Consider the following 72089-nt stretch of genomic DNA (forward strand, 5'->3'; position numbering starts at 1 on the left):
AAGAGGTAGGAGTGTCTGCTGATTCTCTGTTATCTGATCAAAAGACCAGGCTAGTCTCAGAAACCCAGGCACTATGGTGTCAGTGAACATGCTCACACGCTATTAGCTATAGTCAATGATCCACACCCTGTTACTCATCAGATTGAGATGGGGAACTCTTCAAATTAATTTATAACTTCCCTTATTACCCTTCTTCTCTTAAGAAATTGTTTTTTGTTAAAATAGCTAGAATCAGTTCATTAAGAAACTTAAGTTTAGTTCAGTCATAATCCAGCTCCAGTGACTTCAGATTTGTGGAAGCATTATCTTTCATGTACAGCACATATTTATTGGTAATCAAAGTTTTCAGGATTGGGAGGTGAAGTTTCAGACTTTAGAAATGTTAAGGGAGTATTTTGTCAGGATTTTCTATCCACAATTTGCCTATCTTTTCTTGTCTTTGAGCAGAAATTTTTTTAAAAGTCATTGTGCTAGGATTCACTGAATACCAAGTGAAATGCCATGAAGTTTCTTGAATAGCATGACTGCTAAAACACATGTTCAGCTTTTCTTGGAATTGAAAATAGTTTCCTTGTAGAATAGTTGGAGGTGGAGAAAGAGGACCATTTCATGTTCAATCATAACTTTTGCTTAAAGACTCTACTTCATTGCCTCCCTTAATATAAAAGGGCCCAGTATATCCTGGTGAATGGAAGTAATTGGGCAATTCTTTAGTGTTCTAAAGCCATTCTCAGTATTGTTGAAAGACAGCAGTGTTAGTGCCACTTTGTCCTTGTCAGATGACAGCAGGAGTATTATGTTCTCTTCTAGTCAATATGTTTTAGGATAAATTGTAGAACCTACCCTAAAGAGAAAGCAGGATCAGAAGTTCTTAATCTAGAATTCATGAACTTAAAAAAAAAAAAAAAAAAAAAAAAAAAAAAAAGTGAAAACTGCCTTTTGGTAGAAGTGATTTTCTTTGTAATTGTGTTTATTTTGTTTTATGAATTTAAAAACATTATTCAGAGAAGGTGTCTCTAGGCTTTGTCTATCAAAAGTTTGCATAGAATTCAGTAAATAAGGTTAAAAAGCTCTGCTCTAGAGGATGAAAGCCAGGATGGAAAAGTGTCTGTAGCTCATGCTACAAGAGAATCAGTTGAAGGAACTGGGGATATTTAGTGTAAAGATTTGGGATGTAAGTTGTTCTTAAGTATTTGAAGAGCTCCCATGTGAAGAAAAGATTCAATGTGTTTCAGTTGGCTTCAGATAAGCTAGTGAATAGCAATAGATAGAAAGTGTAAAAAGAAGGATTTAAATTTGATGTCAGGGAAAACTTTCTAATAGTAGAGCTATTCAAGAATAGAATGGGCTGCTGCAGAAGGTTTTAGGTTCCTCCTCATTAAAGATCTTAAATCAAAACTTGTCAGTTTTGCTATATGGAGAATTCTTGCTCATGTATGTATTAGTCAAATGTCCTCTCAACTCCTTTCTTACTCTGAAATTCTGTGATTCTGGGAAATTCAGAAAAACTGAAGGCACATCTATATAACTCCTTTGTTGTTGATTCTTACTTATTGTGCAGACTTCATTCAGAAACAAAGCAGTTTAGTAAGTCAAGTTTTTGTAGTCGTTTGATCAAAGAGTTATATACTCTTTTCTCTAATAACCTTGAAGATTTACTTTGGATAGGCATTTCAGAAATTTGTTTGAATTGTATACTAACCACAATGATTCTTTTTTTTTCACTCTACATATTTTCATGATCTTCCTAACACTGGTTTTGGCCGATTACTATTTCTAGCCTAGCAATTTACACATTACCTTGGCTAAGGTTCCCATATGTATTGACAGATGGAATAAAAAGCACAGAAATGTATTTGCCACAAGGTAATTTCAAAGGAATGAACTTAATTCTTTTCCTAGAAAAGAAAGCTTGATGTGATTTTGTATTTGATGATATATATATTTCATTGGTTTTGATGTGAAATAATTTGGCAGTTGTAGCCAAAGATAGGGCATAAGGCTTAATAGAGCTAGAGCCTCAGTTACAAAGAATATATCTTATGTGGTAAATTTGGCTGTTCAAGGATTCAGGTAACCCAGGAAGACCCAAATATCTGTTTCTCATGAATTTTACTTAGAGTGATACATTTCTCTTTAATTTGGAGGGTCCTTTCTCTATTAAGAACTGAGCATATGACTCCTCTCAGAGACATCCTTAGTGAAGACTTGAAAAGAAGATTAATTTGATGATCAGTACATCAGGCTTGAAGTCACTACAAACTTCTTGGTACCTGGCTTATGGCTGTGGAGCATCTTTGGTTAAATTTTGTCCTGCCAAGGATTGCCAAATTAAATCATAAGTGATATAGATCATGAGTAATGTATGTTTTATATGTAAAATTTTATAAGTAATTATGACTAATATTCAAAGGAAGACCAATTGGTCCACAGTAGAAAAGGCTAAGTTGTGATACAGAAGGGAAGAATGGTCACTTTTGAGAGCCTCAAATAAAAAACAAGCTCTGTGAATAGGCATATTCCTGCCTGGAAAAAGATATTCCTGCAGTTGATTGCCTCTAGGTACAAGCCTGTAGTAGCTCATTATAAATCAAGGCAAATCAGAGCAGTTTTCCCTGGAAGTAAAATGAATTTGCAGAGACCTGGAGCACCCAAAGACATTCTTGCATGGAAACCTTGTGTTGTTATTAGTTACAGAGACTGATTTGTTGCACAATACTGCACGAAGCCAAGGATTTACTACCATTTTTTCTTCTTCATTCAGCAATTTCTCCAGGAGGACACTAGGTAACTGGTTCTCCCCTACAGCAAAATTGTAAAGCAGAAAGTTGTTGTTTGGCATTTGTTCTTCACCCTGTCTTTCAGCACCTTTCACCCACCTGCCTTGGCAATGCCTTTCTGCTTTTTCCTTAATGCTTCTCCTTTGCAAAGCTTGCCCTCCAGAAGAATCCTGACATCTATTAGTCATTTATACCTTAATATGGATTTGTCTTTGTATACCTTTCCTGTTGGTGGTTACATCTAAAGTCATCTCAGTGTAGAATGAAAGGCATGGGAAGGAATGTCAGATAGCTTATATTTTAACCTTTAAGTCTCCAAATGTGACTGAAGATCAGAAGACCTAGCTTGTAACCACTGCATCACCGGGGGAATAATTTAATTTTCTCATCTGTAAAAGGATTGGGTTGGATTAAATAATTTCTAAGGTCATGCTAGTTCTAACATTCTATAGGCAGATTATAAACCTTCAATGAATAAATACTTTAATACATAAAATTTCAGGCAATGTGTGTTATCAGGGAGAGACTATTTTTGAATAGAGGCCTCTTCCTGACCCTATAAATCAATGCTACATAGTCAGTTTATTCTTCCTACACAGCACACTAAACTGATGTTTAACTGGCTGCCTGAGTTTGAGGTATGAAATGTGCTTTTAAAGGTTCTTCTTTATTTTTACTTACAAGAATTCTAAGAAGAATCCTATATATATCACTATCACCATCATCATCATCATCATCATCATCATCATCATCATCATCATCATCATTATAACAAATTATGATCTAATTTTGACTTCACAAACACTATGCAAGGATATCCTATAAACTCTGTCATTCCACTTATTTTACAGATGGGCAAACTAAGGCAAGCTTAAATGGCTTGCTCAGGGTCACAAGCTAATAAGTGTCTGAGGCCATAGTGGAATTCAGGTCTTTCTGATTCTGGGTCCAGCATTCCATCTCCTGAACGAACTAATTGCATGATCAACCTAGACCAAAAACAAAATCCTAAAAAAAAATTTGATGCTTTCAAACTCCAGCTTCATCAAATAAATAAAAACTCCCATTGTAATAAACTTTTAATACTATGTGATTGGCATGAAAAGTCAGATCTCACTTCATATCTACCTAAAAGAAGAAATATTGGGCAATTAAAAATTCTAGTCCTGGTTACATTTCAGTTTTTCAGGGAGATGAGGCTAGTATATACACAAGAAGACTTTTTTTTTTTTCCAAATTCAATCATACATTCACTTATTCTGCAATTTATTGTCAACTTGCAACTTGCTATGATTAATTATATTGAAAATATGACTCTGGAAGAGTCGTTGGGGATGTAGGAACTCTCACCAAGGCAGATTATATCCATCTATGACTATAGCTGGTAACTATAGTTGATAAGTACCAAAGAGTTTCTCGAAGTTATAGCAATAATGAGGGCTAGGTAACTAGGCCTTTGTACTTGAAGGTGACAAATTGAAAGGGTACTGACAGTATTTTATATATATATATATATATATATATATATATATATATATATATATATATATATATATGTGATCAATAGATCTTAGCATAATTATTCAAAATAGAAAAACACCAGATAGTAGTTTATTGTGAGATTCTCTCCTGCCCTATCTTGCTCCTTCCCATCGTCCTTTACATGGTCTCACAATATTTACCACAGATATGGCTTATAATTTTTGCTACTCACTCCCGGTGAAAAAAATCTGAATTATAGCTCTTAGAATCCCATAGCTAGTAAAGTCTCAGAAGCAAGATTTGAAAGAAGACTATTCTGACTACAAACCCAGCACTCTAATTGTAGCTTCTGTTGTCCTTTGAATTATAGAGCAGTGGTCATTCTGACCTCCAGCAATTTAAAACCTCCAACACTTCTGGCTAAGATTGATTTCCTGGAATGATACATGTGATTTTGTGTCTCTTGGAACTAAAACAAAACTGAAACTTAGGGCCACAAGGAACAAACGAGCATATCTCATTATAACCATTGTCCACCAACAAAATTAAGTCACAGAAGTTTGATCAACAGATCATAAGGCCATGCTTCTTGTTCTTTGAAATCCCAGATCTAACTATTAGAAAGATATTTCTAGATATTTCCTTCTAGTGGATTTAGAAAATTATAGGTAAAAAGGTATAATTTATTATTATAGTTAAACTTCACCTGCCTTTTTCATTTAGTAATATAAATGTAGTCATTTTCAGGATATTTTATGTGTCTACTTAATGAGAAATATTTATGTATCTTTATATGTTCCATAATTCCTTTTACTTAGTAAAACTCAAAAAGCATTTGATAATTGGCTGATTATATAGCTCATTCAGTGTTTTCCTTCCTTTTTGCTTGTAAATGTGAGAACAAGAGTAGTTATTTTCACTTGGCCTTTATTAAGTATTCCAAAATAAATAAACTGTAAATAACTGAATTTTAGTAAATATGAAAAAAAATCAATATCAAGCAACATCAACTCATTTGATTCTCACAGCAATATGGGGAGACTTAACTAATTGCCCAGAATTACTAGTTAATATTTAAGGAGGCTAGATTGGAACTCATATATTCCTCCCTCCAAGACCAGCACCTACCTTATCCACTCTTTCACTTAGCTACCTTGCTTACAAAAGAGCAGAGCAATCTTTACAGTCAAAGAACTTAAATTCTAATAGGAAAGACAACACATATAGAGGAATGGTGGCCAGGCAAGAATGTGTTGGTTATGGAAGTGAGAAGAGTCATGGGGAAATTTTGGCAAATACTTGCTATGATCATTAGTGATCATCTGATTATTATTCTCAGAGGTATAGTTAGAATAGTGTAATGAGTCTGAGACTGAGCAAAATGAGCTGACCAATCATGGCACAAGGTCACCAGTGTGAGAATTTTAGTCTAAATTGGAGAAAAAGTCTAGAAAACAATTGGTAAGGCTTGGTGATTTCTAGGAAGTGATTTGGTAGGGTTGAAACTGAAAAAAAAAAATGAGATGGATGCTCATGAGTGAACATTTTAATTTGTCATACTTAACATTTTGGAGTTGCATATAAGTTTTAAATCTTGATTTTGTACTTCCGAGTTCTGTCCTCCAGTTTCACCTAAATTTCTTGCTGCTGGAGAATTCCTGTCTCCTTTGCTTTTTTCATAAGTAACAACAGTTGATTTTAGGAGATAGCCTTAATCTAAGTATAGCTCCTTCCACATTTCATGGAGGCAATATTTGCTGTCTCACTAAGAGACTTAACTAAGGTGCAAACTCAAGAATCACAAAACAGAAGGAAATGCTTTTGTTTTCCTGAAAAGAATGAGGAGACAAAGTTTGCATAAAGGGGAATTTGGGGGAATTATTTTTTTCTCATCAATTTGTTGAACAAGTTTCTTAATATATATTTACTCATTTCTGACCTGTGATTTCTTTAGGCAAGGACACTTCTTCCCCTAAATGTAGAAACTCCTGAAAATGCAGGTAGTAATCTATTTATGAGTCTTGAGACCGTAAATATATTTTTAGGCCAAGAGAAACTAAAGAACTGATCCATGAGGCAAACAGGCAAAAGGTTCTGATAAAGATCAGTTTAGCTCCATGGTCCCATCCTTTGGGGAGATGGTCCAATCAGAAATCCAAGTTATGTCAGACTCCTGAGATCCACCCTCTCTAGGGGTCTCCAGCAGTCTCACCTTGCTTTATTCTGTCAGGAATCCTAGTCATGTTCCTGAGGCTAAATTTTCCTTATAAAACAACTTATGGTCCATGACTTTGCTGCTACTTCCTTTGGGTCAGCTTGCCACAATACTCTGCCTTTTGGTGTCTTTCCCCTTCCACTCCTCTTCCCTCATTCCAAGTGGTACCTCCCCTAACTTCACTAAACTTCCCAATCCCACTTCTCCTCCTTATAGCTAACTCTTTTAGGGTGCTGAGCCCCTTTCAGTATTTAGTCTGCCAGCTAAGGACATGCTCCAACCTCATGGAATACTCCTGGGAAATTGTGAGTTCCACTGAGAAACTTGTCTTTTATATGCTTTCCCACTCTATTTCACATTTACCATCCCTTCATTTTGTCTGTGACCAATTTCCCCACATATATCCACCTTTTGTCAAAGAGAACGGCCATTGTGAATTCTTCCTATAACTGAACCCCAACTTTTGGTGTCTGCCATCATTTGGTGACAAACCCCACATCATAGACTGTATCTGGTGATGTGGCTGATGTAGTGCCAAAAATTATTTACGCATCACTATTTAGGAGAAGCATCAAAAGTTGGGGTTCAATCATGGGAAGAATTCACAATGGCCATTCTCTTTGACTAAAGGTAGATCCATTTAGAGAAGAGGTTACACACAAAATGATGGGCGACAATAGGTACCAGGAATGTTAACTATGAATGAATTGGGAGAGCATAGAAAGGGGTTTTAATAATAAATCATGAAACTTGCCATTTACCAGGAGAAAAGAAACACCCATGAGTTTAGGACATGCTCATAGCTGGCATGCTAAATCCTGAAAAAAACAGCACCCCAAAATAATTAGCTAAAAGGAGGAAAATTTTTGGGTCAGGAGAAACATCACAAAGCAAATTGGCATTAGGACAGACCAAGTGGCATAGAGGAGGGGTTAAGGGGAAAGATACCAGGAGGAAGAGTGCTGTGGTAGACTGACCCAAAGAAGGGCAGTAGTGAAGCCATGGACCATAAGTTATTTTGTAGGGAAAATTTAGCCTCAGGGATTTGACATAACTTGGATTTCTGACTGGGTTACCTTCAGAGGGTGGGACCAGGGAACTAAACTGATCTCTCTTATCAGAGCCTTTCTCCTACTAGCTCCAGGGAATATTTTTTTTTTTGACCAATTCTTCAGTCTGCCTACACTCTCCATTTAGGACTTCATCAGCTGGCAATTGCAGTTGATAAATCCCAAAGAATTGACTGAAGCAAGAACAAAAACTAGAACTAGGCTAGTTAATATTTTCTCTGAAATTTAAAATCTTATTTGCTTGTGTTGAGGGATAAGACATCCTAACAATGTATGGGGGTCCCCAGGTTAGTTTTGCAAAAGAATTCATAGTCTCAGTCTCCAAGTTAAGTTTGGCAAAAGAGGGTTTATTGTGACTTTGAGAATTCTCAATGAGCTCGGATCTTGATTAGGAAGATTGCAGGAAATGGAGAGAAATTTTTAGTCTTATGTAGGTAGCCTGGAGCTAGGGAGCGTTCTCTGGGTGAATTAAGGGTGGAGGGTAGGGGTCTAGAGAGTAATCTCCAGATTAATTAAGGGTGGTGATTACTTTAGGAGTTTCCCAAGGCTAGAAGCTAAGGAGTGATCTCCAGGGGAAACACAGCCAGAAGACTCAGGGTTTTCTGACCCAGGTCTCCCACAAAGATCAGGGGACCAAAGAATTCTATTGCATCACTTGGAAGCAATGAGAATTTAAATAATATATCCAGGATCATAAAGTGAAGTTGTGTCAAGAGGCTGGCCTTGAATCTATGTCTTCTTGAGACCAGCTCTACATATGTCACTGCTTGTTCTATTCATTTATACCTTCATTTAAGACCTATTCTGGTCATTTACATTAGTTGCATATAACTAGGTTTTCAAGGAATATACCAATGAATTTAAAGTGACAGTCTCTAATAAACAAAAACTTAGAAATATGGATCAAGAAAGTTGCTCTTTGTTAACTATCAATAAGAGGAGCAATCAATGGACATAGACTTTGAGCAGACAGTGAAAAGCCAAGGTGAAATATAACAATGCCTATTCAATATCCCCAAAATTGCTGTGTTTGCTAATTAAGAAGTAGTTCTAAATTGTTATTAATTCTATCAACCCACATTTGGGAATGTTCAGATTCTTTTGTATGTAGAAAGTAAAAATCTGTCCTCCTTTTGGGAAGAGTAGTAGTCATAAGACCAAAGATTTAAGCAAATAAATCTGCGTTTATCCCCAGTATCAACATCAGGCAGAGTCATAATGAACCAAATAGTATGAGAAAAAACAGTCTAACTCCTGTCTTAAGAGGCCAGGCTCCATGGAGACTAAACCTCTCTATAAAGGTAAAGGGAATAGATTATCCTGAGACAATCACAGGGGGGGGTTTTAGTTCTTGCTGGCAAGATTCTTGCTTGAGTCCTCCTTAACAAAATAATTCCTCATCTGAAAATGGTCATTTACCTAAGAGCCAGTATAGCTTCAGAAGGGGTCAATGAATAGTTGATATGGTGTTTACTATCCAACAATTCCAGGAAAAAAACGCCAAAAACAGAACAGAGATCTGTGTACAATGTTTGCAGATTCAAGGTCTTTGATACTGTCAGTCAGGAAGGTTTATGGAAAATTATGTCAAAATGTAGTTCATAGGTATTGTATATCAATTGCCCAGGTTCTGTACAATGGACAATGCACTCCCTAGTCACCAATGGACTGAAACACGACTGTGAGCTTGCTCTCATGCTTTTTGGCATGATGTTTTCAGCCATATTGTCAAATGCCTTCGGTGAAGAAGACTATGGCATTAAGGTCAAACTCAATCTAAGCACCTGTGGGTCCAGAGTTAAGAGAGAATGGGCACCATGCCATAGCCCCTTGGGCCTATTTGCAATCCTCAAAGCTAGATATGTTAATCTCAGGATTGGGGCCTCTTTATAGTTTTTCCTAACAAGGAACACTTAGAAAGGTAGCTGATCTTTTCTCTCCCTCCTCTCATTGCCCCAGGGCACAAAAGCAAAGAATGGGGAGGAAAAACTTTCCAACTCATTCCTTTATTTACTTTTAACATGATTTCCTTCCCCTCCCAGGTAAAGGAATGCAGAAAGTTTGAAAAGTTGCTCTCTTAGGGTGTGGCAGCAAAATTTTCAACTGAAAACACTGCTGGATATTTAGTCAATTATACTTTTTATGTTTTCAGGAAGTTTTTGTGAACTTTAAACTCCCTAGATCTGAAGCCTACAAGTTAAGCTATTATGTGAAAGATTGAAAAAAAAAGTTTTTACATTCTTCAAATTTATTTTTAATATAAATTATGTTCCAAATATATTCTGGTAGAGGCAGGGATGTTTTGTTATATGTAGTTAATGATTGCGTGGGACAGTATCGACCACAAAAACAATCAAGAGTGTCTCAGAGTAAGAAAAAGCAAAAAGGGGTTTGTCACAATCTCACAAGAAAGTACATTTCCCATCTGACAAAGTGTTTGTCAGCAAAAAGAGTGCAAAGCATAAACTGCAAAACACCAGATTAAATAAAACAGAAGCTCCCCTCTTCCTTGACTTTTTCTCCCATTGCTTGGGGGAGTCCAGGTAAATCTGGAAATCTACCCAAGAAACAAAAGAATACAATTCAATTTCCCTAGACAATTTAGCAATTCTAAGAGTGATCATGGGCAACTAGGCAATGCAGTGAAATCAGGAATACTCACCTTTATGTGTTTAAATCTGGTCTCAAATATTTACTGTGTGACTCTGGACAAGTTACTTAACCCTGTTTGCCTCAGTTTTTCATCTATAATATGGATTGGAAAAGGAAGCAACACACCACTTCATTATCTTTGCTCCAAAAAAACCCAAAATGGGTCATGAAGAGTTGAAACTATTAAAAAACATAAAAGAGTTGTCAGAGAGACAAGTGCACTGGAATAGGAGAAGTTAACTTTGCTATTTATTGCCTGTCTTACCTTAGACAAATACTTAACCTTTTCTTCTCACAAAACATAAGGGTTGTGTTGTTCAGTAGTTTCAGTTTTGTCTGATTAGCTATCCACTCATTTGGGATTTTAACAAAGAAACTAAAACCTAAAACATATTGACTTCCCTAGGATCACATAGTAAGTATGTGAAGCCAGATTAGAACTCAAGGAGATGTCTTTCTCATTCCAAGCCTAGTATTCCATCCATTATCCCACTTAACTTCCCCTAAAGGTTGCATTACAGAAGGCTTAAGTTTACTTAGCTCTAAATTTATGATCGGAAGTTCAGTGGATAGACTGTTAGAACTCTAACTCTAAGGTCAGAGAGACCTCAGATTCTTGCCAGTATCTCATTGTGTGTGATCCTAGGCAACTTACTTAACTGCTCCTTAACTCAATTATTCTTTCTGTAAAATGTCAATTAGGACTCATCTCCCAAGGCTGTTGTGAAGATAAAATGATAAAGAGTAGTATGCAAATAGTGGTTATTACTTTTTACTGAAATGAGATATTTGTAAAGTGTTTTTAACAAACTTTAAAGCATAAATGTAATGCTGGAGAAACTGAGCATTAGAGAACAATTCAATAATTTATTAGATGGAGAGAAATACCGGGACCAAATGGATCCATGGTTTGGTCCCAGGGCTGAACGAGACTATCATCTCAAAGAATCCAGCCCTGAATGTCGGACACAAGATTCTTTTATAGGGTAACAAGAACAATGACATAATGGGGGAGGTACCTAGGATGGGGATGGGGATGACCTAATTGGGGGGGAGGAACCTAGGATGAGGATGACGTAATGGAGGCAGGCATAATGGAGGGAGGTACTGGAGAGGCTCCTGATATTCTAATGATGTCTACAATGGATAAAGACCTTTATCCCATCAAATATTAAGAGGGAATGATTATAGCCTGAGGCCTAAGATATAAGATCTTTATCCTAACATTAAGAGGGAATGATTATAACCTGAGACAGAGTAACTGAATAGGACAATTAGGGAAACTGGGTCAGGATATTAAAAGAGAACTGTGGTACAAAACTATATAAATTCTAATTATCGGGCAGTTGTTCCAGGGTGAAATTATGTTTATGCAAGGAGAATTTGTTCATGTTACTAATATTAGCATTATATCTTCTATATAGTTATAGAATTGTCCAATATTATGTAGGGATTTTGATGGATTTTTGGGATTAAGTATAATGTGAATTTGAGCTTTAACGCTTTCTTAATTGATGGCTCCTTTTAGGCCTACAATGTTTTTGTAAATTTTTCATTATCCTCTAAAGAAGTTTGTTTACATGTCAAAAGAGATGTCCCCCTTTTGGATATCATTTAAATTTAAGTTGGGTTTAATCAGAACTTGAATTAAATTTAAAGTTGAACTTAAATTCGTTTTTTTGGAATGTATGGGGTGTTCAGGGAGAATTAGCACCTCTTATGGAAGGGCTTTCTGAGCCTATTTTAGGGCTATTTATCCATCTTTGATGTTCATGTTGACTTCAAGAAGTGTATACAGCAGCTACACCCCAATAAACTGTCTCAGCAGACTGATTTACCCAAGCTTGAGGGCAACTGACAGGTCTCAAACCTAGAGGTGAGTAAGGGAGATATTTACACCAAACCTTGAAGGCTTCCTCTATGGAATGAGCCGATGAGAACAATTTGTAGCAAAGGCTATTGAGGCTGCTGAAACAGGTGCTGTGGAACACTTAGAGCTTGGTCAGAAATAAAAGACGCCATGGCCAATCACACTATCCCAGCTATTGCTAGTCATCTTGATTTTGTCTTAGCACTGGATTTTGATCACTCAGGAAGACAGAGGGAGACTGCAACTCTAACTCACTTAAATCCAATTCACAAACAAATTAAAGCATCATCTGTGATATCATTGGTCCTGTTCAAGAAAGAAGGATTTTCATTAAGTTTGGTAGAAAGAGCATTGGCATTGCATATAACAACTGGTGTCCTCATTCTGACTCCAACTCTTTGTGTAATCCTGAGCATTCATTTCTGGATCTATTCAATGAAGACAACATTTATATAGTACTAGAGCAACTAACTAACTATCAATGGATAGCACACTGGGATTGGAATCAGAAAGACTCATATTAATAAGTTCAAATATGGATTCAGACACTAAAGAGCTGTGTGATCCTGGGCAAATTATTTAATTTTGCCTCTGTTTCCTCAAGATGGGAGAAAAAATTGGCAAACCACTCCAATATTTCTGCCAAGAAAACCCCAAAAGAGGTCATGAAGAGTCAGATACAACTAATCAACAACAAAATTTACCCCATACAGTTGTCAGGAAAGCATATTAATTTGAATCATTATTTATTATTGGTGAAGGTACTAGTTAATTTATTGCAACTTTTTCAACTTGACCAGCTCTCTGTACAGAAAGATGGGAAACAGGAAAAGCCAAAGATACTGAATTTAATGATCACAATTTCTGGAGAAGTTACATTTATGAAGCACATGTGCTCCAAAGTCCTTCTTAGTCTAATACTTTACACACATTCACTTACCTGTTCTATGATCTGATTTACTGATCAGTGGGCTTCACTTCTATAATATGTACACTAATGCTTAATATTCCACAAGAAATGACACATATGTCATATTTGAATGGGATAAGAGACCAAAGACTGGAGATGGATGTCAGAGGTCATCAGCAAACCTTTCATTTTACAAATTAAGATTAAAATCCTGGGAAATTGAGTGATTTTTCCAAAATTCACTCAAGTTGTAGAGTGGAGATTTGAACCAGGTTCTTTGATGTCAAATCTAGCACTCTTTCTGTTGTATCATGGTCTTAACAAGACAAATAAAATGAAATGCTTCACAAGAACTTTTCTTAAATCTCCAAATTAAGGCAAAATTCTTCTAAATAGAGGAAAATTAGTTAATTATTAGTATTCAAGATGTTATTTTTTTTTAAATAAACAAAATGAAACTACAAAATATATTCTGAGTCCTTTAATCTTCAGACATCTAGGGATTTGAGAAAGAAGAAATCAAGAAGGGTCATAGAAAGAGCATTTGCTTAAGAGTCAAGGAAATCTGAGTTTAAAACCTTGGTTCAGTAGCTAAAATTACATGTGATCTTGGTAAGCTGTTTATCTTTTCTGGCCTCTATTTCTTCATCTGTAATTAAGGAAGTTGAGTTGTCTATGGTATTATATTAAGTCCCTTTTTCTCTTAAAAAAAAAAAAAAGCATGACTATAAACACAGAGGAAAATCCATCTGTTTCTGACTCATTTACTCATGAATCATTAAATATATTTCATAAATGCTATTTGATGCCTCAGATCACTTTGAAAGCTTTGAAAGGTAAACCTAAAATGTCTCAAATTGCTTCTTTAACCCGTTTTCCTGATGGAATTTGAGTTGGTTCTGAGCAGAGTGAAATGATGTTGGCCTTGGAACAATTTTCACCTCTAGTTAACTTCCCATGTTTTTTGGCTGTATATGTCTTCTTATCATGGAATTGCGAAATGAGAATATGATCTAATACAATAGTTATTCATTTAACATTTCCTGTTTAACAGCCCCTGTTTGAGGCTCAGTGCCTGACATGTCCAAGTTGCTACAGAGCTTTCTTTAGGATGAGGACAAAAGATCTATGCCTTTCTAAAAGCCCAGCAAAGACTTTGCCAAAAACTGTTCACTGAGAAAAAAAGCCCCACTAGGGGCAAAAGCTACCTTCCTTGTGTACAGGATTCAGACCAAAATTTGAGGGTGCAGTGGATAAAAGGGCAAGGAAAAATAAGCATCTTTTCTGTGCTATTTTGTTTTTATCTCTCTTCTCCGGGAAGAGAAGCTTGGCAATATGAAATGTGAAGTTTAAAAACAGTAAATGAGAGTCTAGATTTGAATGATGGGTTTTCTTTTTTTGTTTATTTGTTTCTCCTAGGCCAAACACTGATCAGTTACAGAAACCTGAACATTATGGGCACTATTAAAAGTGGATTGAAGTGAATTGAATTGATCCAGGTAACTATGGTCCTGTAATTTTCACAAATACCTTAAGATTCAGATTTACTAGGTAGCTTCCAGACAACAAATTATTATCCTACAAATGTGCTTTCTTTGTTTTTTAGTATTGAGAAAAGTGTTTTGTTTTTTTTTTTGTTTTGTTTTTTTACTCATTATGCCTTAAAATTCCCTAGAGACCAGGCAATACTAAATTTAAAAATTTTCTCCATACAAGATGATCAAAGAAGGAAAATGATTCAAGCCAATAATTTCTTTTACCAACAATTCAACAAACAGTAAGCAGTGACTACCACATACGAGGCTGTGAGGCAACATGGAGGGTACAGATGGTAGCACAGTGGATAAGATCTGGGAATCAGGAAAAATACTTGCTTTTAACATTTACCTACTAAGTGACTCTGGACAAGTCACTTAATCTCTTAATGTCCCAGGCATTTCTCTAGGACTGTAGACCAGGGGCTGATATACATTGATAGAAAAAACCCATGCCAATGAAATCACATGTCTAATTAAAAAAAAAAAAAAAAGTCCAAAACACTGTGTTAGGCACTGGAGATACAAAATTTAGCATCTTTGTGCTGAAAGAACTGATGTGCAAGTAGGAGCAACTCCATTTTCTCTATACAGAAATGAATGCTTAGTGTCACATTTCTGGGAACTGGCATTAAAAGTTATTTTCTTGGATATTAAATCCAGTACTTTTCCCATTATAGAACTATACTCATAGTTTTAGAATCAGAAGAAAACTTGAAGCTGATCTAATCTAATCCCTTAATTTTATAGAAAAGGGAATAGAGCCAAACCCCATAAATGTTAAATGAATTGTCCAAAGTTTTTTTTTTTTTTTTTTTTTTTTTTTTTTTTTAAGGCAATAAATGGCAGAGCCTGGATTAAAGTCCAGGTCCTCTGAATCCTAATCTAAAATATTTGTCTCTGTACTACATTACCTCTACTTACTGTCTAGTTTTAGAATTGTTCTCTCAAGTTGCAGAGAACCATTCTAGGCTAATTTGGTCATATACAATGTGACCATGTACTGTCCATGGAATGTCTATATGCAAATAATATAATCATATCTGGCCTTTGAGTAATATTGAAAGTCAACCTTCATTTATTTTTTTTTTTTTATTTTTCATATGTTAAATCCAATATATGTATACATAATTATACAATTATATTGCTGCTCAAGAAAAATCAAATCAAAGCAGAATAAAAAATGAGAAAGAAAATAAAATGTAAGCAAACAACAACAAAAAGAGCAAAGATGCTAGTTTGTGAACCACACTCAGTTCCCACAGTCCTCTCTCTGGGTGTAGAAGAAGGCTGTCTTTATCACAAGACAATTGGAACTGGTTTGAATCATATCATTGTTGAACAGGGCCACATACATCAGAATTGATCATCATACAATCTTCTTGTTGCTATATATAATGATCTCCTGGTTCTGTTCATTTCACTTAGCATCAGGTCATGTAAGTCTCTCCAGGACTCTCTAAAACTATACTGTTGATATTTTCTTACAGAACAATAACATTCCATAACATTCATATACCATAACTTATTCAGACATTCTCCAATTGATGGGCATCCACTCAGTTTCCAGTTTTTAACCACTACAAAAAGGGATGCCACAAACATATTTGCACATACAGGTCCCTTTCCCTCCTTTAAAATCTCTTTGGGATATAAGCCTAGTAGAAACACTGCTGGATCAAAGGGTATGCATAGTTTGCTAACTTTTGGGGCATAGTTCCAAATTGCTCTCCAGAATGGTTCTACCTTCATTTTCTTACCAACTCCAAAGTAGAAAAGCATGTCTTCCCTTTCCTTAACCAGATTCTACCACTCCCATCCCCATCCTGGAATTGAATTTGGAATCTACTGTATTTCACTCAATTTTACCAAGAAAAGTTGAGAATTAAATAGACTAAATTAAGACTTGCACATAAATTAAAAGTAATAAGAAGGTTTAGGTTATGTTTACATGATGCTAAAACTTTCAGAAAATTCAGGTAATTTACTTGAAGGAAAAGAGTATTATATACTTTATATCTAGAAGTGACTATAAAGATAGAATAAAAGCTTATGTTTGAGTGTGTAGATGATTAAATTAGTTCATATTAACATTATGCAACAGACTTAGTATCGTGTCTGAGAATTCTCAAACACTAAACAGGAATAGTCGACTCTATTACCAAAGGGTAGCTATTTGGTGATGAATTCTTTGTCCTTGACAACCTATGAAACACATTTTTTGATTGGGCCTCAGCCCTGTGTGGCCCCATTTTATTCCCACAATCATAGTGGAATGATGGAAAAGAAGGTAAAGTTACTAAAAATCATTATTTTAATATTATTTATAAACATTCATTTAACCATTGTTATTCTAATTGTGAGATCTTTGTGAATAACTAATTATTGCAATATCATTATAAGAACTGAGCCACATTAATGGTGCTATTCTCATAATAAATAAAGTCAGAAGCTAAAAAAGAAGAGGAAGGTAAGTCCTAACTGGAAGGATAACTCATGAAATATCTTTGAAGAACTAAACAAAGAAATTTTCAGAGTAAGCTTCATCATGTGCCCAAAGGCAATAAAGAAATGTTATTTCATGGAATTTTGTTTCACAGTTCTCATAATTAATAAAAGAAGCCCTACGATTATTATAACATTCAATATGTTATTACAAATGTTGTAAAGGTAAAAAAAAATTCTATAAAGGGCTTAACAAGATCTTACAAAGAAATGCTATAGTTTTTTTTTTTTTTTTAAATATACTTGCTCACTTCATAGTTAAGATAGACTTGTTGGATAGTGGAATGTCTTGGAAAATCCAGTTCAATTTTTAGAAATAAAAGAGACCCTAGGCTTGTAGAATATTCAATGTGATGTGAATAAGTACATCACTCCAGAAGAAAGTCAGGAGACTATGGATATGTTGAACACTATTTAACATCACAAAATATGAAAAAAAAAAAATACCTTTTTTTTTTTTTTAAATACTGCCATGGAAGTCATATCAGAAACAGTCATCTGTGTGCAGTCTGACTATTAAATCAAATCAATCATCAAATCAAAATCAATATCAAATGAGAAGAAAATGTTGACATGAGAAGACATAGTACACAATTGTAGCAATTTTAATCTGACATTCAAATGAAATGTTGATGAATAAAAATGGAAATGGGAAAAGGTTAAGATATTGACTTTGACTTTATTATTTCCTGCAGTTTAGTGGCCACAAAATAGTAACTATGATCAGGAAGAAAGAAAGAAGCAAGAATTTCTATAGGTGTTTGCTGTGTATAGCAAACATTTCATCTTCTTACCAAGAAGGGTTTTCAAGCAGCCAAGATTAAATTAGAATACAAAACTCCTTAACAAAACACAATGGAGAAGTATGGTTGAAGATTATGAGAAACATCAGCTCAAAAGAAAAGTTGGCAAATGAGCCATATCATTTGAAAAGCATTCACAGACAAAACTAGCAGATGAACAACACATAGTAAATAGAACAGTAAATAGACTAGAATAGAAATAGAAATAAAATGACCTATATAATAGATAATTATATAAATAACCTAATTTTTTATTATTTATGGAAGCAGAATGACCACATTTAGACACCAGAGACTCAATAATCCCTGATGTAGAAGAATAAGTGGTATTTAAAGAAACAAGGTATTTAAAGAAACAAAGCTACAAAATCAGAAAATAATATACACACAAGAAATCCATGCTTGAAAAGACACAATTTTAAAAGTCTTAAAGCTTTTTAAAAAATAATCATTTTATAAGATATACTGAAGAAAATAGCAAAAGAATGAGAAAACATAGATATTATTTTCCAAAGGTAATTGTGAAGACAATAATTATCTACCCACCACCAATTTCTTATTTTTATGAAAAATCTACATATATATTGAAGCTATCTGTGAGGAAATATGAAGAATAGTTAACAAATAATAAGAGAAGTGCTTAGTAGACAACCATGAATCAGGTATAGAACAAACCATGTATTCCTACTCAAAGAAAGCCTTGAAAAGCATTAAGGAATTATAGTGCGCCTTACAGAATAAACAGAACAGAGTTTGACAATCTACTTTTATTACTAACATAGTCAGTTTTGGGTGACCAATATTCAAGTCTTTCTGGGACAAAAACCATTTTTGTAAGGCTGCTAAAGAACAGCATTGCATTTCACCTTCATTGATATTGTTTGATCAATCACCCAGGCTTGATCCTTCTGATGAATTCTTTCCAATTACAACTCCTCTCTTGGCAGCAGCCCACTCATGCCTACGTTTAGGTACTCTTTTCTGGTTGTGGTTGAATTGTCTGATGAAAGAGCATCTCCTTGCCATCAGCCATTGCTGCTCTGGGGCATGCCATTGCAACAACAGGTCCCCAGGCCTTTCAAGTTCTCACAAGGCCTTATATCAAAACAAATAAGACACAAAAATTAGGCAGCCCATCCCTTGGACTTGGCTTGCCTAGGCAGGACATGTTCATGACTTACACCTGGTTGGAAGGTTAGCTAATTGCCCTTCCCCCACTTAATCCTCTCAACAGCTCAGACATCTTCATACTTTATCTCTGGAAGAGAGGTCCAAGAGCAAGTGACTCTTAGCATACTGCTGGAGCCTCACAGGGGACTTACTTTTTCCTATGCCCACTGGAAGCCAGCTGTCTAGATCTTCAACATGGTCCACCAGAAAAAAAGCATAGAATACATGCTCTATGTGTGATGGGATGGAAGGGATCAATTACATATCCAAAATAGATATTAGGGGATATTTAAAGAGAAGACACTAAAATAAATTATTTCACATAGAAGGTTAAACTGAGTCTTGAAGGATACTAAGGATTCTGAGAGAGAATAGATGGAGAAATACGAAGGCAAATACACAGAATATGTAGCATCATGTATAAGAAACAGAATTATGTGTATCAAAGGGAGTAAAGGGCAATAAGGCAGGAAAAAAAAAAAAAACTAGTTGAAACTAGTTGTAAAGGGCTTTAAAAGCCAAACAGGATTGATATTTATTCCTAAAGGCAATGTAGGATGACTAGAGTTTATTGAGTAGAAAAGCAACAGGATCAGATATATGCTTTAAGACAATCACTTTGGCAGGTATGTAGAGGATGAGTTTGAGTGGAAAAAGAAAGGGAGATGATTAGGGGGTTATTTCAATAGTCCAAGTGAGAAATGATGAAGTCTTGAACTTGTATAAGGAGAAAATAGAATAAGTATATTAGCTATGTGGAGTTAGAAATAACAAGGTTTATCTTCTAAGGGAACATGTAATGTGACTGACAGTAAGGAGTCAAGGATGTTGCAGAGGATATGAACCTTATTGACTTAAGAGAGGTTCTGTCGAAAGAAATAGGAAAGTTTGGAAATGGAGAAGATTTGGAGGAAAAAGGAAATGAGTTCTCTATAAGAACTTTGTGGTGCACTTGAATGGTCCAGTTTAAAATGTCCACTGTATAACTACAGATGTTAAACTGGGGCTCAGGAGAAAACATAGGGAAGACAAAATATGTAGGATTGGACTCATTATTGATTAACTTTGAGCAACTAACTCATTTTGACCCAAATACCCAAATTACCTACAAAGGACATATCAAGGAAGACTCTAACTGCATCCAAAGAATTGATTAGTAGAAATATATTAATATGTATGTAATTTTATATACACATACATAGTTCTGTCTAATAGTAGCCATTTCTAAGGAGGGGGAAGAAGAAAATAGAAAAAAAAATAAAGTCACATAATTATTATGAATTTAAAAGGAATAGCAAGTTGTACATAATAGATTTGCAGTTTTATGTGCAATCATATTTTTTCCTATTTTACTGTTTTATGGAAATTTTTATTTTATTTCTTAAATATGGAAACAGATAAATAACAGAGAAAAAAGAGAGAGAGGAGGAGAGACAGAGAGATAGACAAAAGACAGAGAGAATAGAAAGAATAAAGAAGGGCCCCAAACAGAACCTTGGAGTTCACCCACAGTTAGGAGACATGCTATGAGTGATAATCCTGCAAAGAGACCAAGAAAGACTAGTCAGACTGTTAGGAGGAAAATGAAGAGTGAGCAGTGCCATGAAAACCTAGGAAGAAGAGAATATCCAAGAGGATGTGGTAGTTAATAATGTCTGCCAAATGCTGTAGGTAGGTAAAAAAAGAATCAGCATACAGAACTGCTAACAGATTTGAAGACTGAGATCACAGATAACTTGGGAGAGAGTGGGTCGAATGATAAAGTTGGACTTCAATGAAGATAATCTATTCAAGAGAAAATGTCATTATTTTAATACAGATCTGTTCATTGCTTTTCTATGTGGTCCTAAATCTTGGAATCTTCAAAGAAACAAAGTTCCAGGTAACTTGAAGGGCAATAATGAAATGCATATAAATAGTCTCTACAGCATATTTCCAGTGAAGACCCATGGGAATAAAGAATGCCAAGACACAAAGAACATCATCATAACGATGTATCAATAAAAATAGAAGTGAAATTAAGGCATGAAAGATCTGCAGCTTGAGTATTTCACTGTTACCCATGAAATTCAAAAAGACCTACAGGAAGGAATCAAACAAGTTATGTATTCTTTGTGAGAGCTCTATGGGAGTGTAGGCATCTTGGAGATGTTGCAAGTTTGGTTCCAGACTACATAATAAAATGAATCACACTTCTTTTTTTTTGTTTGTTTGTTTCCCATTAATATAAAAGTTGTGCTTATAAGCATGCTGTAATTTATCAAAGGCACAATAGTATTATTGCTGAAAAAAAAACAATCCACAATGTTTATACCTTAATCAAAAACACTTCAATCAAAAAATGCTAAATATCATCTAAACCTTCAATGAGTCATAATCTTTTTGATGGCTGCTTACTGATCAGTGTGGTGGCTATTAAAGGTGGGTGTGGCTGTGGCAATTTCTTAAAATAAGACGATAAATTAGTTTGCCACATTAATTGATTCTTTCTTTCACTTGAACATTTAGAGGCCATTGTAGAATTATTAATTGGCCTAATTTCAATATTGCTGTTTCTCAGGGAATAGGAAGGTCCAAGGAGAAATAAAGATGGGGAAATATTGGTGGGAGGAACAGTCAGAACACATAACATTTATCAGTTATGTTCATTGTTTTGTATTGATGTGATGCATGGCACCCTAAAACAATGACAACAGCAACATCAAAAACCACTGATCACAGATCATCATGATGGATATAATAATAATGAAAATGTTTGCAATACTGTAAGAATTATCAAAATGTGACACAGAGACGCAATGTGAAAACATGCTGTTGGGAAAATGGGATCAATAGACTTGTTCAACACAGAGCTACCACAAAGCTTCATTTTTTTTCTTGAGGCAATTGCAGTTAAGTGACTTGCCAGGGTGACACAGCTAGGCAGTATTAAGGGTCAGATTTGAGCTCAGGTCCTCCTGACTTCAGGGCTGGTGCTTTATCCACTATACAAACTAGCAATATATCTACAAAGTGCAATAAAGCAAAATACAATAAAATGAGGTATGCCTGTACATGGATAAGAATCACACAGAGTAAGAAGATGTGGCTAAGTTGTGATGTATACCATAGCATGGTGATCATATGGACCCATTGATGTTGGACATATAAATTTAATATGTTTAAAGTTTTTATCTTACAATAGATTTATAAAGGAGCAAATTTAAGTATTATTATTTCCATTTTTACTAATATTAAGAGAAATTACATGCCTCATTCTAAGTCACATAGCCAATAGATGTCAGGCCAGTTCAATACGGGGAGCTGATAAGAGCTTTTTAAGACTATGTTGTCCAACCCCTTCATTTTACAGATAAGAAAAATGAGAGCCTTATTTATGTTCTTCAAGAAATCATTTAACTACTCTTACTTATCATTTCTTAATATACTTATAAAATAATCATACTTATACTCCCTATTTCACAAGGATAACATAAGGATAAAATGAAGTACTGTCTTCAAAGCACTATGTGAAACACAAAACACTAAATCAGTATTAGTTATTCTCCCACTAAAGTCCTAGTCTTGGTGGATTCTTGATTATGCTGTTAGTCAAGTACTACCATATGGACATTTTGTCTACTTTGCAAATACTTTTGACTAGTCTTCCCTTGTCTCTCTCCCTTTCCCCTAGTAGAATGGAAGATCCTTGAGGTCAGAACCTCTTTTCATTTTTATCTTTATATTTTCATCACCTAGTACAGTAATTGTTACATGGCAGGTATTAAAACAACTGCTTATTGAAGGAATGGATAAAAAGATCCTATTAAACTGGAAATACTTTGATTAGAAATTGTTTACTATATGCCTTTGGTGTGAGATCAGCTTGGCTCAATGCCAGGTTGTTTGTCTTCAGAGTGGTACAGTTTTTGTCCATAACAATTCATCCATAATTTCTACTAATTCAGGAACAATATTTATTCTGTAGACAGAGTATCATTATGGGCAAAAATCATAGGTCTTGAGGAACTGAAGTAAGTTATTATGGTTATTTTTCTTCTAAGCATTCCCTAATTCCTTAACCTTCTTGATTGCCAGCTTGTTAAGGAATAGTGTTGCAAGCTCCATCATTCTGCCAGGTAAAAAGAAGCCAAGACATACTTTTATCTACCACAGAAGCAATTTATGACTCAAAAAAAATACCTGACTATAATATTTCACTGAAACATCATTCTTTGATAAAACTGTTATAAGGTCAAAAATATTTGTAGAGAATTTCCTGTATGTACAAGGCATAATTTTTTTTTCCTGACTGGGTTAAGGGTTGTGATTGATATGAAGATAATGAAATAAAAAGGAACTGAGCATAAAAATCAATATCCTTCAGAATACAATAAAAAATGTCACAGTAGGAATGAATGGACAATAACCTATCTCCTGTAGTGGGGCAATAGTAGAACCAATAATAGGCTATATAATACATAGTATAGGTCTTCCCACTAAACTTCTGAGGGATGGGGTTGGGATTCCTTTCCAGGACAGCTCTTTAATAGATTGTATGGGCTTCAAATTTAACTAATTTTGGGAAAACCCCAGGAAGATAATAGGCCTATTTTACCTAGAACAAGACCTTCCTTTGTTGCCTTCCTTATAGTATCCACTTTGGACAAATCAACTTTCTAACAATTTCTTGGCTTCTAAAAGGCTTTGTAGTAGACTTTCCCATAGAGAATGAGATTCCCGCCTCCTCTTTTTCTTAAATAGGAAGAATATAAGAAATTATTGTGTCCATCAAAGGTTAACTGAGGATAACATGGGTAGACTCTGTTAAGGACTTATTATTTGTCAGGTGTTGTAGTGAATGCTTTTATTTGTGTTATCTTGTTTCACTCTCAAAACAACCCTGTGAAGTAGGTCATACAATTATTCCAATTTTGTAGCTGAAGAAATTGAGGCATAAAAAGCTTAAGCGACTTGCCTATGGTCATATAACTGATAAATGTCTGAGGGCAGATTTGAACTCTGGTTTTCCTGACTCTAGACTCAGCACTCTATCCACCATGCCATTTAGCTATTTGATCTGAAGATAAAGGTTGTATTTCATCTCTTCCCCCAGGATTTTCTAGTACTCTGAGGAATTGGTCTTTTTTGCCATTAGTTAGAGTCCCCACCAATTGTATTTTCCTTTTTTTAAAGGCTCAGTGATTAACAATTCAGTTCCACTTAACCATTTATTATCAGATTAACATTACCAAGGAATATTTACTTCGAATTTATAGTAAAAAAACAAAAAACAAGAAACATAAACCTTTCTCCACTAATGCTTTGGGAGAATAATTGCCATCATACCTAAATATCTGAGAAAGAACAGGTATTCGGGTTATACCTTCATTCAGTTCAGACATACCACAAATTAGTCCCACAAAGTTCACATCCAAGGTTAGCTTGGACTAGCATCCCCTTCCTCTTGCTTTTTAGGACTTCTCTGCTGAGATAATTGTAACATCTGCTCTGTTTTCAGCTTGATTTTTTGGGGCCAAGGATTCCATTTCCTGAATTAGAACTGAAAAGAGCAAATTAAATAAGATCAAAATCCTAAATCCATTTCTCTGAGTCACATGGTCTTAGAGATCGAGGGGTGGAGTTGGCATTTAAACCCTTCTTATTGCTTACTGTCACCTTCATGAGTGAATGAGTCCTTCAAGCTTAGACTGAAAGTAAATACTAGGACAATTTCAGATGCTTAGCCAATGGGAAAAGGTGCCAATGATGTGGTAAGATAGAGCAGAATGTCTGCCCATGATCCAGTTTATTTTGCTCCTAAAAACAGGTCTCAAATGTCTCTCTTTTGCATGATACCATTAGAAATGTCCCGGGCATTTGCCAAACATTACATTAATATTAAAACTTGTTTGCTTAGTCTTCTGATAGACTACCTTGCTCTGTCCTCCATTTTGTATAGATTTACTAAATTACTGAAGGAGAGAAATATAGGGGTAAGCATTAGAATGTATATGAATCCTTTCTCTACCCTACTTTGAGAAAAAACTCCCTTTCTCCCTTCCTTCTCAAGATAATTGTTCCCATTAAGTTCATTGGAAAACATTCTCAAATCTCTCAGGAAAGTCACACTCTTGGGACAAGGAAATCTTCACAGGATGCACTACATTGGTTACCTTTCTTATTTTTATGATGTGAAAACTATGAATAGATAGGAAGACCTGGGTTCAAATTCTGCCTCAATCATTTACTAGCTCTGTGACCCTGGACAAATCATTAAACCTCAGTAATTCAGGTTCCTTGTAAGTAAAGAAGTTAGTCTCTAAGATCCTTTTCTAATTCTATAATACTATGAAACTATTTCCCTTCCTTCAGCCCAACACAGGTCCCTATCCTACATGTACTTACTGTAGACTACACTTTTCTCTTTAGATTTTGATGTCTCCAACTCAAAAGTAAAGAGAATGGAATCTCCAACCCCCCAAAAAATATTTTTAAGTACCTACTGCAAATAAAAGCCAAAAAAAAGCAAATTTTTTTTTTAAAGTACCTATCGAGTCAGACACATTCCTAATATTTTAGGAAGAGATACAACCTTTTTAAACTTTGTTTTTCAAGGATTTGTTAATTAGTGTATTACTACATTGTGAACTAAATGTGAGTTAATGATTAGCCATCTTTCTTTTCCTGCTAGGGAGCTCCACCTTTCATTCTTAAATGCCTTTTTGGTCCCTGAAAAAGTTACCTTCTGAAGTTGTCGGTAAATCTGCTTGCAAGTCCCTGCCAAACCCTATTCATCATTAACACCTGAAGAGCTCAAAATTCTCTAGGCAGCATAGATAGACATCAGACAGGAGACTGCCCTGGTGTTAACTTGGAAGGACAGGTACAAATCGTGCCCTAACTAATCTGAGTATGTATGGTCTGGAAACAATTCAAAACATCTCCGGACAAGTTTGGTGCCTCATACTAAAGGAATGAGGCTTGCTCCATACTATATTCTCATCAAATCAATTAACAGCTCAACTCAGAGCCAACCTTAAGCAACCTCAAATCAGGATTGCACCAGTAAATTTCCCCTGTGCTAATCTCTTTTACAATAGAAAGTTGGATTGGCATAGTTAAGGACATAAAAGAGAATTTATGAGATGGAGAGTGCCTAAAAGTGCATAAGAAAAGGGTGGTGTACTCAATATTCTTTGATGAGAATAATTGACATTTTTTCTTTTCCTTTAATATAGGGTTTTTAAATTGGTTTTCATGAACTTGGAATTTTTTTTTTTTTTTTTTTTTTTTTTTTTACCATTAGTCAAGCAATATTTATTAAGTACCTTTTTTATGCATGTTAAATTAAAAAAAGGGAATTTTCTGAAGTTCTCCCCTTCCCTTTAAGGACAGCTACACGTGAAAACATGAATGAGATTTCTTTTTAAAAATTAATTAATTAATTAGTTAATTAATTTGCTTATGTACAAAGCATATGCATGGGTAATTTTTCCAACATTGACCCTTGCAACTATTTTGTGATCCTACCAAATTTACTCTCCTTCCTCCCACTCTCTCCCCTAGCTGGCAGGTAGTTGAATGCATGTCAAATATGTTTAAATACTTGTTAAATCAAATATATGTATACATATTTATACAGTTATCTTGCTGCGCAAGAAAAATCAGATCAAGAAGGGAGGAAAAAAAAACTGAGAAAGAAAACAAAATGAAAGCAAGCAACAACAAAAAGAGTGAAGATGCTAGCTTGTGAACCACACATAGTTCCCATAATCCTCTCTCTGGGTGTAGCTGGCTCTCTTCATCACAAGACAATTGGAACTGGTTTGAACCATTTCATTGTTGAAGAGAGCCACATTCATCAGAATTGATCATCATATAATCTTATTGTTGCCACGTATAATGATCTCCTGATTCTGCTCACTTCACTTAGCATCAGTTCATGTAAGTCTCTCCAGGCATCTCTGAAATCATCCTGCTGGTTGTTTCTTACAAAACAAAAATATTCCATAACATTCTTATACCATAACTTATTCAGCCATTCTCCAATTGATGGACATCCATTCAGCTTCCAGTTTCTTGCCACTACAAAGAGGGCTGCCACAAACATTTTTGCACATGTGGGTCCCCTTCTCTCCTTTAAGATTTCTTTAGGATATAAGCCAAGTAGAAACATTGCTAGATCAAAGGGTATGCATAGTTTGAGAACTTTTTGAGCAGAGTTCCAAATTGCTCTCCAGAATGGTTGGATTTGTTCACAACTCCACCAACGATGTATCAGTGTCCCAGTTTTCCCACATCCCCTCCAACATTATCTTTTCCTGTCATCTTAGTCACTCTGAGAGGTATGTAATGGTATCTCAGAATTGTCTTAATTTTACATTTCTCTGATCAATAGTGATTTGGAGTACCTTTTCATATGACTACAAATAGTTTCAACTTCTTCATCTGAAAATTGTCTATTCATAATCTTTGACCATTTATCAATTGGAGAATGGCTTGAACCATTATAAATTTGAGTCAATTCTCTATATTTTGGAAATGAGGCCTTTTTCTGATCCTTTGGATGTAAAGATGTTTTTCCAGTTTATTGCTTCCCTTCTAATCATATCTGCATTAGTTTTGTTTGCACAAAAACTTAATATAATCAAAATTATCTATTTTGTGATTAATAATGATCTCTAGTTCTTCTTTGGTCACAAATTCCTTTCTCCTTCACAAATATGAGAGGTAAACTATCTTATGTTCTTCTAATTTGTTTGTAATATCATTCTTTTTGTCAAGATCATGAACCCATTTCAGTCATATCTTGGTATACCATATTAGGTGTGGATCTATGCCTACTTTCTGCCATACTACTTTCCAATTTTCCCAGCAGTTTTTGTTAAATAGTGAATTCTTATCCCAAAAATTAGAGCCTTTAGGTTTGTCAAATATTGAATTGCTATAGTCATTGACTATTTTGTTCTGTGAACATAACCTATCCCCCTGATCAACTTCTCTATTTCTTAGCCAATACCAAATGATTTTGATGATCACTGCTTTATAATACAGTTTTAGATCTGGTACAGTTAAGCCACCTTCATTTGCTTTTCTCTTCATTAATTCTTTTGAAATTCTTGACCTTTTGTTCTTTCATATGAATTCTATTGTTATTTTTTCTAGGTCAGTAAAATAGTTTCTTGGGAGTTTGACTGGCATAGCATGAAATAAATAGATTAATTTAGGGAGTATTGTCATCTTTATTATATTCACTTGACCTATCCAAGAATGCTTGATATTTTCCCAATTGCTTAGATCTGACTTTATTTATGTGGAAAGTGTTTTGTACTTTTGCTTATATAGTTCCTGAGTTTCCCTTGACAGGTAGATTCCCAAATATTTTATACTATTGACAGTTATTTTAAATGGAATTTCTCTTTGTATCTCTAGCTGTTGGATTTTGTTAATAATATATAAAAATGCTGATTATTTATGCGGATTTATTTTATTTCCTGCAACTTTGCTAAAGTTGTGGATTATTTCTAATAGTTTTTTAGTTGATTCTCTGGCATTCTCTAAGTATACCATCATATCATCTGCAAAGAGTGATAATTTGGTTTCCTCATTACTTACTCTAATTCTTTTAATCTCTTTTTCTTCTCTTATTGCCAAAGCTAGCCTTTAATAATACAATATTGAATAGTAATGATGATAATGGGCAACCTTGTTTCACCCCTGATCTTATTGGGAATAATTCCAGTTTATATATGTTGCTTGCTGATGGTTTTAAATAGATGCTACTGACTGTTTTAAGGAAAAGTCCATTTTTTCCTATACTTTCTAGTGTTTTTATTAGAATGGGTATTGGATTTTATCAAATGCCTTTTCTGAACTATTGAGATAATCATTTGGTTTTTGTTAATTTGATTATTGATATAGTCAGTTATGCTAATAATGGTTTTCCTACTATTTAACTAGCCCTGCATTCCTGGTATAATTGTATTTGGTCAAGGTATATTATCCAGGGGATGATGTTCTGTAATCTCTTTGCTAATTTTTTTATAAAATTTTTGCATTAATATTCAATAGGGAGATTGGTCTATAATTTTCTTTCTCTGTTTTCATTCTACCTGGTTAAGGTAATAGCACCACATCTGTGTCATAAAAGGAATTTGGTAGGAGCCCTTCATTCCCTATTTTTTCAAATAGTTTATATAGTATTGGAGTTAATTGTTCTTTGAATGTTTGGTAGAATTCACATGGAAATCCATCTGATCCTGGGGATTTTTTTTTTTTTAGTTAGTTGATTAATAACTTGGTTTTTTTTTTTTTTAATAGAACTATTTAACTAATTTATTTCTTTTTCTGTTAATCTGGGCAATCTATATTTTTGTAACTATTCCTCCATTTCACTTAGGTTGGCATAAAGTTGGGCAATTAACTTCTAATAATTGCTCTAATTTCCTCTTCCTTAATGGATAGTTGTCCCTTTTCATTTTTGAAACTAACAATTTTATTTTTCTCTTTCCTTTTTCTAATCAAATTAATTAAAAGTTTATCTATTTTTGTTGGCTTTTTCATAAAACCAACTCTTAGTTTTATTTATTAATTCAATAGTTTTTTAGTTTCAATTTTATTAATCTCTCCTTTTGTTTTTAGAATTTCAAGTTTGGTATTTGATTGGGGGCTTTTAATTTATTCTTTTTCTAGCTCAATTCACAGATTTTTTTTTCTTTCTCTATTTTATGCATGTAGAGATATAAAATTTTCCCTTATTACCTCTTTGCCTGCATCCCACAAATTTTGGTATGTTATCTCATTATTGTCATTCTCTTGGATGAAATTATTGATTGTGTCTATGATTTGCTGTTTCACCCATTCATTGTTTAGGATGAGATTATTAAATTTCCAATTAATATTTGGTCTATTTTCCCCTGGCCTTTTATTGATTGTAATTTTTATTGCACAATGATCTGAAGAAAAATGTATTTACTATTTCTGCCTTTTTGCATTTGATTTTTGAAGTCTTCATCTCCTAATATATGGCCAATTTTTGTATAGGTTTCATGAACTGCTGAGAAGAAAGTGTACTCCTTTCTGTTTCCATTCAATTTTCTTCAATGATCTATCATATCTAACCTTTCGAGTATTCAATTTACTTCTTTCTTATTTATTTTGTGATTTGATTTATCTACTTCTGAGAAAGCAAGATTGAGACCTCCCACTATTAGAGTTTTGCTATCTATTTCTTCTTGCAACTCTTAATTTCTCCTTTAGGAATTTAGATGCTACACCACTTGGTGGATATATGTTTAATATTGATGTTGCTTCATTATCTATGGTACCCTTTAGCAAGATATAGTTTCCTTCCTTATCTCTTTTAATTAGATCAATCTTTGCTTTTCTTGATCTGATACTTCATCTGAAGCATAATAGATTCTGCTCCAGCCTTTTACCTTTACTTTGTACTTATCTCTCTGCTTTAAATGTGTTTCTTTTAAACAACATATTATAGGATTTTGACTTTTAATCCATTCTGCTCTCCACTTATGTTTTATGGGAGAGTTTACCCCATTCACATTTACAGTTAAAACGATTAATTCTATATTTCCTGTCATCTTATTAACCCCAAATTACACTTTTCTCTTTCCTTTTCTCCTTTCCCTTTTCTCTAGTATTTTACTTATGAGCACTACTTTTCCTCCAGCAGTCCTCCCTCTTTAGAGACCCTCCTCCTCTCTTATACCTTTCCCCTGCTATTTCTGTTTCCCCTTCTATTTAGCCTACCCCTTCCTTTTTTGCCTTTTTCCTTCCCACTTTTCTATAAGGTAAGAGAAGTTTCTTGGTGAAACCAAATATATCTAATATATATATTTTTTGAGCTAAATCTGATGAGAGTAGCATTATACAATATCCATCACCCTCGCTTCTTTCCCTCAATTATAATAGTTTTTCTTTGCCTCTTTCTGAGATGTAATTTCCCTCATTTTACCTCCACTTTCTTTTTTTTTTCTTTTACAATCCCCTTTCCCTGTCTAGTTTCTTTTTTATATTATAACAGTAAAATCAGATTTTACATGTATTCTCTATGTATACCCATAACAGAAATAGTTCTCAAAAGTTTTTATTTTTTATTTTTTCCCTTCTTACCTTTTTATGCTTCTCTTGAATTCTATATTTGGAGGTCAAATTGTTTTGTTTAGCTCTTGTCTTTTCATAAAATAATAAATGGAATTCACCAGTTTCATTGAATGTCTATCTTCCCTTCTTTCTTCCCTGAAAGAAAATGTTCAGTTTAGCAGGGTAATTTATTCTTGAGAACTTGGGCTTAAAAAAAAAATCATGGTAACTATTTTGATAAAATTGAGCTTCTTTTTTATTCCTATATATTTTAATTTATGTATTAAAAAAAAAAAAAACAAACTATTCTGAGAAGGGTTCCATAGGTTTCACCAGATTACCATAAAGACACAGATTGTGTCTGTGACACAGAAAAAGTTAAAAATAATAGCAATGGCCTCCAGTAAAGTGCCAATACTTTGCTAAATTTTGAGGACAAGAATGGTGATAATAATCCCTTATTTTTCTCCCTCTGTACTTCTTTACTTCTCTCTATACTTCTATTGATCCCATCAGTTTTTCCTCTAAAGAAACTTACAACCTAATGTTGAAATATAATACACAAAAGGTAGCTGTAAAGTGTAATGTCCTGTCATCTCTCAATTGTTAATCTTTCTCTGGGAGGAGGTTCTTTTCTGTATAATCTTTTTCTCTGTGTGGAAGTTTCTTAGGAGGCTTCTGGAGCTTCCAGCCAGAGTGAAGGTAGAATCTCTAATCCTCTTCTTCCTGAATCCTGGCTCTGAATCTCCTCAAGCTTCCCTGAAGTTCTCCTGGGAAGTCTTGTTCTTTTCCCAATCTAGACTGTCTCCTTCCAGACTGCTGTCCAAACTCAATCTCCTTGGAGGCAGCCTTGGTGGCTCCTTATATCCTCCCAGAGAATGGACTTGTGGGTACTCCAGGGGCTTGTGGGAACTACTTCAACCAATGAACTTGCTTCTTTAAAGTATTCCTTCAAAGGAATACTTCAAAGGAATCCCTTAAAGATTTGAACTAAAGGTGTGAACTCTAAGCTAGAGAATTGTTAAGTACCAACTTAGCAAGAACCTAACAATAAAGAGAGAAAGAAATTTGGCAGGCACTTGATTTCCAAAGAATTGCAACCATATAAGAGATGAAATCCTGACTCACTTGAACACCCTTCTTAAATGGAGGCTTTGGGAGGAGTATTTTGTTCTTCCCTTGAATCAGAGTGGTCTCATAGGTAGAGAATACTGTAGATAAGGTGCTATTACCAAGGTCAATCTGATGTTGCAAGTACTGTGCTTCCTGATGTATTCCTTCAGAGCTTTCACCCTGTCGTTACCAGGGAGAGGTTTTAATGCATACCCTATGACAGTGGGAGAAAAGGTCAAAATGAAATGGGAACCATTAAACTATATGTAAGTCTCCTGTGTGACTTAGACACAATGATGTAGAGGACCAGAACTCTGTAAAAGTATATTTGAAACAAGGATATTTACAACAAGGTGTTAACTCAGTGGAATTGATGATATAATGATTCTCTAGTTCACATATATCTAGTATGATATAATGATATAATCACTCTACTTTGACATAATGACATAATCACTCTAGTTGGCATATACTCAGTATGCTATAATGATGTAATTGTAATACAGTATTTAAGGGCTGAGTGAACTGGAGACACAGTCAGTTAGAGTGAATAGGCTGTGAAGGAGACAGGCTATGAAGGAGACAGACTGTGAAGGAGACAATAAGGCCTTTAGACTCTATTCCTGACCATCCTCATGGTGACTATCTGCTGAGACCAAGGCCCATCCAGAGGACTTCCAGAAAGCTAGGCCAGACATTACACAATAACATAGAGAACCACTCATTATTATTATCTGTGATTTATTTTATTAAATATTTTCCAATTATAAGTTATGGTATGTCAATGTAATGGAATATTATTGTTCTATAAGAAGTGATTAGCAGGATGATTTCAGAGAGGCTGGAGAAACTTATGTGAATTGATGCTAAGAGAAGTGAATAGAACCAAGAGAACATTGTACATAACAACAATAATATTATGTGATGATCAATTGGGTTGGACTTGGTTCTTTTCAACAGTTAGGTGATTCAGGCCAATTCCAATAGACTTGTGATGGAGAGGGCCATTTGCATCCAGAGAGAGGACTGTGGGAACTGAATTAGTATTAAAATTAGTATTTTAGTATATTAATATAAAATTAGTATTTTAACCTTTTTTTATTGTTGTTTGCTTTTATCCTCTCTCATTTTTTTCCCTTTTTGGTCAGCTTTTTCTTATGCAGCATGATAACTGTGGAAATATGTTTAGAAGAATCGCACATGTTTAACTATATTGGATTGCTTGCTCTCTGGGGAAGAGGGAGTTGAGGAGGGAGTAAGAAGGGCTTGGAACATGGGGTTTTACAGAGATTAATGTTGAAAACTATATTTGCATGTATTTTGAAAAATAAAATCTATATAAAAATTTCCCAATTACATTTTGATTTGATTTGAGTGCTAGAAAATACTGTGGGCTACATGTGGCTTTCTGGCCATACATTTGACATCTCTTCTCTAGGAGACTAAAATTAAGATGGTTGATCTGGCTCCATAAGCAGTAGGATAAATTAAGTTGTTTAATCATAGAATATTAATGTGCACTTAATGTTTCACTTTTTAAAAAATTAATGTGCTACATTGAATACTTTGTTATTCTCTTCTTTTAGGCAGCTAAAATAGAGTGCTAAATCTGGATTAAGAAAAACTCATCTTCCTAAATTCAAGTCTGGTTTCAGACATTTAAAATCTATGAGAACATGAGAAAGTCAATAACCCCTGTTTGTTTGTTTACTTGTCAGTAAAATGAGCTGGAAAAGGAAAGGGCAACCTACTCCAGTGTCTTTGCTAACAAAGTCCCAAATGGTATCACAAAGAGTTAGATATGACTGGAAAAAAAATGATTGGACAACTTTTGGATACCCTTATGTAGAGGCTGAAACTCCAAAAAGATATGCTTGAGTCAGACAACCAAGCAATTAAGGCTAATTACCTATTTGATGTGAAACAATGACTCTATTAGCATATATTTGGATAAATGGCTCTTCTCACCATTGGTGCTTGCTGAATGTTTGGTGTTAAGATAATTGCAGGCAAGGATTGGAGAGCAGGGGGAGAGAGGCCAGAGTCACTTGGTGGCAGGACAAGGTGACTCCGGACTCTAGAATCCAGGATACATCTTTGGCAAGCATCTTGGCAGCTTGCTTGCCTCCTTCACTTCTCCCCCAAAAGATCAAAGACTTTGATTTGTCCTGACTCTGGCTGATCCTGAGGCCCTCCAGGGAGCTAGCCTATACTTTACATTTTGCCACCCAACATGGACCAAGGACCCTAATTTCACTGAAGAAGTCCCTGTGACCAGGAAATAGGGTGAGTATTAAAATAGACAAACAGTGAACTCACTTTGTCAAGAGCTGAACTAGTAACTTTGCTTTTCTAGCTAAAACAGGGCAGATATTAGGAAAAGATTCTCCCCCTCCTCATCCCCACCCAAGAGAGCTCTATAGAAAGCATACTTAGACTAATAAAGAGGCAAGGTTTGCTTGTAACTTGGGAGCAGATTGGTGAACTTTTGGATACATTAGAATGCACATCCCTTAGGTTCAAGTAAGAAGAAATAGAGGCAGATAATTGGAAACCAGTAAGAGATCAAGTATATGAATATTACAATGATAAAGGTCCTGATTAAATTTCTAAGAAAACATTCTATATACACAACATAATACAATTGGCCTGAAAGAATCCAGCAAGGTCTAGAAAAAAGAAAAGTTTTAAGAATAGCCAGATAAGGAAATGTGAGGAGAAGAAGGAAGAGAAGGGAGAGGTTAATGAAAATATCACCCAAAGGCATGGAGAGTTAAGTGAATTTAAAGGACCTGGTAATTCTCACTCTCACATCCCAGATTCAACTCTGCCTACACCCAAGCAGGCTCTTGACCCTCCCCCATCAACTTTACCTTCCTAGGTGGAGGGAGGAGGAGGAGTGGGAGGGGCAGTGATATTACCAGCACCTCCCACTGAGCAACACCCCCCCCCTTCCCATGACTAGATTGCAAAAAGCATTACTTAAAGCCAAAGAAGAAGGGCAGAATACAGCTGATTTGAGAATAGAAATGTATCCTGTGATTGAACAGCTTGACTCTTCAGGTCAAGAAAGGAGAAGATACACTCCTTTTCATCTAGAAATTATCAAAGACCTAAAAAAGGCTTGCACTTTTTATGAGTCTACATCATCTTATGTTAAAATGTTATTACAGAATTTAACTTATGAAATTTTAACTCCTAGTGATTGGAAATCTTTAGCAAGGATATATTTAGAATCTGGACAAAACTTGTTGTGGCTTTCTGAATATAATGAACTCTGTAGGATACAAGCCCAACAAAATAGGCAAATGGGAGTTAATACACCAATCACCTGTGACCAACTAACAGGTATAGGTTCTTATGCAGACACTTCAGCACAGATTAATTATCCGATAGCAGCATATGAGCAAATTGCTTCTGCTGCTATCAAAGCATGGGGTTTTTTCCTAGGTAAACAAGACAGAGGAAAAGCCTTCACGAAAATAGCCCAAGGTCCAAATGAATTCTTTGCTGATTTTGTGAGATGTCTGCAGACAGCTGTCATATGAATTATTGGTGAAAATACAGCAAGAGAAATTATGATAAGGTAACTTGCTAAAGAAAATTCAAATGAGGTTTGTAGAAGAATTATACTAGTTCTACACAAGGACAATTCTTTAGAGGAGATTATAAGATGCTGTACCACAGTGGGCACAAATACCTTTTATACCCAGGCTATGATGCAGATGCAGACATCTCAAGATCTGAACATGTGAAGATAGGGTCCCTTTTGTCAAGAGATTTCCAGAGAAACTCCTCAATGCTTTCAATGTGGTAAAGTAAGGCATCTGAAAGCTCAATGTTGGCATAAAGGCAGAGTGAGAAAACAGAGTGGGAGAACAAGACCCAAAACTCCATGTCTAAAATGCACAGAGGCTTCCATTGGGCATCAGAATGTAGACTGATTCAGAGAAATGGGATGGGGGGGCCCAAAGCAAAAAATACTTGGGGCATGATGGCAGCCAGTGTTACATCTAGAGAATCTTTAGAAGTTCAGTACTCAGATGTGACCAATCATCCAAGAAGCAATCTGATGGGAGAAAGGGATTACAATTGGGGAGAATAGAGTTGTATGTAGCTGGGACTATTGAGATACCCCCTGGAGAAGTGGAATCTATTCTTCTCCAGCCTATGGATCCCTTGCTTCCAGGCACAATAGGCTTGACCATTTCACCTCCTGAGAGTACTTATAAAATAGTGTTCATCCACACGCTGATGGGGGAAACTGGGGAATGTGTAGATAATATCCCAGTCACTAATACAGGTAGACAATGTGTGACTTATCAATCTGGAGAAGTAGTAGCATCAAGTTTCCTGATACAGACTCCTAATAGGCAATCTGGTGATAGTTGCCCAGATTCTGATTCCCAGCAATGGAATCCAGGAATATTCTTGACTGCAGCAGTTACAGCTAACCAACTTATGCTCATTCTCTATATAAATGGAATGCTATTGGAAGGGTTGGTAAAAATAGGTGCAGATTGTACAGTCATTAGAGGTGCCAACTAGCCCAGTCATTGGCCAAAGATTAAGGCAGACACCTCTATCTCTGGTGTAGGAGGATCAATAGCAGCTGAAGTTAGTGATACCCCTTTGAGATGGACATTTGAAGGTGAAGCAAGAGTTTTTACTCCTTTTATAGTTGAAAAAATCCCCATAAATCTGTGGACAAGAGACATCTTACAAGTTAGGATTACAAATGAATACTTTGTTTTTTTAGGGAGGGCTGCTGTTGAAGGCCTGCCTACACTCTCACCTGTTCCTATTTAATGGAAAACTGATACACTAGTGTGGATAGAACAGTGGCCCTTGACTAGTGAGAAAATTCGGGCCTTATTAGATATAGTACAGGAGCAATTTGACCAAGTTCACTTACAACCTTCTCTATGTCCTTGGAATGTCCCTGTATTTGTTGTAAGAAAAAAATCTGGAAATGGAGGATGTTGACTGATTTAAGAAAAGTAAATGAACAGATGGAAACTTCCATCACCTACTTAATTGCTTAGAGAATGGCCTCTTTGGATTATAGACATTACGGATTGTTTCTATTCCATCCCTCTAGATAAGGAGGATATGAAAAGATTTGCCTTTTCAGTGCCCAGCTTTAACTTAGCTGAGCCTTATAAAAGATATGAATGGACAGTTTTGCCACAGGGAATGAAAAATAGCCCTATTATATGCCAAATGTATGTTGCTGTTGCTCTTACTCCAATAAGAAAAACATTTCCAAAAGTAATGTTATTACATTACATGGATGATGTCTTGGGGTGTGTACTTGAGGAGCAAATGTCAGAAGCATGTCTACAAAAGACCATAGAAATTCTAAGGAACTACAAATTGCATATAGCTCCAGAAAAAATTCAAAGACATGCTCCTTTTCAATATTTAAGATATGAAGTATACCCTAAGGTGCTTACAGTACAAAAACTTTCCTTAAGAACAGAGACACTTAAATGACTTCCAGAAATTGATAAGAGATATCCAATGGATGCATCCAGTGTTAGGCTTGACTACCTATCAATTGCAACTGCTATATGACATTTTAAGGGGAGACAGTGCTTTAAACTCACTACTCCAGCTTACAAAAGAAGCTCAAGAGGCTTTGAGAGAAGTTGAACTGGCTTTATCCAATGTGGTTGAAAGAGTCACTCAAAAACCCTTGGAAATATCAGTTTTTGCTACAAAAGAGGCACACACAGCAGTCCTTCAACAAGGAAACAGTGTGATAGAGTGGGTGAACCTCCCAGCACAACCAGAAGAAAGCCTTATTCCTTGTGGCTAGTATTTATGACTGGAATTTTATTAAAGGCCATTAAGCAAGCAGTATAATTATCTGGGATGAGACCTGACAAGATATACACAATGCACAAATTAATGTATGCTGTGAAACCATCCTAGAGTGGCAAATTTTATTGGCCATGGCTCCAAATTTTACACATGGGTCTTCATTAAAGATAACCAGGCTATTACATAATTGGTAATGGATGCTTGAAGAAAAGGTTTCTAAAGTTCCTGTTAAAGGACCAACTATCATTACAGATGCATCCAAACATAACATTTGTGCTGAATACTCTCATGACTTAACTATAAAGAGAGTAGTCAGAACTCCTTTTCAGTCCACTCAGCAGAATGAATTGTTTTCAATCATTCTAGCTCTTACTTATTATCCAGAAGATATAAATATAATATCTGATTTGGCCTATTCAGTAGGTATGGTACAAAGAATTGCCACAGCCCAAATAAAATTTGTAGCTTCTAATATATATCAGCTCTTTAAGGAACTTCAAGAGCAAGTGAGAAAGCATCCAGATAAGATTTATATCTTGCATGTCCACTGTCATAATGGACTTCCAGGTCCAATTTTTGAGGTAATTCAAAGGCAGATAGCCTTCTAATCATATTGGCCAATCCTTTATTTCAGGCATCCTAAGAATCTCATTCTAAATATCATTAGGCTGCTTGAGCTTTATAGTTGCAATTTGGGATAACAAAAGAGGAAGCTAGGAGCATAGTAAAAGCCCATACAGCTTTCCTTCCTTGAAAAAAAAGCACTGGCTCCAACAGACAGGTTTTATAACCCACCTGAAAGACAGTGTCTAGTATTAGCAGCTCCATTATCTTTAGATAATCTCCAGGTGATGTGGAGAGATCCCGAAAGTGGTGAATGGAAGGGATAGGTTATCTTCTTGGGGGAGAGGGTTTGCTTGTATCTTTACAGATGGAGAAGGAATCAGATGGGTGCCAAAGAGCTGTCTTCGCCTTGTCTATTGGAGAAAGATGGAGAAGACCCTTGAAAGAAGGAGAACACCCAAGATACATTGGATGATTTCATAGCTGATTGTGCCCACCAATGAAATAGCATAGCAGTTATGGCAATTGACTCATGGACATCAAAAATTGTTAATGGACTTGAAAACCCTCAGGAATCATTGGATTCCCTGACACATGATAAGACTGTTGCAGGATTTCAAAAACTTGCAGGAATCATTGGATTCCCTGACATGTGAAGTAATGGACAATAGATTGGTTTTGGATTATCTCTTGGTTGCTGAAGGAGGCATATGTGTAATTGTTACTTATATAACCTAGTATAGCCTCCTTCTAGGACTTCTGGAAATCTTTTACAATACCATGTTGATTCATATTGTTTGTTATACCACTACCTATATGTACAATTTATTTTTGTTACACCATATTGAGTCTATGCTGGTTCTGGGGAGAGTCATCACTACCAGCTTATGCTATATTGCTATGTGCTTGGGTAATACCTCCCATGCTGATGGATTTGTATATACATGTTTCTAGTAAGACCTTCAGCCCAGAAACCCACTAACAATATCTGGCTTGACTCCCCACTTCCCTTTGATGTTTTTCATCTCTTTTCCTGACAAGCTAGGGAGGGTATGATCAACTCCTTTTAAGTGTTTTCACCTCCCTTTCTGAGAAGTGGTGGGTGTGATCAACTACTTTTTAGTGCTTTCACCTTCCTTCCTAAGAAGTCGGGGGGGGGGGGGGTCCGTGATCATCTCCTTTTTGGTGTTTTCCCCCTTTCCTGAGAAGTCATGGAGGGCCTGACCACCATGTTCTAAAACAAAAGAAAGCAGGAGATGTAGAGGGCTGAAACTCCAAAATGGTTTGCTTGAATCAGACAACTGGGCAATTAAGGCTAATTACCTATTTGATGTGAGATAATGACTTTATTAGCATATATTTGGATAATGGCTCTCACCATTGGTGCTTGCTGAATGTTTGGTGTTAAGATAATTATAGGCAAGGATTGGAGGGCAGGGGGAGAGAGGCCAGAGTCACTTGATGATAGGACAAGGAGGAGAGAGGCTAGAGACTCCGGACTCCAGAATCCAGGATACATCTTTGGCAAGCAGTTTGGCAGTTTGCCTGCCTCCTTCACTTCTTCCCCTAAAGACCAAAGACTTTGATTTATCCTAACTCTGACTGACCCTGAGGCCCTCCAGGGAGCTAGTCTATACTTTAAGTTTACACTGTTAGATCTGTTAGTCATAATCTAACTTAGTATAATTAGAAATTGGGGTAGGAAAATAATGAAGCAATGAATATGAGAAAAAGGATCCTCCTTTCACCAGAGACAGATTTCATGGGATTGAACTAATCCAAACCCCATGGTTGGGGTATAGAACAGAAAAGGTCAAGTGCTTCTGTTCTTGTGGATCCAGATAAGCAATCTCTCAGTATTAAAACAGATAAAAGTTATATTTCTTTATCAGTTGTCCAGGACTAAAATTCTTTTTAGAATTCATGATTTTGGATTTTCTTTGGCTGTCACTGCCACCTCCACCAGTTTTATAAGCTCATTTGTATCTGGCCGGTTGTATTTCTCCATTTCCTGTTCCACCAGGTCACCCTGCCCAACCCAGGGGAATAACACTATGTGATTGGAAGTTACAAATAAATATACAAATAAAGATGAACAAGAAATGATGAGCTCAACTTCTTGATATATAGATACTTGCAAGAATTAGGGTTTTCTTAATCAAGCCATTTGTTATAGAAAGCCATATCAGCCAGTCTAATATCAGTGATGCCTTGGTTTCACCTACTACAACTTTGATTTCTATCATCCAGAAAGGCTTGTCATTTGTAGAAGCAGAAGTCAGCAGTAATGAGAATGGTACCTTATTTGATGGACAACCTATAGGATGTTTGTTCCTGATTGATGTCATGAAGCCTGACATAGTACAAATCAGACAGCAAATGTACAGAGATAAACATGACCACCATTGCCTCTACAACCAATCAGCAGGGTTTAGCAAAAAAATAGAGAAAATACTACAAATGTAGAAAAAAATCGAATCCACACTCAAGCAAATAATCACACAGATTTGATGAAGGTGATTGATTGTTGAAATCTCCCTAAATAAAGCTGTGATATTATAGGGTCATGAGGTAGAAGCATGCATCTGTTCCTGAAATCTTATTAATGACCTTCTTGTCTCAGGATCTAGTGAACAATAGGAAGAAAATGTAATTAGAGTAAGAAAAACACAAGTGGCTCAGTCCACTTAGTCTTCTGCCATTGTATAAGGAAAGGACTTTCTCAGCAACTAAAAAGATGCAATCTCCCTCTTTTGGAATAGAGAAGGCACTCTCCTCTTGACTGGGTCATAGGATAGATTTGCCAGAATATGGACCAAAGATAGTAATCTTGCTAGCACCTTGGGGCAATATAAAATTTCTACATTTTGCATTAAAATGGAACAAGAAAGGAAATTTTGCAGTTCCTTCTTCATCCAGCACTAGCACTGGTTGTGGATTGGCAGAGCAACAACATCTTTGCCTTCTTCAGCACTGATGTCTGTATTAAGCCTATAAATTAGAGCAAGATAGATATATTAAAATATTTTAGTGATGCATAAATGAAGTAAATGCTATCAAATGGGACACAACTGGCAATCTTCTGGCCTTCTGTTCTGATGACACGAATTTAAAGTTGTAGAGTATGAAACAAGAGAGTTGTGTCCATGATCTGCAAGCACATGATAAATAAATTTGTATTATTGAATGGAGTGCAATAAGACTAGGAACAAACAATCCAAATGTCAATCTCTTGCTAGGTAGTGCATCCTTTGATTCTACTGTTCACTTATACCATGTGAATCCAGGTTTCTGCATCTATATACTGACAAAACACCAAGAGCCTGTGTACAGTGTAGCTTTCAGTTTATTAATGAGTTTATTAATTTCTACCATGAGTATTCAACATAAGCATAGAAACTCTAACATATAACATAGCCAAATTCCAGTATTAAAAAAATCTCTCATGTTAATTTTTTATATAAATCAAAATAACTTTGACATAAATTTGATAGCACTACCATTATATGGTAAAATATTTACTACCTTAGTTTCAAAAGAAATCTTTAGAATGGAAGACTTTCTCTATGATGTATTTAAATGGGAGTGATTCAACTTATTTAAAAGTAATAATGTTTGTACTAATGTTTCTGCTCCTCTGATTCTGCAGTTAACTTATGGCTATTTTCCCCCTAAGTATAAGTAGATTAAGCTGATTTTTAAAATTCATCACTACTATAATATCTGTAAGAGGGCTTGCCAATCCCCTTGCCAGCCTTGAATATGGCACAGGGCACAGCTCAGGTAAACTGAAGGTAGCCTTTTAAGGGTGAACAAGATGGCGCTGGGAGGAAGGGGGTCCCACCCAAAGGAGCAATGTGGCAGTTTCCAGGGGAGGCATGCTGGACCTTAGAGGGGAATACCTTAAATATCCTTATTAGGAAAGGAATGCACACATCATATCTATGTGTAGCTTCCTATAGAGAATCATGTATCTACTGTAGGCTAGAATGTGATTACATATGAAGTAGTAACTAGAAAAAGGCACCAAGATGATAAAAGGACCTACAGTCTTTGTAATAAATGGAGTCTCACACCACCCCGGTTCTCGCCCCTCATTGCTCACAGTCTTTGCCATTTCAGGTGGGCAGGCAGGGCTGGTCACATAAGATCTGTTCCATTTGGGAGTTAGGGCAATGACCCCTAACAATTATCCTTTGGTCTGTACATAATCAAGTATTTTTCTCAACAGATAGTAAAGTTTTGTTATGCTCACATGACTAGGTAGGGTATACTGAAATTTTTTTTGTAAATTCAACACGTCTTGTTTGTGTGTGCTGCCAAAATTCATGCCAGATTCCAAAGCTAAAAATTTCAAAGAATATAGTTAAATTTATATCCAGATGTTTTAATTATGGAACATCTTCTATCACAGAGCTTTGCAAAGTTTAACCATTTTATAACACTATTTCAATCACTAATAATTTTGTGACTATCTGCTTTGTTCTTAGTTTAGGCACAAATTGATTTTACCCAAATAATACAGGTTTTTTTGTCATTGATTTTCTTCTATATTTATAAACTAATATGACTTGAAACAAGTCTTCATTTTGCTAAGGTAGAATAGCATTGCCCTTTGGTAAAGAAAATAAACTTAATTCTACATTCATTATTCAATGTAGCCCAATTATTAGTGAAGAATCTATGCAGGGGTTCTCAAACTACAGCCTGAGGGCCAGATGCGGTTATGGCAAATGGGCTGAGGGGTGGAGATACAGTGTGAGGTTTTGTTTTTACTATAGTCGGGCCCTCCAACAGTCTGAGGGACTGTGAACTGGCTCCTTATTTAAAAAGTTTGAGGACCACTGAGTCTAATCACAGTATTTTTTAAAAAATTCATATCAATTAAGATGGCCATTTATGATGGTACTATATCAGCTCTTTTTAGGGTTTGGGAATATGACAGATGTCTAGAGCAATTAACTTGTGAGATATGTAGGAAACCTCATATACTGAGTTTCTGGCACTTGAATATCCTTCTTTATGGTAGAGGTTTATGTCCTTGGCTGACTTCTATTGTTGTTGTTATTAAAAAAAAAAAAAAAAATCTGTGCAATAATTTTTAAGTGGGCTCCCAGGAATAGACATAAATGTTCTGAATGTTTAAGCTGTGTTTGTTTTTAGTGATGCATTTGTCAAGTGCACTGAATTTAAATCAAAGTCAAAGTGATTATTGATAAAACTTATGCATTTTGATATGGACAATTTATTCATTTGCATAGTTACTTTTTTTAGTTGATTATAAAAAGATAGTAAAGGAATTCTAGACAGCTACATTTTGATGCTATTATCATTTGTCCTTTTTTGAACTTTGTCTATTTTCCTTACAAGAAACATTCATAAAAGAAAGTCTACATAGTCATAAATACAGAGCTTTATTACCCTGTAGTCTTGTGTTACTGAGAAACATTTATGTAGTAGGCCTGGGCTCTTATTGAATATTGGATTATTTATTTATTTTTCTGCTATTCACAATATTATCATTGTCTGCTGATGTGTCACGATGCTATTCCTAAGCTATTTTTTTTTTTTTTTTTGTTAAAGAGAGAGTCTAGAGTATAAATGTACTGGTTAGAGACTAAGTTTCACAGCTTTGTGAAATATTGTATTTATGGAGTTGTTAGTTTGTTTACTTGTTTCTCTGCCTTCCCTATATTTTCCCCAAGAGTTGCTAATTGAAATGTTAGTAGTTCTTCTAGGAGGACAAGATCATACTATGATCTGAGTAGGATTATATATACTCTGATTATTTTGCTTTTAGCTATGGTGATAAATTTGCTATTGTGGGGAAGAAGGAACTGAAAATTTGGGGGACTCTACTGGTAAAAGGAGAAAGTAGAGTAAAAAAAAAAAAAAACACTTATGGTTCCCATTCATTCCTAAAGCTTATTCATTCATTTCATTGTCCAAGTAGAGAAGGAAGTTATGTTTTTATGTATTTGTTCTCTTTTCCATTAATGAGGATTGGGTCCCATCACTGACTTTCTAGTGTATTTTAGGTCATGATAAATTCTAAGTAGATCTTTTAAGTTTTTTTTTTTATGGTATTTTATTATTTCCAAATACATGTAAAAATAGTTTTCAACCTTCACTTATGAAAAACTTTGGGTTTTAAATTTTTCTTCCTCCCTTTTTTCTTCCTCCCTCTCCAAGACAGCAAACAATCTAACATAGGTTAAATATGTGGAATATAGGTTATTATTGATAATCTAATTGTGATAAGTAATTCTCTAATGCTTGTAAAGTCTGGGCTAGCTCCCTGGAGGCCTCAGGATCAGCCAGAGTCAGAATAAGCAAAAGTCCTTGGTCTTCAGGGGGTGAAGTGAAGGAAACAGACAAACTGCCATAAGCTTGCCACCAACCAAGTCCTGCTGCAAAGTCAAGTTCTCTGGCTTCTCTCACTCTACCCCCTAATCCTTACCTACAATTCTCTTAACCCCAAACATTCAGCCAGCATTAACAGAGAGAGAAGAGCAATTCCAAACATATGCTAATAGAGTCATTGTCCAATAGGTAATTAGCCTTAAGTGCTCTGTTGTCTGATTCAAGCATACCTTTTAAGAGTTTCAACCCTTTAAAAGTTCTATATGTAATTTAGGATGAAATATCTTTTACAAATATTGAAAGTGCCTTCCTTTGTGGTTTAACAACTAATCATGGTGCAAAATGCAGGAATTACAAAATAGAAGAAGTACAGAAAGGTTTCTTGCTTTTTGACATGTAATATTCCCTGAGCTGAGAAAATTAGCATGGCTCCTTATTGAGTAAATGGCACTGAGAAATATTTGAGACATCATTTCTGCTCATTTAAGGAAACCGCAATTCCCCTCTTTCTATATCAGCCCCATGAAATTCACATAGAATTCATCTGCAGAGTCCTGGACACATCTTTTTCACATCTATAATTATACCATCAACCAAATTATTCTACCTAAAGAAAACTAGCTCCTTAAAAAAAAAAAATAGTCATTTCTCATTAAATAATCTATTTTGACATAAAACAGAGAAAGGAAAAAACAAACATCAAACAATTACTCTTCAAGTATAGTCTTTCAATAAGTTTTATATCCACATACTGTAACTATAGGATCATCTCATTCATATCTTTAAATTTTCCATTAAGAATTTTATGAAACTTTATTAAATGTTATCCTAAAATACAGGTAAATTATAGCTGTCATTTAATTTTAATGAAAATTGAACAATAATTTTTTATAATGTTTATTATCCATTTTAATGTATTAACCCACTCAAAAAAGAAATTAAATTAGACTGGCTGGACATGTCCTTGATGAAGTCATGTGGGCTCTGAGTTTGTATACTCATTTTTCCCCTTTTTTTTGAACATTGGGACTATACGTGCCAGTTCTCTTCTATTTCTCCTGTTTTCCATGAGTTTCAGGCGTTATTGTCAACCTTTAGTAATTACAGCTGCTGTGGAGTTATGATTCCTTAGACAGTGCTTTGAATTCATCAAGAGTGAATGGTGCTGTTTCCTTATGTAGCTCAGATATAAAATTCCTGTTATCTATTTTTATTCTGACACAATTCCAGTGTAAGGATCATTTTCCTTAAATGAAAAAATAAAAGCAAAATAAGGATTGAGCAACATTGGCATTTTCTGTTGTCCATTTTCATAATCTGGTCCACCCAATAGTCTTACTCCTTCTTTTTCCTTTTCTTTTTCTCAATAAAGCTTTGAATAAAAACATCAAAACCCTTTTATTTTTTTAAAATTTTAAAAATTTTTTTTTATTAATTTTTCCAAATTATCCTCTCCCTCCCTCCAATCCCTCCCCCCCATGGCAGGCAATCCCATACATTTTACATGTGTTACAATATAACTTAGATACAATATATGTGTGTAAATACCATTTTCTTGTTGCACATTAATTATTAGCTTCCGAAGGTATAAGTAACCTGGGTAGATAGACAGTAGTGCTAACAATTTACATTCACTTCCCAGTGTTCCTTCTCTGGGTATAGTTATTTCTGTCCATCATTGATCAACTGGAAGTGAGTTGGATCTTCTTTATGTTGAAGATTTCCACTTCCATCAGAATACATCCTCATACAGTATTGTTGTTGAAGTGTATAGTGATCTTCTGGTTCTGCTCATTTCACTCAGCAACAGTTGATTTAAGTCTCTCCAAGCCTTTCTGTATTCCTCCTGCTGGCCATTTCTTACAGAGCAATAATATTCCATAACCTTCATATACCACAATTTACCCAACCATTCTCCAATTGATGGACATCCATTCAACTTCCAGTTTCTAGCTACAACAAAAAGAGCTGCCACAAACACATCAAAACCCTTTTAGTTGTCCTTAGTTAACTTCCTTGGCCAGCCTCAGTTTAAACAGCTTTAGATTCCAGAGACTATTTCTAGAGTGTAATCTTAATTTTCTTTAAACCTTTGAAATTCAACTTTCCAAAATCTGTCAATACCAGACTATCTCCAGTTTTGTTCTCCTCTGTCCCCTCTAGGAAGGAATAGTCATTTCTGCCTCCCCTCTCCCCAGCAACTTTCTCTTTGGTGTTAGAATCAAAATGAAATTTTTCCTTGTTGGTTTTGCCACTTTTTGAAGGATGAGAGACAGAAAGAAACAAAGAGACAGACAGATTGGGAGTGGAGTGAAGGATAGAGAAGGAAAGGCCATTCTAGTACATGTATTGATAAATAAAAATAATAGTCCTAGCCCTGAAAGAACATGGGATCTAGATGAACCATGCTATATGAGTATATAGTCTATTAAATTTAACAGAATAGTTGTAACACTACCCTCTTTGTTTCTGAACTTTCTTTTGCTTTCTTCCATATATTTAAAAAAATATTTATGGCTTTTTTTTCTACATTTTGTTGTCACTATGACTGTTCCTTTCCAAATTATATACCCTTCTTCCAACAACAATTAAAGTTCTACTTTGTAACAACTAAATATATTCAAACAAAACACATTTACTTAATGGCTGTGATTCATTACCAGTCTTCTGGAGTCCTGATTAGTCATTTGCATTGAGTATAGTTCTTAAATCCTTCACAGTTATTTTTCTTTATAATGTTTTAATAATTTATAAATTGCTCCCTTGGTATTTATTTATTTCATTCTGCAAAAGTTCATACAAGTTCTTCTAGGTTTCTATGAATTCCCCACTCATAATTTTTAACTACACAATATCCTTTATATTCAAATAATGTTCAAATATTCCACAGTTTATGGGAACCCAATCGATTTCACATTCATCTTGTGACATTCAGATGTCCTCTGCCAGTAATTTCTCCTTTACTTCTGCTTTCATAAAGAGGTGATCCTTTTCTTTGCTAAGGTAAATCTCTACACATATATGTGTATTCCCTTCAATATTCTCCAAAAGACTGTTCTATTTCTGCTCCCTCACTACTCTTCAATTTCTTCCTGTCTACTGGCTGCTTCCTACTGCCTATAAACATCCAGGTGTCCCCTTCATCCTCAAAAACTCCTCAATTGATTCTTCTATCATTATCCCTACATCTCTCCTTCCTTTTGTTATTGAACTTGAGAAGTCCATCTACAATTAGTGATTCCATTTCCTTTCTCTTCACTCTCTTAACTCTTTTTAGTCTGCTTTTTGACCTCGCTGTTCAATTAAAACTACTCTCTTCCAAGTAACTAGTGATTTTTTAATTGTCAAATCTATTGGTCTTCTCTCCTTTTCTCATATTATATATATATATATATATATATATATATATATATATATATATATATATATATATACATCTCCTTCTTTTCTCTTCTTCAACCTTTGATGATGATAACATCCTTATTGATATTCTCTCTCTATCATTTATTTCAAAAACTCCAATTGCTATCTTCTCCAGAATCTCTTATAAAAACATGTGTTTAGCTTCTAAAATGCTTTATAACCTGATCCCTTCCTTCCTTCTTAGTCTTCTTAATATTTTACTCTCTTTTATATGGTCTATAATCCAGTGACCTCCTTACTGTTCCTCAAACAGGACACTTCATCTCCAGAGTTTGAGTGTTTTCACTATGTGTCGTTTATGCCTTTTTTTGTACTCCACTTTTGTGTGTCCCTCCTGATACTACAGCTCGAAAGATATTATCCTTAATGTTCTTAAAGTCTCTGCTCATGGTTGTGGCTTTGAGTTTCTTCAAAGGAGATATCTTTCTTTGGGTCCTTAGCCCTTAGAATGATGCCTACAAGTAGTGGTACATAATAAATGATAATTATTGATATCTTTACTACCAAAAAAAGTGCTTCTACATGTATTTTTGTACAAATGAATCCTTTCCCTCTTTAATTTCATTAGATTATATGCCTTGTGATATCAATAGTCCAAAGAAAATTACAGTTTAAGAGCTTTTTGCATATTTCTCAATTGCTTTCTAAAATGAAAAATCCATAGCTCTGTCACAAGTGCATTTGTGGACCTGTTAATCCACAGTTTCTCCAATAATTGTATTTTTTTCCTATTTAGAGTTTCAGTTGTTTTATTTTGTAATTCTCTTATTAATAATTTTGAGAATTCTTTTCCATGTGGTTGTTATAGCCTTTAGGGAATTGATTAAACATATGCTTTGACCATTTATTGGCAAACGGTTGCTGTTTTTATATATTTGTATCAATATCCTACATACCTTGAATATTAGATTTTTATTAGAAAAATTTGCTGTAAAGTTTCCCTCCCAACTTAACTTATTGCCTTTACAATTTTAATTGCATTGATTTTATTTGTGCAATCTACCCTCCTGCCAAATTTTTTTTTGAGGTCATAAAAATTGTCCATTTATCTTTTCTGATTCTCTCTTTCCTTTCTTTGGTCCAGAAGTTTTCTCCTATATATATTTATGACTGATACTCCCATTTCTGCTGGGGTTTTTTATGTTTAGATACAGAAGTTTATTATAATATATCATCTGAGATGTTATTTTAAACCTAATTTCTGCTCATCATCTTTCCAATTTTCTCAACAGTTTTTGTCAAGTAATGAGTCCTTATCCAAATAGTTGGAATCTTAGTATTTATCAAACATTGTGCTACTCTGATTCCACCTGTGTGTTTTTTTTTTTTTATATCTTCCATTGACCAACTGTTCTCTTTTTTTAAGCAGTAAATCATTTTGATAATTATAGTATAATTTGAGATGTAGTAAAATTTGAGATGTAAAGCTATTAGGCCTTCTTTCTTCCTAATTTTTTTTCATTATTTCCTTGGAGATTCTTGACTTTTTGTTCATTAAGATGAATTAAATTTTTATCTTATCTAGTTTCAAAAAATAATCTTTGATCATTTTAATTATGGTTCTAAATCTATAAACTAATTTATGATATTATAATTTTATCATCTTGGCGTAGTTCAATCATTAGCAATTATCTCTCTAAATATATATTTCTATTTTTATAAGAGCTCTATAGACACAGCACAAGTATTGTATACAAAGAGAAATTCCATTTAAAATAACTGTCAATCTATTTGCCAAGGGAATATCAGGAACTATATGAGCAAAACTACAAAACACTTTCCACACAAATAAAGTCAGATCTAAACAATTGGTTGAATAGGTTGAGCAAATATAATAAAATGACAATACTATCTAAAATAATTTATTTATTTAGTGCTATGCCAATCAAACTCCCAAGAAACTATTTTACTGAACTAGAAAAAATAACAATAAAGTTCATCTGGAAGAAGAAAAGGTCAAGAATTTCAAGGGAATTAATGAAAAAATGAAAATAGATGCTACTGATTATTTTAAGGAAAAGTCCATTTATTCCTATACTCTCTAATGTTTTTAATAGGAATGGATGTTAGATTGTCTGCATTTATTGAGATAATCATATGTTTTTTGTTAGTTTGGTTATTGATATAATCAATTTTGCTAATAGTTTTCCTAATACTGAACTAGTCCTGCATTCCTGGTTTAAATCCTACTTGTTCATGGTGTATTATCCTTGATGTAATCTCTTTGCTAATATTTTATTTAAGATTTTTGCACCAATATTCATTAAGGAAATGGTTCTATAATTTTCTTTTTCTGTTTTCATGCTATCTGGTTTAGGTATCAGTATCATGTCTATGTCATAAAAGAAATTTGGTAGGAGTTCTTCTTTCCCTATTTTTTCAAATAGTTTATATAATATTAGAGTTATTTGTTCTTTAAATGTTTGGTAGAATTCACAATTAAATCCATCTGGCCCTGGAGATTTTTTCTTAGGGAGTTGATTAATAACTTGTTCTATTTCTTTTTCTAAAATGGAATTATTTAAGTAATTTGTTTCCTCTTCTGTTAATCTGGACAATATATATTTTTGGAGTTATTCCTCCATTTCACTTAAGTTATCAAATTTGTTGATATAAAGTTGGGCAAAATAACTCCTAAGTATTGCTCTAATTTCCTCTTTATGGGTGAAAAGTTCTCTCTTTTCATTTTTGAGACTAACAATTTGATTTTCCTTTCCTTTTTCTAATCAAATTAACTAAAGATTTATCTATTTTGTTGATTTTTTTCATAAAACCAACTCTTAGTTTTATTTATTAATTCACTGTTGTTTTTTTTTACTTTCAATTTTAGTAATTTCTCTTTTTATTTTTTAGAATTTCAAGTTTGGTACTTGATTGGAGAGTTTTAATTTGTTCTTTTTCTAGTTTTTCTAGTTGCAAGCCCAATTCACTTATAAAAATCTAGAGATCTAAAGATATAGATATATCTAGAGATATAAAATTTCCTTTTATTACTGCTTTGGCTGCATCCCACAAATTTTGGTATGTTGTCTCATTATTGTCATTCTTTTGGATGAAATTATTGTGTCTGATTTGTTGTTTCACCCACTCATTCTTTAGGATTAGATTATTTAGTTTTCAATTAATATTTGGTCTATTTTCTCCTGGCCTTTTATTGAATGTAATTTTTATTGCATCATGATCTGAAAAAAAATGCATTTACTATTTCTGCCTTTCTGCATTTGATTTTGGAGTCTTTATGTTCTAATATATGGTCAGTTTTTGTATAGGTTCCATGAACTGTCAAGGAAAAAATGTACTCCTTTTTGCCTCCATTAAATTTCTCCAAAGATCTATCATATCTAACTTTTCTAGTGTTTTATTTACCTCCCTATTTATTTTGTGGTTCAATTCATTTAGTTCTGGGAGAGCAAGGTGACATATCCCACTATTATAGTTTTTTCTGTCTATTTTTTCTTATAGCTCTCAACTTCTCCTCTCCAAATTTGGGTGTTTGGTGCATATATGTTTAGAATTGATATTACTTCATTATATATGGTACCCTTTAGCAAGATATAGTTTTCTTTCTTATCTCTAATTAGATCAATTTTTGCTTTTCTTGATCTGAGATCAGAATGGGTACCCCTGCTTTTTTTACTTCACCTGAAGCATAATAGATTCTGCTCAAGCCCTTTACCTTCACTCTGTATGTATCACTCTGCTTTAGATGTGTTTCTTGTATACAACATATTGTAGGGTTATGGCTTTTAATCCAGTCTGTTATCCACTTCTGCTTTATGGGAGAGTTTACCCTATTCACATTTACAGTTAAAACTACTAATTCTGTATTTCCTGCCATTTTATTTACCCCAAATTGTATTTTTCTCTTTCCTTTTTCTCTTTCCCATATCCCCAGCATTTTACTTATGAGCATCACCTGCCTCAAGCAGTCCTTCCTCTTTAAAGCCCTCCCCCTTTCTTATTCCTTTCCCCTACTATTTCTGTTTTCCCTTCTATTAGCCTATTCCTTCCCTTTTCCCCTTTTCCCTCTTACTTTCCTTTAAGGTGAGAGAAGTTTTTCTGTGAAACCAAATATGTCATATTCTCTTTTTGAATCAAATCTGATGAGAGCAAAATTCACACACTGTTCATCCTTCTCCCTTCTTTCCCTCAATTATAATAGGTTTTCTTTGCCTCTTCATGAGATGTAATTCCCCTCATTTTACCTCCACTTTCCCTATTTACAGAGTAAAGGTAAAAGGCTGGAGAAGAATTTATTATGATTCAGGTGAAGTAAAAAAAAAAAAAAAAAAAAAAGCAGGGGTAGCCATACTGATCTCACATCAAGAGAAGCAAAAATTGATCTAATTAAAAGAGATAAGAAAGGAAACTATATCTTGCTAAAGGGTACCATAGATAATGAAGTAATATCAACACTAAATTAACAGATACAGTTCTCAAGATTTTTTTTCTTTTTATATTTTTATGCTTCTTTTGAGTTCTATATTTGGAGGTCAAACTTTTTTTGTTCAGCTCTGGTCTTTTCATCAAAATAAATGAAATTCACCTGTTTCTTTGAATGTCCATCTTCTTCTCTTAAAGAAAATGTTCAGTTTAGTGGGTTAGTTTATTCTTGGCTATATTCCAAGTTTCTTTGCCTTTTGGAATATCAGATTCCAGGCCTCTCAATCCTTTAAGGTGGAAGCTGCCAAATTCTGGGTTATCCTAATTGTAGCTACTTAGTATTTGAATTGTTTCTTATTGACTGCTTGCAATATTTTTTCCTTGGTCTGATAGTTCTTCTGAAATTTAGCCAATTGGTTTTAATTTTGGGTTCTCTTTCAGGAGGTGTTCAGTGAATTCTTTCAATGACTATTTTACCTTCTGATTCTAGGACATCAGGGCAGTTCTCTTTTATGGTTTCCTGAAAAATAATGTCTAGGCTCTTTTTTTCATCATGGATTTCAGGAAATTTAATAATCCTTAGATTGTTTCTCTAGATTTATTTTCCAGGTCACTTTTTTAAGTAAGTATTTTATATTTTATTCTATTTTTTTTTTTCATTTTTGGGTTTTGCTTAATTGATTCTTGATTCTCATTGCATCATTCATTTCCATTTGTTTTCTATTAGTTCTTGTTTACACACATTTTCTCATAGTCTCCTACTCATGTTTTAAATATTTTCCCCAAAACAAATTTTAAAATGCAGTACCTTTTTATCCACAAAGAGTACTATGAAATAAGAATAATAAGAATCAGTTATATTTTAATGAAACAATTTAAATCAGAATATTTGTCTTTCAAAACAAACTATATAAGAAAGAGCTCTTATGGTTACTTTTAAAATGAAATATTTTATCTTCTTACTTAAAAAATCAAGACACTACTTGATTAGTAAAGAGATAAATCTGTACTTGGATATAGTTCTTTTAAAAATATGGGAGAAAAAATTGGTAGTTGATAGAAAATACAAATATTTAGTTTAGGTGAAGTTTCAATAAAAATAAAATTTTTGATTAAAGAAAATGTTCTTTGCTAAACTGTAGCTAAGTAAAAATAGGCTATATGTTACAAATATAGAACAGTTACAATTGAGTTATGAAAGGCAGGTAATTTTTTTGGTAGTAAATGGGGTGTTTGTTTTAAAGTATGATATATTTTATAAGTATTACCTTCAAACTCAAGTTAATCTTGTGGATCTACTGGATCTGCTTTCAAATTCTTTATAGCTCTTGAGACTTTCATTTATTTCTGTAGTAGTTTGCCTGCAGGGGCTGATGATTGAAAGGATTCAAATATCCAAAAGTTATTTGGCCACACAGAAAAAAATGTTTTCTTAAGACTCAAAGGCAGCTATTAATCACTGCATACTTGAAAGTAAATCCTCATTGAACTTCTCCCCTACCATCAGAGTAAAAGCATAAGACCTGGGTTCCTGGAAGGAGTGGCTTCCTGTTGGGATTCCTACCAGCAAGCTATCTTTGCAGGCAACCTGGATGCAATACTTTTGGAGCTCTGCAACAACCTGAGAAACCTAGGTCTTTTCCACTCATGCTTCCAACTTCAGCTGCTCCATTAAATGTTGCATGCAGTTAAGGCTAGAGTTAGAAGACTTACTACAAGGCCTTATGTAATCATTATTCCTCTGTGACTTACTCAAATTTCTCTTGTATAAATCAATAGTAACCTCAAATAAGCGATGACCTTCAAATTTTTCTCAACTCTCTTAACCAGATTTAATATTTAGCCTTTTTCACAAGTTCAAACCTCTCCAGCTCACCTTCACATATATAATTACTCTCCTTTCTTTTTTGCTTCAAGTTTTTTTTTGGTTTGTTTGGTTTTTTCATTTCCCATTTCTCCCTCACAACCTCCAACTACAGAAGCAAGGAATTGTTCTATGGTCCTCCTTCCTATAGTAATATTTTGATTGCCCATTCCTAATCAGTGGATTTTTGAATAAGGAATCCAATGTGATGTTGTGAAAAGAGCACAGGGAATGGAATGAGAAAACTTGGATTCAAATCTTGACTCTTGTTTTTATTCAGTTCTTTTTGCTATGGCGAACTCTTCATGATCCTATTTGGGCTTTTCCTGGCAGATTTTGGAGTGGTTTGCCATATCCTTTTCCAGTGTCATTTTACAGATGAGAAAATGGAGGCAAACAGGGTTAAGTAACAAAAACATTCTCTTTTCTAAATTGTAATCATTCTCTGAGAGGAGGTTTCTTGGGAAGCTTCTGGAGGCAGCCTTCCTTTCAGTTCAGTACAATCATTCCAAATGCAACCAGGAATTAAAGTCTAGATTTTATATTGTGTCCTTCAAAATCCTGAATCTTTTCCTGGGGCCTGGTTAGCTTTAGTAGAGACCTATCTCTCTTCTTGATTCCCAAGAGCTCTTGTCCAAATGTCTCTGAATCCAAAGGTTAGTCCTTCAGCCTTCAGCCTCTCATCCTCCCCAATGTCTCCAGCCAGCACAAAGGTAGAGATGGGAATGAATCAGACTCTGCCTTCAAGAGTGTGGGATTGTGGGTTTCTGCCTTGTGAATCTCTCAGAAGTCAATCCTAGTTCTAAATCTCCAAAAGTCCTTGTTGGCCCTGAACCCCCTGAAGTCCTCTCCTCCAAAGTCCCCTGAAGTTCTCCTGGAAAGTCCTCTCCTTTACTGAATCCTGACTCTTTATATCCTCCCAGAGAATAGTCTTGTGGGTACTCCCTGGGCTTGTGGGAGCTCCTTAAAAGTATGCTTTCTTAAAGATGTGAATCTCATGGAATTCTAGTAAATACATTATTGGACTAGAGAATTGTTAAGTACCATGCTAAATTAGATAATTATATCCATTCCAGTGACTTAGCACCTTGTAAGAATCCTAACATCTCCCCCTTTCCTTTGATTTAATACATGGAGTGGCCATGACCTTGAAACAGATATACATAAATCTATCAATATAGGAGGTATTACACATAATTACATAAGTACATAGCCACATAACACAGGCTAGAAGTGATGTAACAAATAATATGAATCAACATCAGGAATTTATACATGTTCATAAGTCCTAGAAATAGTTCAAAAGGAATCCATTGTCCATTAATTTATGTGCCAGGTATCCAATAATTCCTGCAAGATTTGAAGTCCTGCAATAGTCTTATCAACAATTTTTCATCTCAAGGAATCCAATGATCCCTGCTGGTTTTCAAGTCCTTTAACAGTCTTATCTTGTGTTAGGGAATCTAATGATTCCTGCAAATTTTGTTCTTAGGTCTTCTCCTTTGTTTCCAAATTTTTCTCTTTTCTGTCTCTCTCTAGGTGCTTGTTGCCACCCATCTGTTTTCTTCTCCATCTATTTCCTTCTGTCTTTAAAAATACAAGCAAATTCTCTCTTCCAGGCAGTTAACCTATCTAATTTCCTTCTATTTACCACTTTCTAAATCTCTTCTTATCATCTGCAATTATATTGGAGCTGTTTGCACTGGACATTGGTTTAAAAAAACCTGTATTCTCCCCAATTGCAATCCCTTTCTGCCATCTGATTGCTTTTCTGTTGGTTGATCACATCAGAGACCTGACCTTCTAAAGGCTCTTTGGGTATAACCTCAGCTACCATCATGCCCCACCTACCTTTTGATTGATATCTTGGAGCTGGGCTCTCATTTCCCTGGGTCAACCTACATTCAGAAGCCCAGTGGAAACCCTTGTGGCATTTTGGACTTGGGGTTTTAGGTCTTCTCTCACCCTGTTTTCTCACTCTATCTCCATATCTACACTGAGATCTTAGATGTCCAATTTTTCCACATTGAAAACATTGACGAGTTTCTCTAGAAGTCCTTTGCCAGGAGGGACCCTGTCTTTCCATGTTCATCATAGTCTGAGTATAATAAGCATTTGTGCCCACTGTAGCATAGCATCTTATGATCTCCTCTAAAGGAGCATCTTTGTGTAGTCCCCATATAATTCTCTTGCAAACCTTATTGGCATTTTCTATAGCCAGATGTCTGGTCATTATTTTTGTAGCTGCATTTTCTCCAATGGTTCTTATGACAGCAGTGTGCAAATGTCATACAAAAATCTGCAAAAGGTTCATTGGGACCTTGCTCTATTTTTGTGAAGGCTTCCCCTCAATCTTTCTGTCCAGGAAGGGAACCCTAAGCTTTTGTTGCAGCCATTGCTATCTGCTCATAAACTGTTGTGGGGTAATTAATCTGTTCTAAATTTTCTCTATACTGACCTTCACCTACTAGTTGGTCAAAAGTGATTTTCTTGTTAACTCCTGTTTGCCTATTGCATTTGACTTGAATCCTACATAATTCATGATACTCTGAAAGCCACAACATGTTTTGTTGAGGTTCTAAACATGTTCTTGCTATGGATTTCCAATATTTGGGGTTAGGATTTCATAAGGCAAATTATGTAGTAACATTTTAACATAAGATGATGTAGCCCCATAAAGAGTGGGTACTCCCTGGGCTTGTGGGAGCTTCTTAAAAGTATTCTCTCTTAAAGGTGTGAATCTCATGGAATTCTAGTAAACACATTACTGAACTACAGAATTGTTAAGTACCATGCTAAATTAGATAATTATATGCATTCCAGTGACTTAGCACCTTGTAAGAATCCTAACAGTAACATATGCAGAGTCATATATCTTAAAATTATCTGAGGCAAGATTTGAACTCAGGAAGATAAATAGGCTAAATATTAAATCTGGTTAAGAGAGTTGAGAAAAATTTGAAGGTCATCGCTTATTTGAGGTTACTATTGATTTATACAAGAGAAATTTGAGTAAGTCACAGAGGAATAATGATTACATAAGGCCTTGTAGTAAGTATTCTAACTCTAGCCTTAACTGCATGCAACATTTAATGGAGCAGCTGAAGTTGGAAGCATGAGTGGAAAAGACCTAGGTTTCTCAGGTTGTTGCAGAGCTCCAAAAGTATTGCATCCAGGTTGCCTGCAAAGATAGCTTGCTGGTAGGAATCCCAACAGGAAGCCACTCCTTCCAGGAACCCAGGTCTTGTGCTTTTACTCTGATGGTAGGGGAGAAGTTCAATGAGGATTTACTTTCAAGTATGCAGTGATTAATAGCTGCCTTTGAGTCTTAAGAAAACATTTTTTTCTGTGTGGCCAAATAATTTTATCCAAATCAAAAGGAGTGCATCTTCTCCGTTTTTGACCTGAAGAGTCAAGCTCTTCAATCACAGGGTACGCATCTATAAAATCACTTATATCCTCTCCTTCATTTTTTGCTTTAAATAATGCTTTTTCTAATATTGTCATAGGCTGCTTAACAGGCAATTCTGTTTGTGTCACTGCCTCTTCCCCTCCTCTTTCTTCCTCCACCTATGAAGGTTAATTGAGGGAGGTACATCAGGAGATTGGAAATGATCTAATTTCTCCTGCTGTGAATTCTTATCTGATTCTTTGTCCTTTTCACCTAATTTAGTTGACTCCTCCCCCTCCTGTTCTTTCTTCCTTTTCTTTAGTCTAACACTTTTTAAAGGCACTTGGATTAAATGGTATATACGAAGTGTATCTTTGGAAATTGAGTTTGGATTGGAATTGTAGTGCTCACCTAGTTGCTCTCCTACTAATTCCCACTCATCTAGATCCAATTCTTTTTCCATAGAAAAACAAGGACATATGAATTGCACAGTTTTTAAAAGTTCAGTGATCTCCTCCAAAATTATAATCAATCCTTCGCTTTTCATATCCTTGACAATGTTGTCTCTGAACATTTTCCTTGAAGAGAAACAGAAGGCTGTTTTCTAAAAATTTGCTCCATTTCGCTGAAATTCTACTTTAACTCTTTAACAAAGTTTCCTTGTTTTATTCACCTTTATTTCTGGGTCAGAGAGACTTTTCCACTAGATCAGGATCAGAGGTTTTTCCACTGAAATCAGGATCCTGTTCATCCCATGTTTCTGGTGCCAAAATTTCTCTTTCTCTAAATTATAACCATTCTCTTTGGGGCAGGTCTCTTGGGGGGCTTCTAGAGGCAGCCTTGGCTTCAGTTCTGTTAAAATCCCAAAATGCAGCCAGGAGTTAAAGTCTGGATCCTTTATTGTGTTCTTCAAAGTCTTGAATCTTTTCCTGGGGTCTAGCTAGCTTTAATAGAGGCCTATCTCTCTTCTTAGTTCCCCAATGAGCTCTTGCCAGAATGTCTCCAGCCAGCACAAAGGTAGAGATTTGAATGAATCAGACTCTGCCTTCAAGAGTGTGGGATTGTGGGTTTCTGCCTTGTGAATCTCTCAGAAGTCAATCCTGGTTCTGAATCTCCCAAAGTCCTCTTTGGCCCTGAACCTCCTGAAGTCCTCTCCTCCAAAGTCCCCTGAAGTTCTCCTGGGAAGTCTTCTCCTTGACTGAATCCTGACTCTTTATATCCTCCCAGAGAATAGGCTTGTGGGTACTCCCTGGGCTTGTGGGAGCTTCTTAAAAGTATTCTCTCTTAAAGGTGTGAATCTCATGGAATTCTAGTAAACACATTACTGAACTACAGAATTGTTAAGTACCATGCTAAATTAGATAATTATATGCATTCCAGTGACTTAGCACCTTGTAAGAATCCTAACAGTAACATATGCAGAGTCATATATCTTAAAATTATCTGAGGCAAGATTTGAACTCAGGAAGATAAATCTTCCTGATACCAGGCTCAGTGCTCTATGCTCCACAGAACGACCTAGCTGCCCCAATCTTATTCACTTAATAATTGTGGCCTTGAGAAAGCTGCTTTCCTGAAGTCATTTGGGATTTTTTAGGCAAAATGGAGCAGTTTGCTATTTTTTTTCTCCAGCTTATTTCATAGATGAGGAAACTAAAACAAATAAGACCAAGTTCTGGGCAAGTAAATTCAATGAATAATAAAAAAAAAATCTCAGTTAATAAAAAGCTTATATGTAGTGTTCTTATTTCAGTTTTCTGGAGGTCTTAGGAGCAGCCTTTGTTTCAGCTCAGTAATCACCACAAGAATTGCCAAGTGTAAAAGTCCAAAAGTCTTTATTGTCTCCTTTACCTGTTGCTCAGCTAGCTTTCTCTTGGCCTTCAGAGGGGACTTGGTTTCAGTGGAGAGAATGCAGGAGGATAGGCCACCACAGTGGTAGGAGATTAAGTGATTCTGAGCCCAAGAACTTGTACTTCAACCTAGGCCACCACAAAGGTGGACGATGGAATGAATCTGTCTCTGCCTCTTTTGGCTGAGTTTGTCTCAGCTTATATGCTCTACACTGAGTATAAACCAATCATTATATCTAGGAAATCATTATTTGTTGTAAGATTAAATCAATCATATTGAACTTAGAGTACTATGCTAAACTAGATAACCATTGTCTCATCAATTCCACTGACATAACATCTTGTAAAAATCCTTGTTTCAGAGTTCTGGCCCATAACACGTATATTCTAATATGTATATGTGAATATATTCAGAACAAATATGAGGCAGGGCTTAAGCCCATTTTCATGAGACTCTCCTCCCTGGTGGAAAACTCCTTGATGTTCTGTGCTTGTATAAAAAGGTACGGTTGATAGATAAGAGCTCAGAAAAGAAAGACTTTTTTTCTTCTGGCTTTCAGATCTCATCCAAGGGGAAACTTCTTGAAATCTATAGTATGATGATTGGGAACAAGGACAAGGTTGATATGCCCACTCCTTCACATGTTGACTTCTTTTTGGAGTCTTTTTCTCCAAGGAATTTATCTCTAAAGAAGAAATAAAACCCAATATGTCTTCTTTCAAAGCTGAAAGATGGAAATCAGAAGAACAAAAATCTCTCATCTCCCAAGATTTTACCCAACTCTGCCCAAGAAATCATTCTCAAAGAAAATCCCAAAAGGGCTCAGGAAGAGTCAAACATAACTGAAAATACTAAATAACAACAACAAAAAGTTAAAGACAAAGTAATTTTGTGAGGTACTGAGCCATTGGTGGGGTTAGCAGAGTAACCCTGAAGTACTGATAAAATTATTCCCTAAGGCAAGCAAGAAAGGCAGTGGAGTGAATCAACTGAGCCTATATTCCCACCCTTGTGGAGGTCTTGAATAACGTTTATTTATTGTATCCAATCAGAAAGCCAAGTTATGTCAAACTCCCAAGGTTAAATTTCCCTATAAATTTATCCATGGCCCATACCATTTTGGCTGAATGATTTTGGTTGCCCATCATAGTATTTTGCCTTAATCTTTCTCCTCACCCTCCTTCATGCCTCTTGGTGTCTTCCCTCTCGTCCCCTCACCATGGTTCATATTGCGTTTTTTTTTTCCTTCTTATAGCTAACTTACTCTTTTAGGATGCTAAATTCCTATATGGATTTAGCCTGCCAGTCAATGGAATACACTCACCTCATGGTATATTCTCTTTTTTCTAGTTAATTATTAATTCCACTAGAGAAGTTATCTTCTTCATTGTTATTTGTTAAAACCACTTTCCTGTCTAACTATATGCTCCCCCAAATCTATTTCATATTTATCATTCTTGGTGTCTATTGTATCTTTTCATTTTGTCTGTAACCCCTTCTCATAAATAAACCAAAGAGAATGGTTTTTGCCAAAGAGAATGGCCATTGTTAATTCACCACATGGCCAAACCCCAACATTTGGTGCCAAACTCCAACATTTGATGCCAATTGCTCTCCTAAATCTCATGGTTTAGTGCCTACATCAATCTTATCATTTGGTGTATTGAACCTCAAACATATCACTTTTGAAAGGAGGGTATTAGCATTAGGGAAGGGGTCAGAAAATGTATTTTAAAGAAAGACACATATTATGAAAGAAAAGAAAAGAAAAATTCAATGAGGTAGAGAGGAGGGAATGCTTTTCAGAAGTGGAAGATAATTGGTAAAAAAATAATAATAATAAAGTGTGTTGACAAAAGATAGAATGCTAAATATAGAACAAAAAGAACAGTTGATTTGGCCATAACTATGAGAAGAATCAGAAGAAAGGTAGGAACAAGACTATGAAGAACTTTAAAGGCTAAACAAAGTTTATATATATGATCTTAGTGGCAATAGGGAGCTGCTAGAGTCCACTGAATAGGAGAGAGAGATGGTCAGATTAGTATTTAAATTATTACAGTGGTCATATGGAGGCTTATACTAGGTTTTAGTTCATACTAGTGATGAGGGAGATTTGAAGCAAGAAGATAGATGAGGAGGTTTCAATGATCTAGAAAAGTGGTGATGAGGATCTGAATTAAGAGATAGTTGTTGGAATAGACAGAGTTAGCAGCAGGAAGTATTATGAATATAAAAATAGTAATAAGTGGCAAATGATTTGTTGTGTAGGGATAACAAAGATTGAGAATTGGGTGCCACACTAAAATTCTGAATCTGAGAAACTGGAAGAATGGTAGTCTGACAGAAATAATGAAGTTTGGAAGAAGGATTCTCTGAGTGGTTTTTTTGTTTGTTTGTTTTTTTGTTTTTTTTTAAATTTGTGGCACTGTTTTGTCACTTTGTTTTTAGAATTGCTTTGGTTATCCATGTAAAACTAAAGAGTAATAAAAAAAAATAATTTCCTAAAATACTTTTACCATTGTAAGTAATATATATGTAATGTTAGGCAATGTAATCTTTAAACATTGAACCTGAAGTCAGGGAACTGGGAACTGGACCAAAATCTTAGCTCTTCCACTAAATAGCTATGTGACTATGGATAAATCATTTTACTTCTTTCTTCCACTATTTCCTGTGCAAACTACCTTATAGGGTCATTTAAAATAAACTGAGAGATAATTAACTCAATATATTAGCAGTAGGAGAAAGAGGAAAGAAAAAAGAGGGACAAGATAAAAGAGAGGGCAAAAATATTTGCTGAAAAGGTAAAAGAAAAGAGGTATAGAAGATAAGATAGTGGAATGGGTTAAAAAAAACACTAATAAGAGAAGAAGGGAGGGGTAATAGGAGATAAGGTAGTGAGTGGGGTGGGTAAAAAAACATACAACTAAGGACAGGGTGGAAAGAGAAAACAAAAGCTTGTGCAGGGGAGAAAATAGGATGGGGGAAAGACAGAGCTGGTAATCATAACTATGAATGTGAATGGGATGAACTCTCCAATAAAATGGAAGCAAATAGCAGAGGGGATTAAAAGCAGAATGTTGTTTACAAGGAACACATCTGACATGGAGAGATACATACAGAGTAAAGATAAAAAGCTGAAACAGAATTTATTATACTTCAGTTGAAGTAAAAAAAAAAAAGCAGGGGAAGTAATTATGATCTCAGATAAAGCATAAGTAAAAATAGATCTTATTAAAAGAGATAAGGCAGGAAAGTACATCTCGATAAAGGATATTGTGTCTGCACCAAGTGGTAAAGCAGCCAAATTCCTAGAGAAGGTTTTAAGCTAGTTACAGGAAGAAATAGACAGCAAAATTATACTAGTGGAAGCCCTCAACATTCTCCTTTAAGAATTAGACAAATCTAACCACAAAATAAATAAGAAAGAAACTAGGGATATTAATAAAATCTTAGAAAATCTAAATGTGATAGATCTCTGGGGGAAAAACAAAAACAAAAACTGAATAGGGACAGAAAGGAACACATCTTTTTCTCAGCAAAACATGGCACCTACACAAAAGTTGAGTATATATTAGGGTATAAAAATATTATAGTCAAATGCAGAAAGGCAGAAATAGTAAATGTTTCCTTTTCAGATCATAGTGCAATAAAAATTATATTCAATAGTCAGGGAAAGATAGATTAAAAACCAATTGGGAATTAAGTAATCTAATTCTAAAAAATAAGTGGATCACTGTAGAAAGCCAGAACTTTGGAGAAGTATACTTGAAACAAGGTGTTAACTCAGTGGAATTGATAAACCAATGGTTATCTAGTTTAGCATGGTGATTAATAGTTCTTTAGTTCTGTATAATTGATTTAATCCTAAAACAAGGTGTTAACTCAGTGGAATTAAGATTATGATTCTCTAGTTTACATGTACTTGGTACTTATTTATAGTTCTACAATTTGACACCTATTCTACAAGATTAACACCTATGATGATGTACTTGTAATAGAGTATTTAAACTGAGGACAAAGTCAGTCGCAAAGATTCCATCTTTGATCAGCCATGTGGTGGCTCTTCTACCTCCTGCACTTTGGGATAGATTGATTCAAGACCTCCAGAAAAGCTAACCAGAACATTACAGGTCAAAGAACAAATTACAGAAACAATCCATAATTTCATCCAAGAGAATGAGAATAATGAGACAACATACATAAAACAATGGAATGCAACCAAAGAAAGGGAAATTTTATATCTCTAAATACATAAATGAATAAAACAGAGAAAGAAGAGATTGATTAATTGGACATACAACTAAAAAAGCTAGAAAAAGAACAATTTTAAAAAACAGTTAAATAATTTTGAAATTCTGAAACTCAAAGGAGAGATTAATAAAGTTGAAACTAAGAAAACTATTAAACTAATAAATAAAACTAAGAGTTGGTTTTATGAAAAAAGACAACAAAATAGATAATCCTTTGGTTAATTTGGTTGGAAAAAAAAATCCCAGTCAGTAGCATCAAAAGTGAAAAGGGTGAATTTATCTCCAATGACAAAGAAATTAGGATGTATTTTACCCAACTGTTTTGCATCGAGTATGACAATCTAACCAAAATGGATGAATATTTACAAAAATATAAATTGCCCAGATTAACAGAAGAGGAAATAGATTACTTAAATAGTCCCATTTCAGAAAAAAGAAATTGAACAAGTCATTAATGAGTTCCCTAAGAAAAAATCTCTAGGACCAGATAAATTTACAAGTGAATTCTACCAAACATTTACAGAATAATTAATTCCAGTACTATATAAACTATTTAAGAAGGATACTGTCAAATTCCATCTGTGACACAAATATAGTACTGATACTTAAACCAGGAAGAGCCAAAGCAGAGAAAGAAAATTACAGACCAATCTCCCCAATGAGTAGTGATGCAAAAACTTTAAATAAAATATTAGCTAAGAGATCAGAGCAACTTATCAGGAGGATAATACACTATGACCAAGTGAGATTTATATCAAGAACACAGGGCTGGTTCAATATCAGGAAAATTATTACCCTTATTGATCACATCAATAATAAAACCAACAGAAATCATATGATAATCTCAATAGATGCAGAAAAAGCTTTTGACAAAATACAGCACCCCATTCCTGTTAAAAAAACACTAGGGAGCATAAGGATAAAATGAGCTTTTCTTACAATAATAAACAGAATCTATCTAAGCCCAACTGAAAACATTATTTGTAAAGGAAAGAAGCTGGAAATATTCCCAATAAGATCAAGGGTGAAACAAGATGCCCATTATCACCACTATTATTCAACATTGTACTAGAAATGTTGGCTTCAGCAATAAGAAAAGAAATAAAAGGAATTAGAATAGGCAATGAGAAAATAAAATTATCACTCTTTGCAGACATTGTGATGATATACTTAGAAAATCCTAGAAAATTGTCCAAAAACTTACTCGAAAACCTACTCAAAGGAATTAACAGCTTTACCAAAGTTGCTGGATATAAAATAAACCCACACAAATCATCAGCATTTTGAAATATTACCAAAAGTCCATTAGCAAGAGATAGAAAGAGAAATTCTATTTAAAATTACTGTAAAAAAAAAATAAAATACTTGGAGGTCTACTTGACTTTGTAGACAAACCCAAGAGCTATATGAATACAATTACAAAACACTTCTTACACAAATAAAGTCAGATCTAAACAATTGGAAAAATATCAATTGCTCATGGGTAGATTGAGCTAATATAATAAAAATACCAATGCTGCCTAAATTGGTCAAAAAAAATTTGTTCCATAGCAATCAAATTGCCAAAACATTATTTTATAGGACTAGGAAAAGTAATAAAAAAATTTATCTGGAAGAGCAAAAGGTCAAGAATATCAAGGGAATTAAAAAAAAAAATATATATATATATATACACACACACACACACACAAAGGATAGTGGCTTAACAGTACCAAACTTAAAACTATATTATAAAGGAGCAGTCATCAAAATCATTTGGTACTGGCTAAGAAATAAAGTAATGGATCAATGGAATAGATTAAATGTACGTGACACAATAATCAAGGACTATAGTAATCTCGTATTTGATAAACCCCCAAACTCCATCTTCTTGAATAAGAACTCAATATTTGACAAAAATTTCTAGAAAAACTGGAGAGTAATAAATCAGAAATTCAGCATAGAGCTTTATCTCATAGCAAAATAAGGTCAAAATGGGTATAGGATTTAGGCATAAAAGTTGATACTATAAAAAAATTAGAAGAACAAGGGATAATTTACCTGTCAGATCTTTGGAGATGGGAGGAATTTATGATGAAAGGAGAACTAGAAAACATTATGAAAGGCAAAATGGACAATTTTGAATTAAAAAGGTTTTAATAAACAAATCCAACAGAAACAAGATTAAAAGGGAATTACAAAGCTGGGAAAAAAACTTTATAGCTAGGGCTCATTTCTAAAAATATATATAAAGAACTGTGTCAAATTTATAAGGATACAAATCATTTCCTAATTGATAGATGATCAAAGGATATGAACAATTTTCAGATACTGAAAGAAACTAAAGCCATCTATAGTCATATAAAAAAAAAAGCTCTAAATCATTTTTTATTAGAGAAGTGCAAAATAAAACACCTCTGAGCTATCACCTCACACCTCTCAGATTGGCTAAGATGACAGGAAAAGATAATGATAAATGTTGGAAGGAATGTGGGGAAACTGGGACATTAATGCATTGTTGGTGGAGCTGTGAAATGATACAACCATTTTGGAGAGCAATTTGAAACTGCTCAAAGAGCTATAAAATTGTGCATACCCTTTGGCCCAGCACTGCCACTACTAGTTCTATATCCCAAGAAAATCATAAAGGAGGGAAACGGACCATTTGTAAAAATGTTTGTAGCAGTTCTTTTTGTGGTAGCAAAGAACTAGAAAATGAGCAGATGACCATATATTCACTGGGGGACTGGATGAACAAATTGTGCCATATAAAGGTAATAGAATATTATTGTTCTATTAAAAATGATTAACAAGCTTATTTTAGAAAAGGCTGGAAAGATTTATACAAACTGATGCTGAGTGAAACAAGCAGAATCAGGAATACATTGTATACAATGACAGCAAGAATGTGGGATGATAAACTGTGAAAGACTTGGTTCTTCTTCAGGGTTCAGTGATCCAAAGCAATCCCAATGGACTTTGGACAGAAAATGGCATCTCCATCCAAAGTACTAAGGAGATTGAATGTAAAACAACATATGCTATGTTTACTTCTTTTTATGTTTTTTTTTTTAATCTCTCTCATGGTTTTTCCCTTTTCTCTTATTTTTCTCTCCAAACATGATTCATAAAATAGTATGTGTTAAAAATAAATAAATTTACTTGGAAAAAATAAAAATAAACTAAGAGAATATATCAGGTAATAAACAACTCTCATACTTGTTGCCTTGTGAGGGGAATAAAGTCACTTAAGACCCTGTGACTTCAAGTTTTACCGGTTCAGGTGAAAATAAAACTACTGTAAGCTTCAGGATTTAAAAAAAGAAAAAAAAAAAAAAAAGCTTCTGGGTTGCTTTGGAGAACATGATGGACAAATGATTCCCAAACCAGCAGACAACAAAGTCTGAGAAGAATGATGTTTCATTGAAGGCTCCACCTGGCCAGTGTCTTCATTCACTCCCAAAAGGCAGTTCAGTAGTGACCAAATTGTGAGACAAGACTGAAAGTTGGTGAAATTGTCCCTGTGGGATAAGGCTGATGGATTCTTCTTCCTATTCTATTTCCTCCCACATTTTTTTTTTTTTCCATCTAGAAAGAACAAGTACGTATCCAACTAGGCTAAGTACTTGCTGCTATTATCCCTGTTTTCTAGTCAAGGAAACTAAAGTAGATCGTGGTTAAGTGATATGTCCAAGTCACATGTGGTAGAAAAAGCTTTAAAATCTTAAATATGTTTTTATACTTTGATGTTTCAGTTTTGATTTTCCCTATATAGAGATACAGTTGTTCTTTATTAATTTGTCTTTCAATACAGAGTGTAAAATAGCAATGGTTACTTTATTACACATATTTTTACAGTTTCTTATCTGGTGTACAGAAGTAGCCTGAAGATTCATAGTATTTTATCAGGGTATAATTATTAACAATTTTAATTAATGAGCTTTCAAAAATAACAGGGATAAAATTCATAAATCTATACATCAATTACTTTGGATTAAAAAAAAAAACTGAGTTTATCTGATATCCCTAGCAGCTTTGAGCAAAGGTGGTTTGGGTATTTCCAACCTTTCTAATCTTTGGAGAGGAGATAGAGAGTATAAGAACTGTAGCCAGAGAGAAGACAACACCCAAAGTTAAAACCTATAGGTCTCTCTCTCCCTTCCTCTCTCCCCTCTCACTTTCCTTCTCCCTCTCTGTTTGTCTCTGTCTCTGTCTGTCTCTTCCTCTTTCTCGTTCTTTCCCTCTTCCTCCCTCTCCCTCTCCTCCTTTTCTCTCACCCTCTCTCTTCCTCTTCCTCTCCCTCTCTGTCTTTCTCTGTCTCTGCCTCTGTGTTTCTTTTTCCTTTCTTTCCCTTTCCCTCTCCCTCCCTTTTCTTCTCTTTCCCTCTTCTTCATTTTCTCCTTTTCTCTCTCCCTCTTCTTCTCCCTGTCTGTGTGTCCCTGTCTCTGTTTCTTTCTTTCCCTCTCCCTCTCCCTCCCTCTCCCCCTCTTTTCCTCTTCTTCATGTTCTCCTTTTCTCTCTCCCTCTTTCTCTTTCTCTTCCTGTCCCTCTCTGTCTCTATTTCTGTGTGTCTCTCTGTCTCTGTCTCTTTGTCTGTCTGTCTCTGTCTTTCTATCTCTGTCTATCTCTCTCTCACTCTCTGTCTCTGTCTCTATCTCTCTGTCTCTCTATCTTTGTCTCTGTCTCTGTCTCTTTCTCTCCCCTCTCTCAGAAAATGCTGAAATACCTTCATCTATAAAATTTGGTAACTGTCCTAAGTACCTTTTAGTTTTCACCTAGCTTTAACATTCTGTGAATTACTTGGCTTAATGTGTTTACTTTCTTTTTTATCCTATACATCAGAATCATCTTAATCAAGTTAATGTACAGATCTGATTATATCATTTCAGTGCTAACCAATCTTCCATACTTCCCCATTGCCTGTTAAATAAAAATCAAACTCCTTAGACTTCCACACATTGTCTCTAAACTGCCTTCCCAGACTTAGGTCAAATGGCTTCATCTCAGGGCTATGATTTAAGCAAACCAGATGATTTGCTTTCTGGAGATTCCATGACTTTTGATTCTAGATCCAAACTATTTTTATCCAGACCTTTTGTTCACACCATTCCCTATGATTGGAATTACTCCCAATCTTTACTTGTCAAAATGTTAGCTATCATCTTAGGATCAGATCAAATACTACCTCCTCTCCTAGTTAAAACTCACTTTCTTCTTGGATCTTTCATAGTATTTTTATCTTTTCTTATTCATTTATACCATCATGATGCATGGCACTTCAGTTGATCTTATATATGTCATATCCCTCCTATTAAGTTGAAAATATTTTTTGTGATAGGGAACATGTCTTATTCATCCCTTTATCTCACTCAACACCTAAAACAGTGCACTGTGATTAGCAGATACTCAATTAGTATTTTTTGATTTGAATACTAGGTACTGTTCAGCTCTAACATTTAAGAGGTCTATGAAATAACGCTTCAGGGAAGACAACAGTTTACTCATATTCAATTTCCTTGAATTACTATGACAGTAAAATGTTATCTCTTTTCCCTTTGATAATTTCCCGAACATGATTTTAAACTCTTTCAAGATTAGGATTGTGTTATATTTATTTTTGTATTCTTTAGGGCCTGGAAGAGGAGGAGGTTAATTAAGTCTAGCTATTTATATTTAAGTTATGAGAATGAAAACAAAATTATCAAGTTAAAAGTCACTACCTTTCATTTATTTTAGATCTATTCATTGTTACCAGAGCTTTCACCATGATCTTGTCCATGACCTCCTTTTGAATCTCTTTCAAGTAGAGATATAGGATAGACATGGTGAAATGTATGCCAAAATTAGAGATAAAGATTTTTTTTTTTCATTTAAACATCCTGAAATCTGTCACCTACTCATCCTGTTCACTATCCAATATTTTGAAATCTCTTATTAAAGAATGGCTATAACTAAATGAGCTAATCCTCAGTTAGGGTTTTGTTTTGTTTTTTTTTTTAAATTAGAAAATGTCACAGGAGCCCATTAAATAAGGACATTGTTTACTTTTGATTCTTGTGACTAATTTCTTCTATTTGTTAATATCAAATTATCAATATTATTGAAGTAAAGGTAATTTCACATAGCACTATGAATTGAAATTTTTCCCCAGACTAGGGGAAACAGTGATTTAAGATGCTTAGAGATTTCTTTAGCTCATTTTAACAGAAGGTTGAAATTAAGCACATACAATTCCAAGTGTTCACAGCAGGATTTGGGAATTAATGGAAATATTACCTAGAATATCTATGCCCCAGGTCACCCAGAAACAGAATTAAAAAACACAATTTTGTTAAGAAGCACAATTGATGAGAGTACATGATCCTGAAGGTGTTAATAATCTGTTGTTTAAATTGCAAGAATGATTTAACAAAATTTTTTCCCTCTCCCATAATTGGACTTTACATGTTATGGCAGATAAATTTTTTCAAAGAAACTTTCCCAGAAATAAGTGGTGACAAGTTTAGATGATCAGTTATTCTGAGAAAGTTATTTCTCTTGAATGTAGATAGATTGTAAACTCTTTGGAAGGCAGGGACTGATTTTCCTTTTGTGTCTGTTCTTCCAATGACTAGAATGGTGCCTTGAATTTGTATTTAATAAATGTTTTTGAATTGTATTAGATTAGAAGAATGGTTTATAATTCTCACAGTAGTTTTATGTAAAAATGCTTTTAATTACTTCATTTCCTTCTAATTATTTAACAACAACAACAACAAAAAATCAAATTGAGCAATTAGCAAGTCAATTTATTTTCTTTTAAGTATGCTACAAATTTATATTTGTTTCCTTTTGGATTTAGCTCTGAAATGAGGAAACTCTTTCTACCAACACATATATGCATCTGCTCTGCAATTTAGAGTCTTGGAATGTTGCTTGAGACACCAATAGGTGTCTAGTTTGTCCCTAGTTATTTAGCCAGTATGTTTTGGAGGCTGAAAATGAATCCAGATTTTCTAATTTTAGACAAGCCCACTATGTCACACTGCCTGCTAAACATGTTTTCTATTAAATAGATATATTTTGAGAGTTTAAAAAATTTTATTTAAGGTAGTACAGAATGTTTTTTAAATGTCCCCTTATTTTTACAAGTTGACTACCTAAGAAGCATCATAAATATAGGCAAGATTTTTTAAATGGTCCTATTTAGACAATTTAATTTAGTTGTGAGAAGTATGAGTTTGTGATAGGCAGTCTGGTATAATGGACTGAGAGCTGGCCTTGCAGGGATGACTTGAGATAAGATTTTGCCTTTCACATATATTATTTATGTGACTTTGGATAAGTCATTTTAGTATCTTAAAGAGCAGGTTCCAATCTATACTGGTTAAAGATATCCATACACAGATAAAATAATACATATGTTTACATAATATTGGAATTAATAGTTCTTTGAATGTTTGGTAGAATTCACATGTAAATCCATCTGGCCCTGGAGATATTTTTTCTTAGGAAGTTGGTTAATAGCTTGTTCTATTTCTTTTTCTAAAATGGGACTATTTAAATAATTTAACCTGGGCAATCTGTATTTTTGTAGATATTTCTCTATTTCATTTAGACTGTCAAAGTTATTGATATATCATTAGGCAAAATAACTCCTCATTATTGCTCTAATTTCCTCTTCATTGATGGAAATTTCATTTTTGAAACTAACAATTTGATTTTCTTCTTTCCTCTTTTCTAATTAAAATAACTAAAGGTTTTATCTAGTTTGTTGGGGTTTTTTTTTCCCATAAAACCAACTCTTAGTTTTATTTATTAATTCAATAGTTTTCTTATTTTCAATTTTATTAATCTCCCCCTTTTATTTTCAGAATTTCAAATTTGGTATTTAATTGAGGGTTTTTAATTTGCTATTTCTCTAGCTTTTTAGTTTTAAGTTTTAAGATCTTCTCTTTCTTTATTTTACATAAATAAGCATCTAGAGATATAAAATTTCCCCTTGTACCTGCTTTGGTTGC

The 72089-nt window shown here is 34.6% G+C and overlaps 1 pseudogene; it reads left to right on the forward strand.

Moving 5' to 3' along the window:
* The first annotated feature begins 9191 nt into the window (after positions 1 to 9191).
* Positions 9192 to 41991, forward strand: LOC141562020 (F-box-like/WD repeat-containing protein TBL1XR1 pseudogene; annotated as a pseudogene).
* The last annotated feature ends 30098 nt before the right edge of the window (positions 41992 to 72089 follow it).

Source organism: Sminthopsis crassicaudata, chromosome 3, assembly GCF_048593235.1.
Source record: "Sminthopsis crassicaudata isolate SCR6 chromosome 3, ASM4859323v1, whole genome shotgun sequence".
NCBI lineage: Eukaryota > Metazoa > Chordata > Mammalia > Dasyuromorphia > Dasyuridae > Sminthopsis > Sminthopsis crassicaudata.